This window comes from Eupeodes corollae, chromosome 3 (assembly GCF_945859685.1).
Source record: "Eupeodes corollae chromosome 3, idEupCoro1.1, whole genome shotgun sequence".
In the NCBI taxonomy this organism is placed as follows: domain Eukaryota; kingdom Metazoa; phylum Arthropoda; class Insecta; order Diptera; family Syrphidae; genus Eupeodes; species Eupeodes corollae.
Genome location: NC_079149.1, coordinates 12118477 through 12190565, shown reverse-complemented (window position 1 = coordinate 12190565; position 72089 = coordinate 12118477). Strand labels below are relative to the sequence as shown.

At 33.5% G+C, this 72089-nt stretch overlaps 3 protein-coding genes and 1 long non-coding RNA gene across 6 annotated transcripts; 3 read left to right on the top strand and 1 right to left on the bottom strand.

Moving 5' to 3' along the window:
• Window positions 1–2862: 2862 nt before the first annotated feature.
• Window positions 2863–11132, top strand: LOC129949440 (pupal cuticle protein 20-like). Its single transcript, XM_056060906.1, has 2 exons — window positions 2863–3146; window positions 9617–11132. Exons 1-2 carry the CDS (start codon window positions 3138–3140, stop codon window positions 10517–10519), a joined length of 912 nt encoding a protein of 303 aa, XP_055916881.1. The 5' UTR covers window positions 2863–3137; the 3' UTR covers window positions 10520–11132.
• Window positions 11133–31851: 20719 nt separating this feature from the next.
• Window positions 31852–33718, bottom strand: LOC129949995 (serum response factor homolog A-like). The gene is made up of 4 exons (XM_056061755.1): window positions 33472–33718; window positions 33261–33407; window positions 32716–32968; window positions 31852–32648 (listed from the first exon to the last, which is right to left on the bottom strand). Exons 1-4 carry the CDS (start codon window positions 33490–33492, stop codon window positions 32107–32109), a joined length of 963 nt encoding a protein of 320 aa, XP_055917730.1. The 5' UTR covers window positions 33493–33718; the 3' UTR covers window positions 31852–32106.
• Window positions 33719–50385: 16667 nt separating this feature from the next.
• On the top strand, window positions 50386–51353 carry LOC129952481 (uncharacterized). Of its 3 annotated transcripts, none has more exons than XR_008782323.1 (3): window positions 50386–50819; window positions 50912–51044; window positions 51166–51353. It is a non-coding gene; the product is annotated as an uncharacterized LOC129952481 (long non-coding RNA). The 3 variants fall into 3 exon arrangements; XR_008782321.1 differs by having other exon boundaries at window positions 50912–51088; XR_008782322.1 differs by having other exon boundaries at window positions 50386–50839; window positions 50912–51088.
• Window positions 51354–59606: 8253 nt separating this feature from the next.
• LOC129949104 (homeobox-like protein HDP1) lies at window positions 59607–61008 on the top strand. The gene is made up of 2 exons (XM_056060351.1): window positions 59607–59644; window positions 60381–61008. The coding sequence occupies exons 1-2, from the start codon at window positions 59607–59609 to the stop codon at window positions 61006–61008; spliced, it is 666 nt and encodes a 221-aa protein (XP_055916326.1).
• The last annotated feature ends 11081 nt before the right edge of the window (window positions 61009–72089 follow it).

Here is a 72089-nt window from a genome sequence, read left to right as displayed (position 1 = left end):
GGCCAACGTTGATATGACCGAAATTTGAGTTTCGAAAGGCATCCTCATTTTTTATAAAAAAACGAAAATCGAAAACAAAGCCACTTACCTCCTTCTTCTTAAAAGGGCTCTTATTGACTATAGAGCAAATAGTTTTGAGGGAAGAAATGATACTTTGCAAACAATTCCAGAAATTAGGTATATTGTTTATAGATTTGACCAAAACTGTTCGATTATATTTCAAAAATTAAATGTTATTTGGAGATATTCGTTTTTATTTTTTTTATAAAAAAGTCAAGAAAATTATTTGTTCCAAAAGAATCTAATATTAAGTTGACGGTATTACAACTGTTTAAAGAAAAAATCATAAAATAAATAAATTGGGTGGTGCAATGGTCCGTTGAACACTAGGGCCTAGTGACTTACAACACTCAACCATTCCTGTGTGCGAGTATAATGTTGTCAGGAATGGAGCTTTAAGCCGAATCCGAACGGCAAATTTGAGAATGCATTTTTCATGACAAGAATTACTCTTGGAGAATTTGTCAATTGCTCGCAAGAGGCAGTACCCGAGAAAAAACTTTAGATGACATAAGCAGGGATCGATCTCAAAACCTCTGGCATGACAGTCCAACGCACTAACCATCATGCCGCAGGTACTAAAGAAAATTTCATATTAAGTTATAAAAAAGGTAAAGATTTTCGTCAAAACGGTTGTTGGAACACTAGATCTTCTTCTGTGAAATCTCATATTGTGGACAATGATCATTTCTTTTTTTAAGTACCCCAATTACAAATTATGGTCTAAATTTCCCTCGAAAACACAAAGTTCACAACATCCAAAAGCATTTTCATGAACAAATACAGAATACACCGATTTTTGTTTCAACATTTTACTTTTAAACCCAAGTATTAACTTTTTTTTGTCAAATAAAATATGCTTTGCATTTTACTGGTTACGAAAGTTTATGTTTTTATGACAATGTTTAACAATTTGAGAGCTCAGGTATATCTTTAAACATTTGTTGATATTAGTATGATCTTATTTTAACTGCTAGATCTACATATATCCAGCATCCAGTGAAAATTAAAACATATTGTAATAAAACTTGATCTAAAATTGATCTATATATTTAATTTCATACAACACTATTACTCACTTTCTTCTTCATAAGATCATTACATTTATATCTGAATGAGATAATTTTGTAGAATTCTTTGTGTCTTCGATCTCGTTCCTTAAACTATAAATTATCACAGCATCTCAAGTGAGTGATTGCTATTTTGTTCCTTCTTATTTCTGAATCACAGACAAAATAATGCACTAAGATCTGAAAAAAAAAACAATTGACATTTTTCATCACTCAAGTCTGTAATATCATCACTCAAATAAATCCGCTCTCTCATTAATTATACACAAGCGAGAGATGTCGTTTTAAAGGACTTAATGGTTGTCTCAAATCAATCATTTTTTCGTATTCCATTAAATCAAAATGAAAAATAATAATAAGAGAAAAAACTAAACATTTATGAATATAATGTCACCCTGAACAATTAATTGAGATTAATTGTAATTGCAGTGAACTTTACTTTAAAAATTTGAAGAAAAAAAAAACAGAAGGTATTACATTACACCATCGCATCAAGCATCACTATACGACTTGAAATTGGAGGCGGCACGGCGGGTGCAGCGGTGGTTATGGCGGTCGACAATATAAGATACATGAGATTCCATTAAATCTTTCAATCTCACAGTTGGTAAAGCTTCATGTTTTGCAAAACCCCATATCCACATCCACATACCATCATCAACATCAGCTGGTAAATGGAATTCCACCTATAGCAATATATAATTGATCTTGTAATTTAATTTCAAATTAAAAAATTTGAGCATCATTTTTGTTTTTGCGATCTGAAGATCTCAAGATTCATCATCATCTTCGTCGTCATTCATAATGCTCGATATCGGAACTAAAAATGCGCAGAAGCTCGTCTCTGGTGAAATATGCTAAACAACTCTTCAAGCCCCACGAACTACTCGTATTTGTTTGGTATAGATACTTTATAGTAGTTGTATCTTTTGGATTGCCAGGCTGAAATCATAAACAAAAACACACATGATACGAGTATTGTGGAACTACTATACACTCTCTGGCTCATGTGAGACTGAGAATCTAAAAGCAATGTGGAATATCTGCATATACAACACCTCTTTTCCTCAACCATACCTTCAAGACCCCAACACTTCAAGAAGGAGTATCTAGATACTCGCACTCGTATACAAAGCTAAAGCTGATGAGGTATAACCCCGGTGAGTGGAGTTTGTACCTAGTATGTTGTCTCTAGGTGTAAGCGCGCCTTAGCCTGGAACTCAATACTCTATACTTCTATAGCATCAGTGGCAATTTGATGATGACGACAAAGGTGGTCCAAGTATTGGTTGGTTAGGTCGGTCGAGGATTCGAAAAATGTTCGTTTTGCGCGCTCTACTGTTCTCATCTATTACCTTACCTTACCATACCTTATAGCTTTATACTTAGTCTAGCTTTAAGTTTAGATATATAAAACATATTGTATCTTTATAGATAGGTAAGGTACCTTATACTATGAGACTATGAGTACATCGTCAGGTACTGCACATCATGCCTGTAATTGGTATAAAATGCGATTTAGTTGTATATGCCTACTATTAGATTGTTGATTTTGTTGTTGTTGTTGCTAGTTTTGGTGGTGGAATATTGTCGTTTGGCGCACTGCTGTAAAATAGGTAAGTATATATTTATGTATATATGGTAGCTGGCGGTGGCATCTTCTCATAGAGGGTTAACAAATAATTTTTTCTTCGCCATTCGAAAGGTGATGTACATATAAAAGACGGAGAACTTATATTTCCATCGTCACATTAGTTTCAACAATAGATCGGTCTAAAGCTGCATTTAACAAACGGCTTTAATAATATCGATAAATATATTTTTGTATATACCTGCAAAAGAGGACATCATATTATTTGTTTTTAAATATTTAAAATCGTAAAGTTTTGTAGTTTCGCGCCAAAAAATATTTAATATTTAATTTGTGACCACAGAGTGATTTTGTTTAAAATAAGAGAGAGCCTTTTTCGTATTAGATAAATAAATTTGGATAAAGGAATTTTCAACATGAAAGTGGTATGTATTATAATTCTAACTTAAAAAAAGGATATAAGTGGAAAATAGTTTGAATATTTAAACTTAGATTTTTGTTGAAAACAAAGGAATTCAACCTTAAATTTTTAAATGTCATTGATTTTTTATATACAAAAAAAACAAAGCAAATAAACAAGTTTAAAATATTCTATCCTTAAATGGAACTTATTGTATCTGAAAAGCTTTAGGAATATGTGCAAAAAAAGTGAAAAAAAAACTCAAGTGACATATTGAAGTGATTTGTAATTTCTGTATTTGAATCAAGTTTATGACCATATTTAAGTGGGTTGTAAACCTAGAATCTGGAATTCCTTTTCTTTTAAATAAATGTATTTGAAATATTGACAAATTTCTACTAAAATCCTTCATTTTTGCTTCAAGTTCCAATCAAATCCGATATTAGTAGAAATATTAGAATAAACCAAAAGTTACAAGAGGAAACTTGCGCCTTGAGTTCATTTTATCTCATAGTTTTTTGGATAAGCAATTCAGTATTTATCAACACTTTAAACCAATTTAAAATTTACTTCCTATAAAGAAAAAATTTACAATTAAATCCCACTTTATTTTATTTTTGGTCCTTTAAAAGGTGTTTCGATTTTTACTGACACGATTTCATTGAAGACAATAATGCCTGAAATTCTTGATTTTCTTCTTGGTTAAACTTATCTGAAACCCTGTCTTGTAAAATATTGTAATCCTAATTTCATCTCTTTTCAAAAACAGGTTTCTTTTAATTTTATGAAATGTTCAATTCATCAATTATTGGTAAATTACTAGCGGAAAATATTGTAGATTTTTGAAGAAACAAATATGAACATAACTCCTTAAAAGAGTCCAAGAAAAAATGTGATTTTCGATGTTATATTTTCAAATATAAAAGATACGAGCTTCTTTTATTTTTGTCAAGAGATTCCAAGTCTTCCAAAGCCGTTTGAATTAAAAAAAATATAGAATTTCAAAAACTCTTCATTTAGAAGACTTTTTCTTGTTGAAGCAGTAATTCGCTCAAAACTTTTTGAACACTTTTTGTTGTTGAAGTAGTAATTCGCTAAAACTTCTTTTGTTCAGTAAAAATTGTGTAAGTTTTTCGTTTCGTATGAACGATTGTTGTTAGGTTCATAAAATGCTTTCACCTATTATCACTAAAAGAAGTAAATTTTTTAACATACATGTTCATTAAATCAACGATTTTATTCATCAAATCCATTGAAAACCTTTAAGAATTGAGTTTGATAAGAATCTTAGGGCTTTTTAACAATATTCAGTTTCTTGTAATGATCTTTGTTCCAAAATTAAATCCTTGCCAAATTTAGCCTGCAGGAAAGATTTCAAGAACTTCATTATTACTACAGAACGAATTGTTTTTCAGTTTAAATGATTTTAGAAATGCCACTCGAAATTTTATCAGAAATAAAAGTTTTAGGTCTTATAAAAAGTTTGATTCTTTTCAAAAATATAGAAAAATCGTTAATTTTTTTAATGCAAAATAGAATAAGTCATATATTGAGGATTTTGTAGGTCATATTTCGCAAACTTTCGTTGACTTTTGACACAATATCATAGATACGAAAAATCATACTTGCATCTTTCTGTAAGAACACCCAAGTCCATGTTTAGCAAAAATACAATAAAGATTCTAAGTTTATGGAACTGAAAAAACCTATATTCTGTCAACTTAAGGTTGAAATTATATCTGCCGAAATGTAGTGCGGTTTTTATATTTGAAAGTTGATACAACTGAATATTTGCCAGAATAATTTATCAAAAATAGCCAAATTCAGACCAGGGTTGAAATCGTGTGAGCTGATTTTTGATAGTTGACTATCAAAATCAAGAAAATACGTCTGTGTAATGTGATAGTCGGCTTCAAAGTTTAAACTTAACAATTTGACATAAAATAAAAACTTCAAGAAGGGGGTTTGCTCGTAAACTACTACATTAACATGTGGTGTTGAAGCGAGCTTGAAGCCCACCTAAATTCTTTATATACCTGCATCGAGTTGAAATGAGCTGAGTCTGTTTATTTGCATGTTTGTGTACCAAAAATATAGTTTTCTTATAATCAAATTAAAAAACAAAATGCACATGAAATATTCAGTTTTTCATTGTTTAACACGAATCAAACTATCTCACTTGCATTTTATAAGAAACATCGGAACATCATTTGCATTTTAGAAATTGCTGTCAAACTTTATTAATTTTTAAATCTTCTTGTGCGGTGGAAACACCAAAAAGATTTATTTAATCTAAACTGAGATAAGCCTTTGGTGGAAACATAGCAAAACTTTATTATTTTTTCTATTGTTTTCCCTTGGAAAATAAGCCCAGTTTGTCCATTCTCATTAACAAAACTAAATAATATCAACAGAAACAGATTGATTTTATCCCCAATGGAAAACTCATGATTCCAAATGTAACTACTCAACGAACACAGCCATCAATCGTACCAACATTTGATAACGAAATCACATAAGATCCATTTGAAACTCATATAAATGTCAAAACCCCATCCCTAGTAAGATTCTACATTAACTTTTATCGGTAGTATTCATACTGCAGATATTGTTTTTGTTATTCGTGTAAAATATTACTAAACTGTGTATAGATTTTAAAACAAAATACGGGTATTGTTTACTAAAAAATTGAGCTTGAAGAATTATTATCAATTCAACGAAATTTCATTCAAAAGTTGTCAGAAGAATTGTAAGGCATTAAAAAAATTGTCAGCGTATTTCTCCATCACAAGTTGAAAACTTCTTTTTTGATACCAGAATATCATCTGAATCATCACGGTACATCATATGGTGATTTTACCAAACCTCAATTTGTTGTCTTCAATAACATACAGCCTACCACCTTTGTTTAGTATTTGACACATTGACGAAATTTTGGTCAACAAATTTTGACAAACTTCATTATCAAACTGGGATAAACTGCATAAAGTCTACCGTAATCCAAAGTAAGAACCTCCAAGAGAATGTAAATTAAAAGATTCTTTCATCTTCCTGCCAACTTGTTTTGTGAAGAATATAGGTCATCACACTAATTCCTTAGAATCTCACTTAACTCGCCAAAAATTGTCAATGATAGAAATGAGAAGAAAAACTATACCTTGAAAGGCCACACAATGAAAGGCCACACAATGAAGTAACATTCAAAGCTTAAACTAATTTCAACAACATGAGTTTATTCGTCTGATTAACTGCAAAAAACATTATAATAGTTTAAGAAAAATTCCAAACTCATTAAACCCTACAATTCTCGGTAATCTTAGCCCCAATTCACCTTTAAGTAAGTACACACATTTAATCTTCATTAAAAAACAAAGGATTTTTTCTAAATTCATTAACCCACTTTTGTTTACTCATTTGATTCAGATTAATTTTATTAATCCATAAACAAGGGTTACTAGTAAAATAGTTCTCAGCTTAATATACCAACAGCTTTAAACCTATTTACAGTTCTCGTGTTATTATGAAATCCGTTTAATTGCTTACAAGCAACGCGTGATTTAAAGACTCCCACTTGCCACAGTCCAAAGCCAAACACTTTTATTACCAACCACCCGATGCCGTGCCGCCGCCGCGCCGCCGCCGCCCCCAACAAAATAAAACTTTGTGGTGCTTTACTTAGATAAAAATCATTGTTCCCATCCCGAGTATAGGTTTAATACCACACGATCGAGTTTGAAGGCGAAGACGCGTCGTTGTAGTCTTCGTCGTCGTCTTATAGTCTGCCACAACAATCCTCCTAACTTCTTAGGTTTCACATCAGACGATATGACAGCTTTACCAGCATAACAAAGATACTAACCTTAGACAGTATGAAGGTACGGGTCTATGCTCTGTTAAGATGCCATTTCAAAATCCCTAACCTATTGTTACACATTTTGCCGGCAACTAAAAGAAAAGAGTGCTCCGCAACACGAAGCCGCCTTTGCCAATTCCATGAGATGCACCTTCTTCCATCACATCAGCAGCAGCATCCAGGGCCAATTCGTATCGTTTCGTCTATAAACTTAGAAATGCGATATTTCCCAATCGACATCTTCCAGCAATGATTTTTAGCCTCCTCGCGCAATTCATGAACTGTGATATATTAAATAACATGGCCTAAACCTAAACCGAAATGGCCCATTGACTAAGTGCCTTTTTCTCAATGATGGCGGATGTGGTTCAATGGAAGATGATGATGGTAATGGGCTCCTTCATAGCTTCTATGGAGCCAGTTTGGCTATAAATTTGCATCTCTTATACCAGTCACAGTAGGTTACCTGTTTTTTTTTTATTATCTTTTGGACCATGCGCGATGATGATGATGAAGAAGTGCGCTTACTTCTCTTTCCATATAAGGCCGGTGGGGCTTTGGGCCTATATAATATGTGCCAGTGCCAAAGTCGTCTGAATGGCGGCGACTCGACGGTATGGTGTGGATGCCACGCCAACACAAATGCTATCACGATTTTGGTGTTTTAAACTATTGTTTTGAGGTTCGATTCGTATAAAATACATAATATCCAAAGTTAGAAAGTCATCTCTTCAAATGTCAACATTAAGGACACTCATTTAGGCCTGACGATGGTAGCCAAGTTAAGATAGATGATTTAAATGTCGTCGCTTTTGCAGATAGTTTAAGGTTTTTCTTGGCACAGCTTTCTTGTATGTTCCCCCACAGGTTAAAAATTTAAAGTTGAATGGAATGGTAATGGACATGAACATGGCCTGCTGTTCCGTTGTAAAATGTCTTTACTCAAGAAAACATTATTACATTGTCTTATAACCTAAGAACTTTTCATTTAAAGATGGGACAATGCAGGGAGACATTTTTTAGACAGTTTACAATAAAACGTTTAAGTTACTGTCACATTAGCAAGAATCTATCAAGTACCTAAAGATAAAGTGCTTTCAGCTGTCAAATAGGATTTCTTTTTAAAGTTACTGTTTGTTTACTTTATTTAACGACTTAAGTTATTTCCGTATCTGTCAAATTTTTATGGAATACATTTTCAAAGATCTGTCAATTTGTTTTGAAAGATTTACAGTTGAAACGTCATCCAACAGATTTTACTTCAATGTCAAGTCAAAAGGAACAAAATTTCTTACTTAAAGGGTCCTATAAGCTACATAAGAACATTCTTTAAAAGATATATGTAAAATGCAGAGCTGTCTAATTGCAAGCAGAATTTTTCGCTGTAATTTGATATCTTGCTGTTTCGATGTTAAATGTCTAAACTCAAATGATAACATTTCTGCTTTGACGTAAGCGAAAAACGTTTTTGTTAAACATGCGACCAAGTAAAGAGACATTTAAAGACAGTTTACAAAGAAACGTTTAAGATAAGATGTCACGACAAGCACTCCTGAAAGCTAAGAAGACGAAACCAGCAAAGATGACTTCTCAAGAGTTGTTTTCTTACTTTATGTACCTTCTGCATCATTTACATTTTTTTATAGCAAAATGTTCCAACACCTGTCAAAAGCTTTTGACAGTTGAAATGTCATCCAACAAAATTCACTTCAATGTCAAGTCAAAAAGGAACTATATTTTTTGACTTAAAGGTTCCGCTATGCAATAAGACAACATTCTTTGTCAAAAAAAAATATGTAAAATGTAAGACCTTGTCTTTTGTTATCGTGACAGTTGAATGATCACAATGGGAAACCAATTGTTGTACGACTACATCAACAACACAAACACAAAACTGTCATTCTTAACAAAATGAGGATAACAAATGTCAAATTCTGACTTATATGACCAAAAGAATCCGAATTGCTAAACGGATTCTTGTTTTTGTCAAAATGGGGTCATGAGATATGGCAACGGCAGTGACGGCCGTCGTCGTCGGTAGCGTGTGACCGGCCAACACTAACTTCTTGGAATCTTCTTTCATCTGATGGCAATGCTCATGATGCTCATGTTGTTTATGTTTAAGTCAACGGAGGGCGCACATGGTTGGGTAGAATAAGTGTCATGCTATTTCCAACGTCGCGATCACGATGGTCCTACCCAAAAATTGTGGTAGTCCCCGTCCTCATCATTGGAGTGTGTGTTATTTCATCTCTATTTTTGTTTGTTTATTATTTTATTTCTTTTGAACGGCAGCGGTAGCGTCGATATGGCAGTGTGCGATAGTGGCAGTAGGTCACCATTCGGTCGGTCGCTGCCAACGCGCGCCGCGCCGCCGCCGCCGCCGCCGCCGCTGCCACCGGATCAGTGTCTGTCTAATTAGCCGTGCAATGCGGAGATTGTATTGTTGAAAAGTCTGATACAAAGCCGCAAGCCATCGCATGGGTGAAGGTGGAACTGCCTGCGCTTTGGCTTCGCATTTCGATTAAATCGTGAATCAGATGACACTATAAACGAATGCTAACTGTGAACTGACCCGTCTTTAAGTTTTAAAGCTTTTTGGTGAATTATCTAACTTAAATGTTTTGTTTCTTTATTTGCAGGTGATATTTGCAACGATTATAGCGTTGAGCACCAGTGCTCGTCTAGACAACAATTACCTGCCACCGCCTCCAGGTGCGGCTGGGGCTGGAGGTGGTCCTGGACTTCCGACGCCTGGTTTCTCGGGTGGAAATGGAGGTCTAGGTGGATTTGGAGGTGGTGGTAGCCCAGGGCGACCAGGAGGTGGCGGTTACAGCGGTGGTGGTGGAGGCCGTGGAGGTGGTGGCGGTGGAGGAGGTGGTGCTGGACCATCGGGACCATCTGGACCACCAATTGAAATCATCTCGTATGAGAACGAGAACTACGGTGACGGAACTTACAAGTTTAGCTACGAGACTGCCAATGGAATCAAGGCCGAAGAGACTGGTGATGTCAAGAACAAGGGCTCCGAGAATGAGATTCCAGTGGTGATGGGATCCTACTCGTACACGGATCCTGACGGTCAGCTCATCACAATCACATACGTCGCCGATGAGAACGGTTTCCAACCTCAGGGAGATCATCTGCCAACCCCTCCCCCAATTCCGGAAGCTATTGCCAAGGCTCTTGCTGCGACTGCCGCTGCTCAGGGTAATGCTGGTGCTGGAGCCGGAGGTGGTGCCGGAGGTTATGGTGGCGCCGGAGGTGGTGCCAAGGCCGGAGGATATGGTGGACCAGGAGGTGCTGGTTACGGAGGCAACGGAGGCGGCAATGGTGGTGGAGGCGGTCGTGGAGGCAATGGCAATGGACGCAACGGCGGCGGCGGCGGTGGTGGAGGTGGTTTCGGAGGTGGTGCCGGTGGTGGAGCTGGTGGTGGAGGCGGTTATGGTGGCGGTGCTGGTGCCGGCGGTGGTAATGGAGGTGGTGGTGGTGGTGGCCGACCTGGCAACGGGCAATTCAGTCTTCAATCCGGCTACAACTATTAAGATTCTCTCACGAAAGCTTCGAATTACGGAACAACAAACATTCTCAATCCCATTTACCTTTGTATAAAAATAAGTGCTATAATTTATTGAATGAATTTTGTTTTTAATTTTTTTTATTTGTATAATTTGTTTGCCATTTGTCTTATCAAAAAGAAAAAAGATGCAAAACAAAGAAATAACTTGGATGGATGGTTGGCATTTATTTTGAGTTAATTTTTGTTTTTATAATTTTTTGGTAATAAATATTTAGATGATTAAGAATCGATTTATGTTTATATACGAATATTTATGTAGATATATGGCTAGTGACCCAATGTCGTTTTTAATTTGTTTTTATTATTATTTTGATTTTTATTTGATATGATACTCATGTAAATCCTACCCGTTGTAAAATAAATATGGAAAGTTATTTTTCGAAAGGGTTTACTTATGCTTAATGTATGATATAAAAATAAAAATAAATTGTATAACCATTATTATTATGAATGTAATATTTTTTTGTTTTTAATAAATTATTTGTCCTTTTTTGTACTCAAAGTGAATTTATTCGTATAAATAAATATCTAATGAACAATAAATAAAGAGTTCAAAGAAAATTAAAACAAAAACAAAAGATTTTTTGAATGTGGTTCTTCAAGACCCTAGTATAATGAAAGATGTAATTATGGTTGGGTTTAAAATGAAAATTTGCTCGTTACTTTTTTTGTAAAAAAAATGGCTTTGCGAATGAATACACATCTATAGGTTAAAGTGAAGTGACAATTTATTTGCTGTTGGACTTAGATTTTTAATTAAAAAATGAGATCAGTTAGCCCATTCATCTATCCATACAAAAATATATATTACCGATTAAAAATGTACTCCACACGGATAAAAAGTTGTATTATATAACTGTCATTCCAGATATGTATTTGTCTATGATCAAGTCTTGAATCAAGGCACAAGAAATATCTGGTATAATATATAAAAAAGGCAACCGGTTTTAGAATAATTGAAATTCAGATTTAACGGATTGAAAACAATAAATTTATAGGTTTCTCAAAACTTCAGCATCCTAATAAAGACTCAAAAGTAATGAGAATATCTGAGCTATCTAATTCGGTTGTTTTTTCAGGAAGATACAAAACGAATATAATATAATGTTATGGCTATAACAAAATTTCAGCCAGTTGCTTCTGCTACTGGCTTGAATAAATTCCAGAAGAGTTCCAAAATTTAAACCTCTTTTTGCAGCGCTTGACTTCGAATATTTTCTTATAAGGCCCCACCAGTAGCTAACGATACAAGATAATGCCTTACAAAATTGATGTGTTGAACCGTTATTTTGTTCAAGAGTAAATCTATCAATCTTAAAATGGCAAAAAAACAGACAGCTATAAAAAAGACCAATTCCGAAACAACTATTGTCAGACTGAAAACCACAAAAAAACACAAGTCAAAAGACAAGGATTTTTTCCTTTTATTATTATATTATTAGTATGAACTTTGTTGTGTTAAACCTTAAGAACATCTGTTTTGGTTGCTTTTAAAATATTGAAAAATTCATATTTTAAAAACCTGATGTGAATGAAAAATCATTTGGCGAAAAATCAAATTCAAAACAAGTTCTTTGTAAAAAACCTATTCTATTTATTACTATATTTATTTTTGTTTGTGGGACAGAAAAAAAACTAAATTTTGCGAAAAATGTTGGACCACCCGAGTCGAAATTTTGTCTCTATTTTCGTCCTCAAAATTCAGATTCCCTGAGGTTCAAAGAGATTCAAAAGAGGATCACTTACTGTTAAAATGTTGCTCCTTATTTGAACCTAATAGTGGCAGTTATCGGACAAAATACGATGTTTAGGATCAAATGAGGACAACTCTATCCTGCTTGCTTTTGTTCTTTCTCTCTCACTTTTTTCCATTTTATTTATTATTAAGCCTTTTTTAAAAAATAATATTAATTATATTTTAATTGTATTCTTTATTTATTGAAGACGTTTTTTATTAAAATTATTGATTAATTCAAAAACAATAATTCTTCGTTTAAATCGTCTTCATCGACGTCTTTTTTCTTCTTCTTCATTCGCCTTCCTCGACTGAACCAGCTCCATCGTTACCATTTTCATTATCACCAGCTCCATTCTTGCCATTTCCAACATCATTGTTGTCATTGTCATTGTCATCATCTTCGACAGTGACAACAACAAAAAAATGCAAGTAAACGACCAGGTAGGCTTATTTATATGAAAAAGGGATGATATCTATTTTCTATGTTGAAAAAAAAATGAGTCTCAAAAATATGCGTAAAAAAACGGAAAGAATTCTAAATATTCATGTAGGACGAAATGAGGACGATGAAAAATCGTTTTGGATGATATGAGGTTCTTTCTGCTGTACTTAGGAGCAAAAGAGGAGGCCAAAATTACGACTCGGGCACACATTGTTTTAAAGAAAACCCAGTTGAGGAAAACCTAAAAAAAGGTCAAGCAAACCAGGAAGGCCTACAACTTCTATATTGGACACATAAAATGTATGCATATCTAAACATTTTGGCATACTGCAATGTCTCGATGGCAGTACAAATTTTTGGTCAGTTGTAAAAGACATGAGGAATTCTTCTCTTCCACGGTTCCAAAGCTTGTTGGTAATAACACTCTATTCGCTAGCTCTTTTAAGGAAGCTTATCTCTTTGTTTGGCAGTCCGCTGCCAATTGGTGGTGTTACACTCTGCCTGTATTTGAGGGTGTAAATAATTGTATGGGTTCAATCTTCTTTCGTACTCCTTCTGTAGTTAGAGTCCTTAAAGATCTCAACATTCACAAGTCTTCTGGTCCGGATATTATCCCCAATATTGTTCTGAAGGGAGTGTTCTGTTTCGCTGGCAAAAGCACTTCCTTAGCATATTCATTCATCCTACTCTTCAAGTCTCGTTCTGAGCGGATGAAAACAGTATTTGCCCAGCCCATATCCAAAGGCGAATCCTCATCATACTATAATTTTTCTACAGATTTGCACTTATGTACTTTTTTCCAAGGTAATGGAAACGCTTAATAATTATCAGCTCAATATCGAAGGTTTTTTAATAATCGGCAGTACGGCTTTTATAGAAATGTGTCCACTGGTGATCTCAGTTTATGTCATCGAGCAGTGTAACAAATCTTTACATCGTTTTGGAGAAAGATTATTGCTTCTAATATTTCAAAAGCATTGGATACAGTCAAAAAATGTTAACGGTAGGCAAAATCTGGCAGAAAATACCAGCCAAAAAACTGTTACAATAGCCCAGTTTTCATGGTAAATAACTACAGATTTCATGGTAAAAATAATGAAACCCGAAATCTGGTAGAATCTAACAAGTACCAGGAGAAATTTTTATAAAAAAGATTTCCTGGTAGGCAGAATCTGGTAGAAAATAACAGCCAAAAAACTGTTACAATACTCCAGATTTCGTGGTAAATAACTCCAGATTTTATGTTAAGAAGACATCCGGTTTTATTGACCAGAAAACTGGTTTTCTGGTAAAATTTTTGACAGAAAATTTTCGGGTAAATGTTACCAGTGTCCTGGTAGAAAGTATTTTTTTTTTCCTGGTAAAATGAAGATTATCTGGAATTTGGTAAATAGAACCAGGAAATTTATTTTCTTGTATATTTTTCCCGGGTAGATAAAATCAATCTTCTGGTACCTATTACCAATAATACTGGGAGTCTAAAAATTATCTTTTTTCAGGTAAATAAATTCAGGAATTTTATTGTCTAGTATATATTTTCTTCTTAGATAATAGCCAGTCTTTTGGAGCATTTCACCATCAAATTTTGATACTGCATGGCGCTACCGGTAATTAAGTTTAGAGAAAAATCTTTATTCCTTTTTTTCTTATACATATTAGAAACAATGTTGATGTGAATGTTTTCTTATTCAGCTACATTTTGAGTAAAAAAAAATTCCGGTATATTCTACTAGAAATCTGGTGTATTTTACAAGGAATTCTTCGAAAAAAATACTGATAAAATTTACCAGGATTTTCTGGAAAATTTTAACAACACGTCTGGTAGGAATCTAAAAACCATTTTTTCTGGATAAGTTTAGCGGGAAATCTGGTCACCGGTACCAGGCTCTTTTATCGAAAATGTGTGAATTTGGTTCAGATAAATCTATTCTTTATTGCTGGTTTGCCCCAGGGCTCTGTTTTGTCTCCAAAAATGTATCTCAATATTATTAATGCCCTTCTATCTATCTCTTAGCTTTTTATCAGTTTATTCCTGAGTCCAATTGTGAAGTACAGAGTTTTGTTTATTTTGCCGTACCACTTGAACTTTGAATGATTTATCACACTCTATCTTTCCATTTCATTGCAATTTAAGAGTTTATAACCAATGTACACCAACACCAAGTTGTTAAGCCTTTCTTCTTTTACTAATGCTCGCACTGGTGTCTTTAGAATAATAAATATCTTTAAAACCCTTTGAGCGTGTTTCAATTATGTGCAACAAAATGATTAACAAATATGCCTAATTGTTTTGGTCTTAAAAATTATTAATTATTTCCTTTTAAAAGTTGATATCTCAAAAAGAAGTCAACATTTTTGCACAAAATTAAAATGTAAGCAAAATAAATGTAAAAAAATAGCTCTACCGATTTTTGAAAAACAAAATTGATAAATAACAGTTTTTTTAAGAACATGCCTTTCTATTTTTCAAAAAAAGCTTATTTCGCATCAGCTATATTATTTAATATTAAAATTAAAGTACCTTTTTCATGATGCGAGTATCCAAAATTAAATTAAATACATTTTGGAAGCTGGAAAATAATCCCTTTTTTCCTTATTTAAAAAATGTCTCTGTTTTTCAAACTCTCCATATAAGTAGCTATAACATCTCACTTCTTGTTGTTTAGGCTACTCTCAACAGCTCTGTAGGAACACCATCCACTTTGTTATTTTTTTAGTGCTCTTTATGATGGTTATGATGTCTTCTTCATTAAATGTTTAAGTTGAGAGAAATCTATAAATTTTAGAATATTTTAAGAAGTATGTAGACACTTTTGAATGGTCAAACTTCTTAACCTACAATTGTCACTAACATAACTTTTGGCATCAACCCATTACTTATATAAATATTTTTTAAGTACCTCTTTATCTTTGTGCCATCTTGAAGTTTCATATCTAAATTTACATATTTCTCAATTCATAAAAATCCTCACCCATCCATTATTGTGATAATGATGTGAATCAATTGGTTTCAAAATAATAATTCATCGATTTACCCACACTTTTGCCACTGGAAGCTGTTTTCAAGTGTGAGGTCATTTTTTTGCACTATTGTCTATAGTCTAGCCTGGCTATTAACATGTTACAAGCTCTGACACCTGTTCGATCACCAACTGTCTACCCTAGCCACAGACCTATAGAGCCACTATAGCCACTAGCCAAGCCACTAACATTGCGCATGATGCTAGATTCAATCACAAACTTTATTTTACGTTGCATCATTTTCATATGTCTAATAGGATTCACCCAAACCCGACCAAGTTAACCTCCCCAAAACCAAAACAGAGAGTCGGATCGAAATAAGCGAAATCCACTCACCACACCAGTATTTCAATTAAAAAATATTAATTTAATCGGACAGTCGGCAGCAGCAGCGGCGCGCGGCGTCACAGCAGGCGTAGATGGAGTCGAGAATACTCTCAGCTCTCAGCCACGGAATGGAATTGCGACACAATATCAATGATGTCTTCATAGTCCCTGACATCATAGTTCACACATATTCTTTTGGATTGGATGATAGTTGCACCAAACAGGCAGAATTATGGAGAATCTGCCACAGATACTTGCCTCATATTTTCCGTCCCTGGAATCCATCATTCATCAGTGCAGCTTTTTGAAGACGAGCGATGTCGACGCGAAGACGCTTGTCCTATTACTTTGATGCTAATCACTAATATGCCGTTCGAACTTATAGAGATTGTGCTTCAATAAAACACGAAAGCCCCACTTAACTTAAAGCCATCGCAACTTCATCAAACTCAATAAGTGAGGTCTTAAATATGGTCTTCATATATTTACATAGAAATATGCGGCATCTTCGCTGATCTGAGTAATGACCAAGATGCACTCAAGCCTAATCACAATCGCTTTGATTTGTTTGAAAGATAAATTAAAAAAAAAGAAAAAAACATCGATGGACTACACGATGGATGAATGGCGATGACTGTAGACGAGATGATGCTTAGATGCTTTGCCCCCAGAAAGGAAATATGTATACGGGACAATGTTGGCTTTTGGTCTTTGTCCAACTTCATGGACAGGTGCAGTTCGTCGCGTCGTCGAGTCATCGTCGTTGTCGACTTTTAATAGTGTCGATCGTCTTCTGTCTATGTTTGGACTGTTGGAAGATTTATTTTGATGATCCCTGTGCTCTGTGCTATCGAGAGATTTTATAGCGAGGTGGACATAAATTCAGATTTTATGTTGATTGCTTAATTCATAGTTCCATCTTCAGGTGAGGTGCGTTGATTTAAAGCTTAATGAATGTGCAATTTTCGCCTGGAGGATTTTTTATCTGAGATCCTGTGTCGTTTAACATGACATTTGAAAAAGATATTGGTGTTAATGATGGATTTCTTGGGAGCTGGAATTGAAGGTCAGCGAGAGGTAACTTAAGCAATTGAATGGTTTGAGTCAATTTTCTCAATTGACTAAACATTGGTTCATCTGTCGAAACTTAATTAAAATATGTATTAAGTTATTGTTATGAATATATGAACAAAAATTCGAAAATGGTGCTTCTTCGTTTGAATCAATAGATAAAAGTCAAAAATATAAAAGTTACTCGTTTTATCGAGGACAGAATTATTATGTTCTTTATTGCTAACATTTTCCCTTAGTGTCACATAGCCCCCACCTTCAATTTTAACCACCCACTCCTATTCTTAATTGTATTTCAGCTTAGTTTCTTGTGTTAATGTCAGCATAAGAAACACCTAATGATAAATCAACAATTCGAGCAGGAAGCACCTAATGATATGCTCCAATTAGTCTTCTAAAATAAAGGAAATATCGAATATCTTATTATAAGTATTACCATGAATCTTGTCGAATTAGATGAGAATGGGATGTTTTACTGCTGTTTAAAGTATCTTAAAACACTCTCAAGTCTTCTAGCTATTTCCACACAAAAACCCGTGTCATAATATTGCTTTCTTTAAACGAAAGGACGGCCAAACAAGCAAACAAATAAACTGATTTTCCCAATCATAATATAAGCACGATTTGTTTGAAGGCTGCAATGGCCTCAAGGGTGTGGCCTTACTCCTTAAAATTTTAACACAGGTACCAAATAAGAGTTAGCTTTATTGTTGGGTATATGAAGGCAGATCTTATAATGATATTTTATTGTATTTATTTGAAAGAAAGAAGCACCTTTTTGAATAAATAATTGACTGCAGTCCCTTAATTAACCTGCTTAATGTCATCTTTGATAAAAATCTCGAGTTAAAATGCAAACTCTTCCAAGAAAAATCCTTTTTTCAAAGTTCAGTCTCAACCTATGCCAATCCCTTGAATTTGATCCAAATGAAATAGCAACGTTTCAATTCCCTTTTAGCGATTTAAAAGTAGAAAAATCGATTGCTGTAAATCAATGTAAATATTGTGCAACTTAAAGCCGTTCCTTAAAAAGTCTGGAAGTCTGAAAAATCTTTACCAAAATCAATCATAAATCTGAATTTATCTATAAACTATTTTCTTTAAAACGCAAATTATAAACTCAGTGCAAGAGTATAAACCATCATTATTCACCATCATCATCATCATCATCAGTTGAACCCCCATCATCTCAATCATCATTATGAAGTCTTCTGCTGCGTCATGACAATAATTTGCACCTATAACCAAAATCTAGCTAAAACTTGGTCAGGTCGTTTGTTTGTTTCTTCTTTGTTTCCTAAATTACTTCGGTGACTTTTAGAGTAATTCATCGTTTTTAAAATATACTATATACAAAATCATCGAACAGATCCATCTGCTGGCAAAAGAACAAAGCAAATAAAAATCCCAAACTCTAACCTATCGCATTTTTCGTGCCAGAGCAATAACTCACTAAAGTGTATCTCTAAATCTTCTACAATTCGAATTCCCAATTCTAGTGATTTTACACGGACGCCTTAAAAGTTTAATTCCCGCCATCAAAAAACACAAAAAATTTCTTGCAGAAGGCCTTACAGTTTAACTTTTGTTCAATAATTTCATGCCAACAGACAATAACTTATATTTTATGCGCTTCCAAGTGAGTTTACGGCCTTAAAAACTATACATAGCACCATTACGATGTAGCGAAGTCTTCGTTGTCGTTGCTGTCATTTGAAACAGTTTGTACCACAAATAACAAAGTCAAGCTTGGACGCCATTGCCGTGTCACCACTACAGCTTCTACAGCCATCACTGCCGCCGCCAATGATGCGCCATCCAGGCACAGAGCATACAGAAGCTCTAACAACAGTGTTTGAATGAAGATAGAGATGAAGATGTGTACTATACACATGAGCCCGTAGCACATCCCATTCATAATGTTTAAGTCGCAGCTGGCTTACATAATAATGCAGCATCACCATTAATATAGCATCATCACCACGCAAGTTCACCCCAGGTTTGGTGATCGACTTTTACTTTGAAATTCCACACTTCACTTTACTTCCATGGTGGCATGTGAATATTGTGAATGTGCGCAAGCGCATAAATGAAGGTTACACCGGTCAATCTGGGAGGTGGATTTTACCAAAGATTTTAAGTCTTAGAAATGACAAGCCTTAAAAGCTACAGTAGTTAATATTATTAAAATTGTAGGTTTTATAAATATTAGAGGTTTAATTTTGAATAGTCTTGTACTTGACATCTGTCACTTTTAAAGCTGTCATCTTTTGACATGTGACAAGAAAAACCTACTCCATTTCTTAAAGTGAACGGAAGCTTCAATAACTTATTGAAATTGTTAATATTTTAATATATGTTTAAAATGTTGTATTCAAATTTTCAAAATTTTCTCAGTTTTATTTCTCCAACAAATGATGAAATTGTCCACAAGTACTGTGTCTTGTGAAGAATTGGCAAATTAATAAATGTAATTTCTCATAGTTAACATTTTGACATTGACAGTTAGGTGAAAGTTCAAAGCTGTTCAAATTCCAATTGAAAAATACCCATACGGGCGGTTAAATTGATGGAAAAATAAGACTAAAATAAATATTGGTGTACCGCAAGAATCCTTCTCACCTTCGATTCTTTTCTTTTTTTTACGTTTTCCATTAATTTTTTGACTAAATATTTGAGTTTGGTTAATAATTTCTGTACCACATGTCAATATAAGGTACATTTGAGGTTAGAAATTTCAAGTGATGGTCTGTTTTCTCTAAACCATTTGCCAGTTTGACTGATTTCTTGATTAATTTTTAACAATTCAATGTCCACTTTAACTCTTGTCTAAAATCTATTGAAACAATTTAAAAATTAACTTTTTGGAACCGTAGAACCTTTTGTCAAGGTATTAGAAATTATCTTTCTAACTTTTAAATACAAGTCGTACTGGATGGTTTTTAAGTTTTAAACTCACAACAAATTTCTGGTGTTCCTCAGGGCTCCGTTTTGTCTCCTATTCTCTTCCTCATAATTTTAAATTCAATCAACTTTTTTTTGCTTTTGATAATATCCATAGCTTATCCTTTGCAGAATTGTTCAATAGACAAATTAAGTGTGCAAAATTTTATGATTTAAAAACTTAATGCTCTCCTCTGTTTTTCAAGTAAAAATCTTGTCAATTTCTACTATCCAAGAGTTCAAGAAAAGTAATCAGCTTTAAGAACTGGGTATCACCTCTTATGGAATGATAAAAAATGTTTGTAAGTGTTTAGGATTTTTCAAACATTCTCGCAAATTTTGATATTGGTAAACTCGTCGAAAACATTAATACAGCTGTCATATTTGGGAAGGTGCCTTCAAAACAAGCTTATGTCTAAAAACCGCAATAGTTCCTGCCAAAAGCCGGTTGTATGCAACGCATCAAATTATTCAGCGCAGTAATATTCAAACTATTATTAATGTCTATCAATTTTCTCTTGAGCTCAATTTTGGACGTATTGTCAAGTATTGATATTTGTTTTTAGCCACACATTAAGAATGTAAAATGATTTTGGATATTCAAAACTTTGGGAGCAATGTGTTTCGTTACCTTTTGTCTTTTCCTGTAGCTCCAAAAGTTTTTAACCATTTTAAATAGTAGGTTAGGTTAGGTTGAGGGGCTGATAGTTAATGTCTTTACCGTCACACTTAGAATAATACAGATCCATTCTGATACCCGTGAGTATTGCTACTCGAGCTAATAAGAAAAACCTATGTGTTCAGCTAGTCAAGCTATTTAGAGGCTTTGACGAAGTTCAGAATGTTCCTGGCATACTAGAGAGTTCTTCTAAATCCCCAAAGAAATAGTTGCCAAGCAGTTTCTTCCTTTGATGGGAAAGTGCGGGACAGTGACACAGAAAGTGCGGAGTGTCTTCATGCACCTCCTCGTCACTGCATCCTCGGCATAGCTCTTTTTTATATGATAACCTAACAGATTCTGCACGGTGATTATGTTTATAAGATATCAAAGTGATTCTTGTGTAGCTGCATTATTTATCCGTTCTTTGTTTGTTAAAACAGGGCCAGATCTTTCTTGTAGTGCCTCAGGTGTCTAGAAGGTTCCACCTTTCATCGGCCTTGATAGTTATTCTTTTTGAGATTTCCTGTTTTAAATAACAGGTAGGGTTGCTAACTATTTGAGCTTTGCTTACGTCAAGCATTGACATTTTAAATAGTAATAACTCCTGAACAGAAATAAAAATAAACAATAATATGTCAAACCTACAGCTAATTAAAGTGTACTAAGTTTTGTTATCAAGCGTATTGGACATTCTACTAATCACAGTCAATTTCTCAGTGATGAAAAGAGAAATTCCAATCAACAAGTCAAATTTTTGTAGAATTCGAATTTTGAGCTGGTAATGCTGTTCATATGAATGACTTTTCTTGTTTTTCAATAGCTTTGTGAATTACATTGGTCCGAAAAATAAGGCTTTTTTCAGTCCCAAGTCCAAACAAAACAATACCTTTTTAAGGGATTAAGTCGTCCTGAACTCGAATGTAAAATGTTCAAATATTAATCTCTTTAAATGATAAGGACAACCAAAAACGTTCCAAATACTCGTAAAAATTACTTTTTCTGTTAAAAATTACAGGGTATTTCAACATTACGCTACAAAAGTAGAGCGACAGTGACAGAAAACTACCCCATACTTCTTGACGCTCTTTCGACATTTCTCTTTAGTAAGGTCTGCCATTTCATGATTGAAAGATTTACGAGTCAACAACGAGTCAAAATTGTTAAAACTTACTACCGAAATTCGGAGTCAGTGGCCTCAACGTCAAGAGCGCTACGTCCAAATTATGGTCGTCATATTCTTCCTAGCAGATCAACAATTGAGCGTTTAGTAGAAAAATTTGAATCCACGGGCACAGTACAAAATTTTCCCGTGCCAGTGAGACAAAGAAGTGCCCGTAATGTCGAAATTACTGCTGCCGCTAAGGCTTCAGTTGCAGAAAGTCCAAATATGTCTCTCACACGTCGTTCTCAAGCGTTCGGGATCTCTATGATGTCGTTCTGTCAAATTTTCCTCACAGGATTAAATTGACGCAAGAACTGATGCCGCTTGACCATCAGAAGCGTCGTATATTCGTGAGTTGGGCTGAGCAACAACTTGAAAATGATTCGGATTTTCATCGAAAAATCATCTTCAGCGATTAGGACCATTTCTGGCTTAATGGCATCGTTAATAAACAAAATATGCGGTATGTGTCAGGCAGCAATCCACATGTACTCCATGAGTCATCATTGCATCCCGGAAAAATTACGGTTCGGTGTGGTTTATGGGCCGACGGCATCATTGGGCCGTAGTTCTTCCGTGATGATCAGACAAGCACGCTACTGTTAATGAGGATCGCTACCGTTCTGCCCCAATAGTTCCTGTAGGCCTACGTCAAGTCTATGGTCGAACAGGTAAGAAGGTAAAATCTTACAACTTATGAAGATTTTGGAAAACCATCAGTTATTCAAATGAATAAAAAACGACTTCATGATTCAAGATAGTAACAAGAGAATTATGATTGAATTTAAAAAAGTAAAACTTGACTTTATAGAGCCATTTTTTCACCGAATTAGAATTTATACCAAAAATCGTCGGAAAATTGTCAAATTGACGTTTAGATTGATAAAGATTCAAAAAATTCAGTAAAGTCAAAAAGTAAGACTTGACTGAAATTCCAATTTTGAACTGACAGGTCTGCCTTATAAATAACATTTCTTATAAATAACATTTCCGTCGATTAAACATCAATCTTCTTCTTTAAATTGAATTCCACTTTTCCATGCTGGCGAAATTCACTATCGATCCATGAGGTACAGCGCCAGCGTTAACTATAAGAAGATTTAATATTCGCACTCATCATCGGCACATCATTTAGTGCACGATCTTCCATATACCAAACCAAAACATAAACTAGGTAAGCCAAGACGAGGTCATCATTAAATATTTTATTCATTGCAAATGGCTTTCGTTTACGAGAGATGCCCAAAAATGGCTTCGGCTCTCTTTAGTCTTTAACAGCTGGAGAAGGCGTCTTAAATTGGTTCACGTTCAGTTTTATTTCCATAATTTTGCATAAGAGGTCGTTACAAATATTTGACCCATCACACACACTCTTTCTGCGAGGACTTATAAGATCTGATCTTCTTACAACTCTCATCACGTAAAGTTTAATGTACATTTTGAACAGCGTACAGTACTCGGCGCGGTGGTGAGTAACTCTACAACTTATTCATGATGTTAACATTTGCTGCATGACATTAAATCACTGTGCTGTTCAGTGCAGTGTAGTGTTAACAATCTACATGTTTTGAACAGTGTATAGCCGAAAGGCATTTGGAACGCGGTACCTGGACATGGACAATTCTCAGTGAGCATAATCATCATCATCATCATCGTGGTATTATAAGTTCTATCGCAGATTGTTATATTCGTTGCGCGGGAACTCTTAAAGAATGACTCTTGGAGGAATTGTAGAGAAGTGGTAAGCAGCCAGCGGTATACCCCAAGACTTCTTGTTTTTTTATCTTGTTTATTTTATTTGTACACTCGAGGTGTGGGATCTCCAACAGCGGCTCGTTATTTATTGAACTTTTCTTTGGCACGTTAATGAGAAGCACTCTTTGACTTAATGGACGATGCCACTATGTCGTTGTTATGGACTTCTGTGGTCCGTTAGTGGCAATGGTAGAAACGTCAGCGGTGGCATCGGCATCGGGTGGAATTGAATAAAATGCAAATGAATCGAGGTGTTAATTTGACAATTACATGTTATTGGTTAAGTTATATACATAGCTCAAAGTTTATTAATAATGTTTGATCATTTATTTGTTTAATAGTCTTTTTTTTGAAAACTTAAGCAGTGCTTCTTGTCATTTGATATAAGTTCTTTTTTAATGAATCAATTAGCGCCAATGTTATGTAGGATGCATCTTTAGAATTATTGAAATTTTATGGAAATGAACAGAGCACAAGTTTTGCGATTGGAGAATATGTAAAGTTGAAGATCAAAATCAAGCCTCAATAATTCGGAAGAAAACTGGACAATGATTTATGATAGAATTTTCATTCGATCTTTAAGAATTGATAGAATCTGTGATATTTCGGAATTATCTCAACCTATAAAATCCGGTTAAAGGTTGAAGAAATGGTCATTGATGCCTTTGACCCGAAGCTGTGTGGAATAAGATTTTTAAACTGAACAGTTAAGTATATTAAGCATTGACCTCTTTAATACATCAAAGGAGCACTTCAACTTGTTTGAACCGAGCCATTACAACAGTATGGCACTTCCGTATTTCACTTAGTTAAAAATAATTGAAAGATCAACAATTATGCTTAATTATTGTAGAATGAAAATTAACACTTCCTAGGTTCCGAAAAACTTCTTTTCTTGTTATTAGTAACAGCTTCGAACACTAGGTCTTATTTCAATAGTTAAAGAAAACCGAATGGCCGCCGCAGTTACTGTTGCTGCATTATTTCATTCAGGTGATTTTTTCTATGACTAACTAGCACATTTTTATTATCTTCTATCACTTGGTTCAAAAAACCAAAAGTCACAATGTCGCTTTTCTATTTTCTTACAAAACTGCAAAATGTGACCGCTAAGTTTTCACCATTTTTGTAGTGAATTTTAACAATTTAACAGCATTGTTTATTCTTGCCAAAATGTCAAAAGTTAAAAGTTTCACAAGTGACAGCTACAGAAAATAGCGTCCTATTCAAAATGTAACCTCTTAATGGAATTCCCTTAATTTCATCACATATATTTTCTGTATCATTTCGATAACTTAAAAATTCAAATTCGAAGATTTTATCTGAATACAAAAATTATAGGAACACAAAGAAAATAAGTAACAAAGTGAAAGGAAATCATTATGGCAGTATAGCACCATCAACATCACTACAAAAACCAAAAAGTCGTCATTGTTCATTTGTCGGCAACAATTTTTTCTTGATTTCAAATAAAACGCTTCGATAACGAATTGAATAAAATTCAAAAATTGCTTAACTAAAGCAACATACATTTATCTACTAAAAAAAGAGCTACTATAACATTTATCAATTGTATAATGTAGATCCTCAACTATCAACTTTATTTGTAGATCATCACACCGGCTAAAAGTCTTATTGCAACAACCAATAAGATGAAGAAATAAAAAACCGAAGTGTTACTGTCTACTGTTGTCTAGTCTGGTAGTATAAACCATCGGCATTTTGGTCATGCTTGATGGGCTAGAAGATGATATTGGTATCGAACTGGCTTTTGTATAAAGTTTTAAAATAGGAATTTGCTCTGATGACCTTTAAATCAGATAATGGAATTGCAGGAACATATTATTTTGTTTCTTAAATTTCTTGGCAGCACAAAATTGTTGCGAATGTTTGTATGCAGACTTGCAACATGTTGTGTGGTAAAACTTTTTCATGTGAAAATTCAGCCTAAGATCATACTATCATACTAATTTTTATGAGAAGCTGTTAAAAGAAAGCTTTTGTAATTGCTTGATTTTAAGATTCCTTTTAATGTTGCATTTTTTGGGAGTCGCAAGAACATTGAATTATAATAATGCCTGGTTTAACAATTTCTGTTTTACATTTGTACATGAAAACCTTAAAAACACAATTTAATCCAGTTTTGTTTTACTTTTCCGTTTCTCATATAAACTGGATTGATGTAAAAAAACTATCCACTTCACGACCCCAACGCCAATAATGCGAAATGTGGCAGCCCTGAAAGTTTCTGTGATTATTGGAGTACTACACTGAAAAAAAAGAACATATCATTTTGATATTTTTTCAATATCAATTCACATATCATATCAATTTCACTAAAATTGCAGTTAAAAGTTGTTATTCTGATCTAAAAAATATCACGATTATATTTTTCATATCACAAAAACAATAAAATATCAATTTATCAAATCATTTTTTTACATTGTAATATCAATTTTTAATATCGAAACTACTATCTCCATTACTAATATCATTTTCATAATAAAAATGTAAGATCTACCTTTTTCAGTATCAAAATGGTATTAAAAATATAAATAGTATATTTTTGATATTTTAAAATATCAAAACCACATTTTTTGAATATCAATTCGACACACCACATTTTATGTTGCAAATTTTGATATTTAAAATATCAAATTAACATTTTTTAAATATCCGTTTGATACTAAAAATATAAGTAGTATATTTTGATATTTATAAATATCATAACAACATTGTTTTAATATCAATTTTATGTGAAAAATTACATTTTTTTGATGACTTAAAATATCAAACTTCCCTATCGATTTAAGTACCCTTTTACTTTTTACTCAGTCATTGATTTAAACCGGTGAAGTAAGATATTTGTGATTTCGCTTCGCTGAATTCTTATATTAATAACAGTTTAAGTGGAAGTGTCGGTGACGGTGAAAAAACTTTTGATAATTCCGAGTGCTATGAACTTCAAAAGTTGTTAAAAGAGTGGAACTTGGAAGAAACATTCAATGATTTAAAATGTAAGTATTTAGCCAATGCCAAGTTTTCTTAAACCACTTTCATGAAATTCGTAAATGTTTATAAATATATGCTTGTTTTTAATAGCTTGTGCAGTAACTATCAATAGGCTTAGATATTTGTTAAAAGAAGACATCGATGAAATCTTCCCAGGAAGGGAAAATATAGGACTTCGTGCAGAGTTTAAGCACAAACTTATGTCATGGAAGTTTAAAAATGTAAGTTTTGAGTTCCCAATAACTTTTTACTTATTTATAGTATGCTCATATTTTAATTTATAAATATAAATTTTCCCAAAGGAAATCCCAACCGCTTCAACTGTTACTTGCAACTCGGATGTTTGCTATTGGCTGCAAAATCAACATACAAGTACCTCAAGCACTTCTCAATCGACCTGCTCTGCTTCTACAAACAGCTCATTGTTTTAAAAACTAAATACGGTAAGTTGATTTATTTTAACAAACATCTAATCCAGAAATAACTTTTGACCTCACCTCAATTTATTTTTTACCAAATGGAAATTCTGTAATTAATAATAAAACTTTTTGAAAACAAATAAAACTTCTTTTAAAATTTGGACGTTTTTTTTTTGTTTTAATTTTAAAATGGATTGAGATTAATGAAAAACGTAAGTATAAGTATACTAATGTTAAATGGATATTTTTAAATATATGTATATTTAAAAGCATCAAAGAATAATATCAAATTAAAATATCAAATTTAAATTCAAAAAAATATTATTTTGATATGATAGACATATCAGTTTGATATTTTTATTGTTTTTTAGGTAGGTACTGAAAAATTGATATTTTTAATGTAAATGAGAGATAAATATTATTAAATATACATTTAAAAATATCAAAAAATAATATCATTCTGATAATTATAACTTTAAAGTGTAAACAAAATTATCAAAATAATATTGATATTTGAATGTCATTTTGATATTTAAATTATTAAATTCACATTTAAAAAAATGTTATTTTGATATGACAGACATATCAATTTTGATATTTTTAATGTTGGACGACTTTTATCACCGAAAAATATCAATTTTACAGTTGTATTATCAACATTTTTTTTTCGGTGTATGGTTTTAAAAACAAAGGTTTTACTATGTTGCTATTTTCGACACAAAGGGCATAGCTATAATTTAAAATAATTCTGGAAATAAATTTAATTAATATTTGACTGTGTTTCTAAGTTATAATTATGGATTTCAATCAGAAAACTTGTTTCTATGACAGAAATATTCAATGAAAGCTTTAAACATCCCATCAAAAAATGATGAAAATTATTGTTGCGGCTAAGCAATAAAAGTTCCAAATTTTTAGCTTACGACTTTTCTTTAGGTTTTAAATTTTTGAAAAATATGTTAATTATAATAAATTAAATTAAAATTTTAATTTTAAGTTACGTTTATCCTTTTTCTTAGAGCGCAGATTTTAAAAAGAAATGTTTGAAGGTTTGGTTTTAATTAATGTGAATTAAATATTACTTTATAAATAGCGATAGCATAGCAGTATGTTTGACCCTTTCTTTTAAAGTTCAAATTTAACATGGGGCTTTGCCCGGTGCGACAACACTCCCCCTGGTAATAGGGAAGTCTAGTTTGGATTATCAATTCCTAGCTGACCCACTTCGAGAGCCGCTTGGTTAAGTTTTTACTACTTTCCCTTACAGCCAGGTATTTATAGAACTATTGTCATCTACAATAATCACTATATCCCCCACTGCTAAAGGTCTTGTCTCAACAAACCACTTGGACTTTATAGTCAACGTAGGTAGGTACTCCTTTACCCAACGTTTCCAGAAGTGGTTTCCGAAGTTTTCTCATGGAATCCAGTTCTTCCTTAAAGCTCCAGCATTGTCATCTAATTCAAAGAAATGTTTAATTCCATTAGACGAGCCAAGAAGGAAATTATTTGGTGTTAAAGCCTCTTCAGTTTCGGTATCGACAGGGACATAGACAAAATTTTGATCTAATAATTTAAACTGTGAATTTTTCAACAACAGGAGTAACATTCTAAAAAGACATTTGGTATTTCAAGTTTTCATAAGAATTACAACAAATTGTTCAAAATTTTAATTAAATTGTTAAATAATTTTTAATTTTAGGAAACTCATTCTTAAAGTCAGAAATTCATTCAAAGCCTTGTTGGATATCGTTTTTAATAGTTTTGAACTAGTTTTTAAAATATTTTAAGTCTAAAAGTCGAATAACATTTCCAAGTAATTTGAATCCATTTTCGTGTCAAACTAATTATTATTTTCATATTTAAATTAAAACGATTATTTCTTATGAGAAAACAATGAAATCAATCCAAGAAAAGTGTAAAGGTGTCAAATCACAATATCTTGGTGACCAATTGTGATTTCTTTGAAAAAAAAACTGTAGGATTGGACTTCACAATCTTTTAAAGCCTAGATTAAAAACTATGTATTTTGTCAATATTGATGGTCTTAAGTTTCCAACAAATATTGAGTGCCTCATAAAAATACGTTTTCCTTTTCCTTTTATTCCAAAATCTTCAAATTTCTACGAAATTCAGTCCAAAATTCCTTCGTTGTTAGAAAAATATCTGGATTTAGCAAAGGCAGTTAAAAATTCATTGATTATAGTGCGCTTTTTAAAATATTTGTAATCTTCAAGACTAAACATTTATTTATCGATTTCTTGCCAAAAAATGTTTTTGTTGCATTTAGCCGAACTTATAATTTTCTTGTCAAATTAATATTAGTCAAAAGAATGTAAATACTTTTAAATAATTATAACTGAGTCTGTTAAGAAATAGTACCTCTATTTTGAAATTCGAAAATATACTTGTAAAATACCATTTTATTGTAAGCGACATTTTCAATAAGAAAGGCAACTTAATTATTGAAATTATCTAGTAACACATGGAGTCTTGAAGGCTATTGTCATATTTTAAACTAGGCATAATTCATAATTTACAATTCTGACTATGGGTACAAGTTGTTTCAAAGACAAGCAGTATGCTTTTGGTTTGTCGTCTACGATAAAATTTGTTTTGGCGCTTACGATAATTTGGCGGGAAGGGCTCGATACCTTTATATACCTTTAATTTTTGCAATAATTTTCGATGTATGTACATACATATACAATTTTCAATTTGATTTAATATTTGTAGTGAGAAGTTATTTAATGCTTGTAATATACATAAGTTATCATCATAATTAACATGACAACTGGGATCCAGTTCTGGCCTCCAAGGCGTTGGGCGTACTGGTCTACCCCATCTCTTCAGCGTAAGCATGGTTTATGTTTTAGCACAAGTTTCAGAGAGGATGAAAAATATAAAAAAATTTTAGTTATATGAAGTTAAATTAAGTTAAATTTTAAATATTAATGAAACTATGTAGACTAAGTTTAAATGTCAAACTCCCATTTGCTTACATATCAACTTAAGACGTGGACTTGGTAATGGCTTATTCATAATATCTGCTACTATTTCTGCTTCTGTTGTCTAGCAACCATCGCTTGTCTTTGACTGAGCCCGGAAATAGCACCACCAGCGAATTTAATGACAACTCCTAAAGTAGAACGTCCTGTTTTCATGCATCCTCCAAAATATGCATGGCAATAGCATTCGAGAACTGCTATTTCTGCGTCGTGACGATAAGTTGTTGCATATTCCTTCTATGTATCACAACACTCTCTTGACTCGGATAATGTCTTCAGTGGATGGATTCTCTAGTATTCTTGAATGAAATCCCACACTATACACTATAAGATCTGGCCTTGTACCAAGCATTAAGTACATCAATGCACCAACGGCTTGTCTGCACGGAAATTTCTGCTTCTCGATTTATTCTTTCCCTGTTGTACATAGAACTTTCTGTAGTCTTAATCATAGGTGTTGAAGTTGATTTGATTTTGAATTCATGTTTTAGTCCATTAATCATCTTAGTCATTTTTTCTGTGGCTGCAACCATCATCAACGTACAAAACTAGTATGAGCTTCTTCCCGTTGCGCTCTCGAATAAACAAACACAGATCAGCTTCACTTGTTTCAAATCCCAATTTTATAGTAAAACTTACAAATCATTTGTTTCAACAGCTCGACGATTGCTTAAGACCATACAGACTTTTTTAAAACTTGCATACTATCTTTGTTCCAGCTTAGGAACTATGGTAAGGTTTCTGCATTTTTAAAGATTTGACAGTATGAAGTTTTCTCTGCTGATTTGCTTTGTTTGAGTCTTTTTACAGTCTTTACGAACCCTTCTATGCTTGGAAGCTGTAGCACATGGGCCTCTTCTTGAAATGATATAGCCCCTCCGTTAAGAAATTTAAAAGAACATTTCTTAATAATTTAAGGGGTCGTTTCTGGAAGTAATAAAATTTTTGATTTTTGCCCAAAACATTTGCTTTTTGGCTACTTATATTTATATATTATAAACTGTAAAGTAAACCTGGCTTAAACCTTTTTTTCCAAGGTCAAATATAATTGATTAAATATTTTAGACTTTCGAGGCGAGGCCAGACAGACGGACAAAGCCCAAGGACCTCCTTTTATAAAACGTCTTTAAAATCGTAACGATTTTTTACATATGCAATACTTATAAAGTAGTTCCTATATTTCACATGTTGAAAGATTAGTTATTTCTTGGAATTCTAAACATGGAAAATAGAGTACAAAAAATAACTGTAACTCTATGTAACTTCACAAATAGTTAATTTCAATTTCAAATATATATGTTTTTATATTTCAGTCCAAGAAAAGTAGTAAATGACATAATAGATTTGAGTATAAAGTTTTGATTCTCTCATATAAGAAGTTCCACAGGAGTCTATACTTGGACCCCTTTTATTTTCAAATACCGAATTGAAATGACATTTTATAAATTTTTTGAAGAAATCACTTAGTCTTTTATACAATTCCTATGAGAAGTTTTAAAGAAGACGCTGAAAATTAAATCCTTGTTACCTAAAATGCCATGAAGTCATACAATTTTCGACCCAGCAAGGATTTATTTATGTTCCTCTAAAATTATTTATCTGAAACAAGATTCTGCTAAAAATATGAGATTTAAGGAAAATATAACTATTATAAAATACGTGATCAGAAATATTATAAATGGATTGTCCTTTCTGTAAAATTGAGATTTTTTTAGAAGTAAATCATTCAAAATTTTGCTGTTTGTAACATATAATGTATTTTTATTTGATTTTATAAAATTTGACTATTGTATTGTTTGAGTTAGAGTAAGACATTAAAATAAGAGAATAACTATAAAGTTTAGTACATTTTCAAGAATTCTTTAAACTTTTGGTTATCCTTAAAAAGTAATGACATCAAAATATAATAATTTAATGAATACATTTATACAATATTGATAAGCAGTTCGAGTTATTTTATGGAGATATCAGTGAATTATTGGAGTTGGATATGTTATTTTACCTCTTCCTCCTTAGCAGTAACCACTGATTTCTTGAAACGTCGATATTTATTGTAGCCAAATGGACTGATTATCTGATTGGGACGTCCTTGTAATTGTTGAGTCAATAATTGTTGCTGTTGTTGATTTTGTTGTTGCTGCTGCTGTTGTTGTTGCTGTTGCTGCTGTTGTTGCTGCTGCTTCTGCTGTTGCTGTTGGAGATTATGCTGTTGATGCTGGGGAATCGATGTTGTTCCGGTTTCTTGAAATTGCTGACCAAATGGTCTCTGCTGAAATTGAGGAAATTGATTGTCTGCCTGGTATTGTCCTGAGTTCTGCTGATCGTATCCTTTCTGTTGTAATTGGAGAGGAGTCAGTTGTCCTGGACGCAATGGTTGCTGACCTTGGAATGGTTGTAGAGGAGTCTGATAGGGATTTAAATTAGGATTGATGTTTTGGTTGTAGGGTTGCAGACTGGCGATATATTGCAGAGATTTTGCGATTGCGTCTGGGATTGGAGGAGGAGTTGGGATGTGAGCTCCTTCGGCTCTGAAACCTTTACAAAAAGAAAAACAAAAACATTAAACACTTTCTTCAAAAATTATATCACTTATCGAAGTTACCATTTTCATCTGCAATGTAAGTCACCCGAATGGGTGTTCCTTCAGGAGAAGTATATGAGTAAGATCCCTGAACCACTTGTGCCTCCAAATCCTTCACTCCTGGATTCTTGATATAGCCTTGGGCTTGTGCCGTTGTTCCATCTCCCGATGAGTATCCATAAGCAAAACTTCCGTCATAGTTAATTTCATTTTGGTAGGCAGTGATGGGGACATAATTTTGTGGATTGTATTGGTTATAACCCCTATAAGTAGGCTAAGATATAAGAGAAGATAAATGTCAGCTCACCAAACTTTTCTTTTCTTTATGTTTTTAGGCGAAAACAGAAAATAATTTGAAATCAAGTTTGCTTATCAGCTCTTTTGTTTGTTCATGCAAAATAAATCTATATTCACTTCGACGTAATTCAAAGGGAAAACAAAGACAATGTAGCTTGAGGTTTATTGTTGTTTATGACTTTTGATTTAAGATCTCCAATCGTTTCCGACAAATTGCCATAAAATTCACGTGGCACACTTGAGTTCGTTTCAAAGTTATGTGTACTTACCGGTGTAACAATTGGTGGCAGTGGGGTGGGGAAGGGTTGTTGTCTTAGAAGTCCTTGCTGTCTGCGATAAGGATTCTGCTGGAATAATGAGTTCTGTTGACAAAAGCATCCGCTGATACATAGCAGTACGACTAGCCATATCGATTCCTACAATGAAAACGCGAAAGTCGCTTAGATTGTTAATCCTTCGAAGCGGGTTAAAGATTCTTACACGAAACTTAGTCCTTTCCATGAGTAATCCAAAATTTTGACTAACTCACAATTGTAACACAACCTTTTTATTCAATCAACCAACTTGCAATGATACAATGCGAGAGAAGATTCAAACTATTTAAGAACTTCCTCAGACCCGATGCGCTGATGCTGAGACTTATGCTGATGAAACGCACTACAAACGACGTTGTAAGGTGCAGCGTATCTAATGAGCTGAGATAAAACAATTCGTATACGACGAACAACTAATCTTTGTACTATTCGAGATCTTTGTATTTATACAATCGACTTAGTTGTAACTGAGTTTAGATATTTTAAGGCACAGCTGTTAAAATTTGTTTGTTTTTTCAGAGTTTTTTGTTTGTTTTGGTTTCAATTCCCTCCCGACAATATTTTTCGTTCGCCATGGTAATGGACTATATGAAGAGCTTCCTGTGAATATTACATCTTAGGCTTTAGATCTTCTTTCGCTTTGGAAGAAAAAAGAAAAAAAAATCATAAAATTTATAACGTTTTTCTTCTGTCTTCAATCTTATCGGTTGTGTTTTTTTATTGACTATTTTGTTCTTCGTTGATGAACTCTACCTTGTACCAAAAGTGATTAGTAATAGGCTATCTAATAAATCTCTCAATAAATTTCAAGCTTGTTCGTCGAATGTATCTTTAGATCTTTTTTGTTTTGTTCTTATAACTGAAATTGAAGTACAAATTCTTGTTGCGAATGAAGGAATGTAAACAAAATTGTTTTTGGGGGAGGGCAAAGGTAGGTGAAAAGCTTAGAGAACGGTCTTTTAATATATGTATGTGCAGAAAAACTAGGAAGAGTTATTGGTTTTTTATTGGAATTTGACAGAAGGACAAGTAGAAGGTGCCGCTGATGCATATTAATTTTGAAAGATAAGACAAACAATAAAAAGAGAACATCGTTCTTGAAAGCATTTATATTTCTTATTCAATTTTGTCTGTTCTCAAATTCGAAATGAAAATGTTTGGATAGTTGTTTGTGATAAAAAATAGTTAAGGGATATGAGGTGTTCTTTAAAGATTTCAAATAATATAAATTGCTATTAAAATTTTTGGATGATACTCAGAAAAACCTTGAGTGTATTTAGTAAAAGAAGTTACCACAACTAATTCATAATATAGTATATGCTAGTAATTGGTCAGACTTTTGAAAAATAGTGCACGATGTTTAAAAAATCGCATAACAGCGCATCACCTTGTCTTAAACCTTTTTTGACATCGAAAGGTTCTGTTAAGTTGTTTCCAACCTTTACGCAGCAGCGTGAATTCTCCATGGTCACAAATGAACTAGTTTGGCAGGGAAATGAACTAGTTTGGCAGGGATACCAAAACTAGGCATAGCTCTATATAACTCGTCTCTGTAGATGCTGTCATATGCGGCCTTGACCTATGTATAACATTCATATAAAATTGTATTTTTTTGTTCTTTACTAAGAAGAAAATTTAAATTGGGTCTGGGAGTCATATGCTTCAGTTGGGTCGTGCGTCTTCAGCCAGCTCTTGCTCTATAATCTCTCCAGATGACCCAGCCACCTATGTCGTTGGACTTTAATTCTTTTTTTGACCAGAGCCTATTCCATCAAACATTTTTATATATTTCATAATATCTTACAAAGTATTTTGCAAAATTTGCAAAGTGAAAATATTGTTTATTTCATTGACTTTCTTTAAATATTTTCTTTGTTGTGTTATAAATTACCTGTTGGACCGTTCAATTCAAGTAGTATTGGATGAGTTCAAATCTGGTATCCACAAAATAAATCGTTGTGTGTCCCAGGGCTCCGTTTTGTCTCCGAGACTTTTCCTTATTTTTATAGACGGTGTTTTGTCTTAAACTTCTAACACACTAAATTATTTCGGTGATGACAGTACTCTCAGCTTTTCACTAGGAATTTAATGCTTCGAAAACTCAATGCTCTCTACTGTCACAAAAGCGTAACCCTCCAGCAATGCCACCATCCATTTGTGCTTATTGCATTGAGGAGGCTGAACATCTTTCGGTTCTAGGTATGTGCATCACAAGCCATTTGTTGTGGATAATCACATATTTTACTCCTTTTTATCTGGCAATAATTTACAAGGCTTTTATACGTCCAAAATTCGAGAATAATTCTCATATCGATGCTGGTGCCCCAAGAACGTACATAAGTCTTTATGATAGAATTGAAAAGAAAGCTTGAAAAATAATAGGAGATCGTTTTCTTACCGAGACATTTGTTTTTCTTAAAAACGGCTAAAAGGTCTCATGCTTATCATTGAAATAACCAGTGTTAACCGTTCTCCTAGAAATGCACATCAATTTACTCTCGAGTCCAATTTTGGACGTACTGTTTAGTATAGAGATTCTTTCTTTAGCATGCTCAATATTTCCCAAACATTTAAATGTGAAGACAGTCAAAACTTCTTCTTTTTAATTGTATCGTTCTTTACTAACTGCTCGCACTGTGTCTAATCATTATAAAAGTACTCATAAACCCTTTAAATTGCGCACAATATACAAAATAATTAACTTTATTGCCAAAATATTTTTCAAAACGATTCATTTCTTTTATAAATTATTTTACAATAGCTTTTTAAAACAAACGTTTTTATGGTATCCATTAAGGGTTGGCTATGATGTCAAAAAACCTCAAAAAACCTCTACAAAATTAGACATTTTTAAAATTGAGATGAATCAACGAGTTGAACCTAAAAAGACTTTGTACATTCCAAATTTGAGATTGGAAACAGATTTTCCAAAGTGTACAAAGTAAAAAGTGAAAAGATGATGGTGAAATAGGCCCCAGATCAATTTCCCTGTAAGGCCTGTACAGCTCGTCTTTGTATCTTTTTATACACTCTCTTCTTTATGACAGCATATATTTGGTAGTTCTTAATTGTCAACTAAAACCATCTTGTCTGCTTCCGTCAAAATGCTTACAATCATCCCACTTACATCACAATGTAATCTTCCAATTGTATCAACATCATCTACGCGCGAATCCGAGTAATGGAATGTATCTTTGGAAGATTGTGCCTTGAGTGTTGAAGAAATTGCATCACCTTTTCTAAATCTTTTCCGACAGTAAAAGGATCGGTGAGATAAAGAAAATTACATTCACGATACTCATTTTGTATAGACCGCCAATTTTGACAGAGATGTCAATGGCAGACAAGATTCATAAATGCTATCATACGCGTCCTCAAAATCGATAAAGTTAGCCTTGATTTGAAAGTATAAAAATCTGATGCAATGTGAATATTTGGTCGAAGGTGGTTTTTATTTATTTATTATTAAAATAGTTTTAGACGTTCAAATATAACGGAGATGGTCAGGAGACTATTTCCCCTCTAGTTGGAGCAGTTCAGAGGTTCTCCTTTAGTGAAGAGTCAGTAACCTATGCTGAAATTCCATTCATCACGCTTTTTTCCGACGATATTTTGCAAATAAACTGTTGCATACTCCTAACCAAGTCAATGCTGCTTTGAATAACTCGGAAACAAGGCCATCAGCTTAAACTGCTTCAGCCGTCAAGATTTAAATAGCTAATCTTGATAACAAAATTTTAAGTGGGCTTACCTAACAAAACTAAAGATGTTCCTTAAAGGAAATGTCAAAAATATGTTTCTTTTAACGTAAGGCCTTGATTTGAAACTGCCGTTGGATACATACCTAAAGGGTGATTTTTTAAAAGCGATAGGAAAGTTTTTCAAAAACAATCACATAAAATTCAAAAACATGCATAAGATCTATATTTGACTCGATAGCACAGCCAATATTATTTAATGTTTGATTATTTCATGCAAATGTTGACCCTGACTGCGCCTCAAATGATCCATCCGCTTAGTCCAATTTTGGCATACTCTTTCCAACATTTCGTCCGGTATCTCACGAATAAATGATTCAATGTTTTCTTACAGTTCGTCAATTGAATCGGGATTGTCTAAATACACATTAGCTTTAACATAGCCCCAAATAAAATAGTCTAAAGGCGTTACATTGCACTATCTAGGCGGTCAATTGACCGGTACCGAACGTGAAATAAAATGCTCACAGAACTCGCCTCTCAATAAGTCCATTGTTGCGCGTGCTGTGTGGCATGTGGCACCGCACCAAACTGTGACTTTTTCTGGATGCATTGGTGGCTTTTGCAATGTTTCTGGCTGATATTCATTCCAAAATCAACAAATCTGCTTAATCTGCAAAAATGAGCTTCGTCACTGACCACAATTTTTCGGTAAAAAGTGGATCTTCGGCCAACTTTAAAAGAGCCCATTCAACAAAAATTTTACGTTGCGGTAGGTCGTTTGGGTTTAATTCTTGCAACCGCTGTATTTTGAAAAGTATCACAACTTAATCGTTCCGCAAAATTTTCCACGTTGTTGAGTAATAGAGGTCCAATTACCGCTAACGGCTACGAATTGATGGTCATCATTAAGACTGGCCGATGCAGATGCGATATTTTCTTCAGTTCAAAATTCAATAATTTGCAAACGTTCTTCGTTTGTAAGACGATTTGTGGTGAAATTATAGGCCAAACTTAAGATGTTTGACAGTAGAACAAAACACGGGACGTGTGTCAGCTGTTAAAACCACTGTTGCCAAAAAGATAATTGCTAAAAAATCATCATTTATATTTGTTTAGGCACTAATCATAGACGTTTTCAAAGTTCTCTGTGTATTTTAAAAGCTCATACAAAAATTAAGAATGTTTTATAAATTTCTAATTCAATAAATAAAATACAAAAGAAAGCTTAATATTTTGTTTTCTAAAACAATAAGAAGTTGCTGTTTTTTCTATCCTTCTTATTCGATGCAAACCTATGTTTAATATTCACCTATAAATTTTAGCCATAAAAAATGTACTAGTTTGTTAAAAACGTTTAAAACTCACGCCTTTCCATAATAAAGTGAAGCTAAACCATAAAAAATAAAATGCACGACTGGGTCGCACGAACTTGCTCCTTTATCCTAAGAGTCTGTTTAAAAAAGTACTTATATAAGATTTAAAAATATACCTGTAAAATAAGTTTGTCTTCAAAGATAGAATTGCCATTTCATTTGTCAAAAAAAACCACACGATCTTTGTATATGAAAACCATAGTACTCTCATGAGCAGAAACTTTTAGGGCGACCAGATGCCAAGTCGTTGGCGTAGCGTTAGTATCGAAAGTGGAAAAATTCAGCGGGAGCTAGAGAAAAAATTATTTCCATTCCCATAAGCAGCCAGCAGAATAAGGGAGACAATTAATTTTCGACCCAAAAAGTCCACACAATTTCCTTCATTCTATTTGAGTCTAACTTTGTATATGTTTTCACAAAAAAGTGCTTCCATATGAAGGTTGATGAATTTGTTTTTGTTTTATTTATATCAATGCACTTTATATACAAAACAAAATGGCTTAATATTGTATCTAATAAGGGGATGAAAGACACTTTTGCATGCTTACGTCAGCTATTTAGGATCTTTTACCGATATTTGTTTTTATTTACATTCAGAAGTCTGCTTTTACTTCGGTACGATCTTTGTATATGAAAAATGGTTTCTATTATGTATAAAGCTACGATGCGATTCATATAGATTCAACTTGGTCCTTCAAAGCTTTTTTCCTTTAAATAGAGCTTTATTGTAATTTCATATTAGAAGAACCAGGATGGAAAATAAATAAGACAAAAAAGAGGCAGACCATGAATGTTTAAATTGTAAAGCGATCGCCTATTGGTTGTGTAGTTAGGTAGCAGGTATATAGTTCATTGGCGTGCTTAGCTTTATGCAGATAGATAGATAAGGACATGTTATGATGATAATGAAGGAATGTTATTGGTAGCTAAAAGGTACATACTACATTCCTTCTTTACTACAAGTTTTCAGCGCAAACATGGAGTTTTTACTTTCAGTTTATTTATTTTGTTAAAGTTTAAAAAAATAACAAGCATACGAACAGGTACAAGAAATTGCTATTCATTTGTTGTTTACAGTCAGGCTCTTGTGCGTTTTGGATTTTAGATATGAAGTGACGCGTAAGCAGTAGTTGTAGAAGTTGTACGTAATACCTTTATAAATAGGTACCTATAATGTGTGTACGTTAAAAAAGTGATTCTAATAGAAAATACATAGGTATATACTCTTTCTGGGCAGTTTCTTTAACTTGTACTAAGTATTTATTTTTTTATATAGGCGAAGCAAGTAAATCATGTGTGAAACAACCTTATTCGTAAAGAATAATATTTTAAAATCACATATACAAAGTTACCAAGATAATAATTCTTGATAGACACTTTAAAATAGATTGTTGATTAAATATATCATATAAATGTGTACCAAATGCACTAATTTGGATGAAAGCTAGGAATGTTATTACAATTTTGTTAAAATAATGCGCTCTTTCGGGCTCATGTACAGTTAAAATATTAAAAAAAAAACTATTTTAAGATTCAAAATTTCGCCCGAAAAATAAGTTTGTCTTCAAAAATTTGAATGCCATTTTATAAATAAAAAAACATTTGATTTTTCAAATTTTTTTTTTGAAAATCGTTAGAGCGGTTTTTTTTTAAATTAATTTTTTATATATAAAATTTTTCAATTTTGTTCTAAAAATATTTTTGGTACGCAGTTGTTAAGAGATTGTTAATATACGCTATACGTTTGACTTTCGTAAAAAAATGGTGACCCGTTTTTGAGATATCGAATTTTGAAAAAATAAAATTCAATATTTTTTTAAAAATCAAAATAATAAAAAATTGCACTTTTGATAATCAAATATTGTTCAAGCAATATAAGAGCTTATTCAAAAAAAAAATTATTGAAATCGGTTTATAAGTTGCTGAGAAAATTAAAAAACAAAATAACGTTTCTATGAGCGGTACCTTTCCTGATCAATACAAAAATTTGTTTTTTTTATTAAAAGAAGCCAAGTTCAAAAATAAAATTTTACAGAAAATTTAAAGAAAATCTATCGATTTGTTTTTGAGAAAGTTCGAATTTTCGTTTTTTGACCAAAAAAATTGTATGGTGGCCACTGTTAGTTTTGGTCTTAAAAAAAAATTGAAAAAAACGCCTAACGCGAATCTGCTCAAAACCTTAACTTCCAAGTTTGAACTCAATCGACCCAATGGTTTAGGCTGTAGGAGCGTGGACAGACAGACAAAACCGACCGGACGGAATCGCGGGACCCACTTTTTTCGACTTCTCTACCATCGTAATATCATGTTTGATTAAAACCTCGAGTTCGAAATTTTGCACGAATGCAAAACTTGCCATATAGTTCCTATATGTCGCAAGTAAAAACATTAAAATCAAATAAATATTTTCGATTTTTGGTTACTTTTGCACATTGCATACAAATCAAGTGAAAACAAAAATTTAAGTCATCCGAAAAATAAGTACAAAAACGCATTAAGCATAACAAATAATTCAAATAAAGCTTTAAAAAAATAGAGCATACAAATTCATGTATGTAGATTTATTGCTAAACAATATTTTTCTCTTATCTGCGTTTTATGAGAACAAACTTGGACTAGAATTTATAATTGATGTCTTTGTTTAAATATGACTTTTTAAAATACGCAATATGTTTCGCATAAATTTACAATACATATTTATTTATGTGTATGACTACAATTTGCAATTTAATTAAAACCAATTTTACTGCAACACATTCGTGTTCATCTTCATTTGCTACTTTTGTCTATTATACACAAATCTCGAATATTAAATTCTCAACACAATAATTATAATTATTTTGATGCAGTTTTTGTTTTTAATTTTTGCTTTCCCACAACAATTTGTCATCCGTCAACTCGATTACCTTAATTACGGACGTCTTTAGGCACTTGTCAAACCTCTGATCTATATTTCGTCACAAAAAATGTATCTACATATTTCATCAACAGAAAACAAAAACCCTATTTTATCTATGAGCTGCGGGCTCTACAGGTTCAGCTCAAGCTCAAAGCTAAATAATAATAATTATTTTAATAAATTCAAATAAATTAGTAGTGAGTTATATTATTTTTCTTTACAGCAAGTCTAACAATTTGTCGTGATATTTCGTGGGAGTTTAGTATATGAGTTTAGAACATGATCCATACATCACACACCGACTAGACCCAGACTTGACTTCGACGACGACGAGCGACGATGACGATGAGCATTGTAAGTGGTGGCAATAAAACATCTTTGGGTCTTTCATTCAGATTCAGATTGAGGTGGGATGTTTGGGAATATAATTTTGTCTTGTATTCTTGATTTGTGTGACTAATTCAAAGTGGTAAATCATCTTGGTTTGCGTTGCATATTTAATAATTGTTAAAGATGACATCTATAATAGGGTATAGAATATACATAAATGTAGCTGAGCATTCTAAGTCTGATGATGTTGCTTTTAAATACTTGAGGTTTGGAATGATTAATTGAAACTGACACCGAGTGTTGTTTCTGTTCTATTACTTCATCATCCAATTAAATTTCATAGGGTTACCGGAATGTGATTTTAGGTGTTTGATTTAAGAAAAGTGGACTGAAAGATTTATGTCTAAGGAACCTTTATGGCATCAGAAATTTCAAGAATTTCATTTCCTAGATCTGTCTGACCCCATTGTTCGAGAGGTTATGAAATGGATTTAGTGCACTTTGGTTTTAAAATTTTTAATAAACACTGAGCTAAACGGTGATTTTTTAAGAGCTTGAGAACTTTAAAAAAAAAAAAACGCATAAAATTTGCAAAATCTCATCGATTCTTTATTTGAAACGTTAGATTGGTCCATGACATGAAATCCTGCCTTCAGTGGAGCGTTTTAGAGTATTGCGACGGAAGCGGAGAAGATTTTCCAATAAGAACAAGACCAAGTATATGTTGTGATCAAAAAAGCACATTGAATGACGAAATCTTGGACAAAACGTCTCCATGGATAGCTTTAACTTTGAGTTATTTGAGAAATTTGTCTACCTAGGCAACCCAATAAAATCGGACAACGACACCAGCGCTGAAATCAAACGAAGAATAACTCTTGCAAGAAGTAAAGTCCTCTCCCGAGCATCTAAAATCACCATCTATAAAACATTCATCATCCCGGTTCTTATTTATGGCGCTGAGGCCTGGACCCTATCAAAGAAAGATTAGAGCGTCTTAGGATGCTAGAGAAGAATTCTTAGGGTGATTTTTGGTCCCGTACGCATAGATCGAAATTGGAGGAGAAGATATAACGACGAACTGCACTAACCTGGTTACCAGAATTAAGGTTTAACAACTTATATGACTGGGTCAAATAGAGCGAGTGAACATCAACGTTCCAGCCCGGGAGGTCTTCAAATCTAATCCCAACAGACTGCATAGTAGAGAAAGACCGCGACTCAGGTGGCGCACGCAGGTGCCTACAGGCCTTAACCAACTTGGCTGGCGAAACTGGAGACAGCTAGCTATAGGGAACGAGTTGGCTTAAAAAAATAAAACGGTTAGAAAGGTAGTTTCTAAAATAACGAATATAAAATTCCTGCATGCCCAAACGTAAGTAGTAATTTATAAACAAAATTTGTAGTGAATGCAAAATTATTGAAAATTATTTAAACAATATGAAGAATTAAGTTATTCGCTTAGTGAAAAAAGATAACCTTTAAAGTTCTTTAAGTTGAATATCTGAAATGCACCGAATATTGAAATCCAATTAACAAATGTTTATGTTTAAAGTAATTAAAATCTTGTAATTTCAAAAAAAAAGGCACAAACGAAAAACGTATATACGTATTTTATTGCAAAGCGGAATATATACCATTAATAGCAAAAGCATTATCATGGCCACGGTTGTTGCACAATATCCTTTTCATAAAATTTTCCACTAATTCCCCCATTTGTAGCTTCATATCCTCGAAAACTTCAAACGAATACCATCTTCAAGGTCTTGAGAGGATTTTGGAGCATTAGAATAGACCTTTTATTTTATGTGGGCATATACAAACATATCTTAAGCTGTTAAATCAAACGATTTCGATGGCCAACTGTGATTACCTCTTTGAAAAACAACACGGCCCGGAAAATTTTCTTCCAAAATTGCGAACGATAAATGCAAAATGTTCACCATTTTAGTAGTGAATTTTAGTAATGGCTTAGTTTTCACTTAACAAATGTCAAATGATAGCATTTTCAAAAGTGACAGCAGCTCTAATAACAGGCTTTTGTGAACAAATTTCTTATTGCAAAGGTCTTTAACAAATTAAGACTATAAAATGATGTGTTTATATTTACGGTTCAACCTGAAACCTTAAAGGATAGTTTGATTTATTGGAAAGTCTGTACATTAATTCAAATGTTATGGTTTTAGCGCAGCTGCCAAACCACAAATTATGGATTAAATGTTTTTTAGCAAAACTGTCTTAATTTAAAGTTACTTCTGTAGCTAAAAAAAAAACATACTCAAACTAAAACGTATCTTTGGCAACTCTCTTCACATTTATGAAACAGATTCTTAAGAGGATTTTTTCATATCTCTTTTTGCATTAAACTTATTTTCTGTCTTATGAATGCAAATATTCGATCATAACTTCTAAAGAGTCAATCCTATTGTAGATAAATGCAACAGCTCTTTCAACCCTACCTTCATTCTAAAACCATTTTCGAGCACTGCTCACTTTAGTTTAGAAAAGTAGGGGGATATAGATTAATTATTAGCTTGCCAAAGGCCATTAATCAAAATTTTGTGTATAGTTGGCTTCTAATGCAAAACGTTTCTATATTAAGTCATAATATAATAAGAACTTTGATGTTACAGCATTTTAGCATTAGTGCTAACGAGTAACGACAGAATTACAAATTTTGATAAAGAATTTTTCTTCAAAATAGGATGGGTTGGGTGTGCTTCTAATGCTGCTGTTGTATGCATTTAAGAAGTGTGATGAGTTAAAATTCCAATGAAGAAAATGTCAAAAATGTGAGTTAAGCTTTATAATAAATGAGAACTTCTTTTAAGTTAACAGATAGTCGAAAATAATAATAACGAAGTAAGAAAAGATCATTTGTTTGTTCAGGGTATAAAAGCAACGACATGAAAACCACTTTTTGTCACTCCAGAAGATCTAGAAATAAAGAAATAAATCATTTTTCTGTTGGAACATCGCACTGACGAAAGTTTTATTTGGTAAGAAAATACTGATACTTTATTTTTTTAATTAAAATGGATTTTTAACTTTGAAACAATTCAAACATTACGTTGAAATATGACATTTAGATACTTAATAATTTTCAAAATTGTAAATTGGTTTAAAATGTTTCGATTTGTCATACTGAAAATTCGTGAATTTCAATATGCGTGCAATTCATAGACTATATTGCACAAATAAGTTACGAAAACAACTTCTTACACAATTTTCATATTATATTGTATTCAAATTTTAAAATTATGTAAATTGGACGAAAATTAAAAATCTTCTTGTAAATGGAAGAAATGGACAACTTTTGTACGCTTTTTATTATTAATTTTACATAAAATCGGTGGGGAGATTTCTTGGTGCGATTTCAAAGAATTTCAAAAAGTTTGGTTAGTATTAATTATTTTGAAAACTAGTAGGGTTGTAAATGTTGTAAAATGGATATTGGATACATTTTATTTTATTGAAAATAATGCGTGTGAAATTTGTCTACTTATCTTAAAAATGTATTAACTCTCCCCAATTCACTTCTTCAATCTTACAAACGTAGTCTAAGTTTTGTAGGTATTTTCAAATTTTTTGGAAAATATAAAATAAACTTAAAAGAGGGTAGGATGCGACCCATAGTATTAACTTTATATTGTATTTATTTGTTTGTCGTGCGCCATCAAAAATTGAAGTTTTATTTGCTTTTTGTAGAGAGACGTCAAACCAAATAAGTATGAACACAAATTTGTTCTTCCACTTTTCTGATGGATTTTCAAAACCGTAATTGAAATCCGATTCCAAATTCACTTCAGGTTTTTTAAAATTAATTTTCGAGATTTTAGATAACAAATTAACTTACTTAACAAATTTATTTATGAGATTTTTTCTAAGTAGTTTTTTTTTAATGAAATTATCAAATTCAGGGATTCTTGCAACTTGGCCTTAAACACAGAATTCTTGATTAAATACTTTTTAAGAGGCTTATTTAAGAAATGAATGTAATTGTAAAATTCTAAATTGAGGATAGATCCTACGCAGCCATTAATCCCATACAAATATTGTTGTGTTTGGAAAATAGAAAAAAAACTTAAATTTTCCGCCCTATTCAGTTTTTCTTAAAACTACACCGGATGTCTAAAACATAATTTTCGGGAAACATTCACTTCCAAGGTTAAGTTAAGAACTTAAAAATAAGTATACGAGGACCACTTTTATAATTGTCCTTTACGGAATTTTCAAAAGTTTGCAGTTCGAATTAAAGTTTATGCTGTTTTCGGTTAAGCCAATTTGGTTGTTCTTTCTGCCATGTACCAAACGTCTTTTTTTAAAGGTTTATCTTCAAATTTTTGAATAATAGTTTCATTGGTTTTTAACTTGCTTAATCATATCTGAAGCGGAGATATCGAACAAAAACAATTAACAGTTTTTCTTTTAGGGAAAAAAGTATTTGTCATCTCAAATATTTTTAGAGCAAAAATATTTTTATAATACTAAGAATAAAGTTTTTGAGATTCTGTAAAATTTAAAAAGGAAATTCAAAAAACGTATGGGAACTATAAATGGCAAGTATTGTATTTCCAAAAAATGTTGAACTTGAGATTTTAGTCAAACACGGTACGATGGTACAAAAGTCGGAAAAAGTGGATCAACCTATCCCATCCGTCTGTGTGTCCTTAACCCTACAGCCCAACAAATTATATCGATTGATTCCAATTTTGGAAATAATTTTTATCAACAACGAACTGATAGGTTCTAATTATTCTTAATTTTGGTTCTTCCAATTTAAGAAAAAATATAATGTTTGTGTTTTTCCTGACAGGTTACCCTCAAAGCACCATTATACTGATTTTAAGCTTTCTCAAGAACTAATCCACTGATTTCAATATTTTTTTCTGCTCTTATACTGTTTTAAAAGTGATCAAAAACTTAAATGTTTTTATTTTTAAAAAATTATTATAAAAACTGACATTTCAAAAACGGGTTAATAGTTGTTATGAAATTGAAATTCATATTAATATGCTTTAGTTAACTGCATACTAAAAATGCCGCACGAATAAAATCGTATGTTGTTAAAACATGCATTTCCTCACGTACGCCACTAAGGTTATCTGCCGGCCGTCCGGTTGCCGTATACTGTAGTGGCAGTAGACGGTTGCTATACTGCCCGGCGCCGTATAGCATATATGCTCTTCTTTGTGCCGCTCACAAAATGTCGACGTCCGGATTTTTGCGGTACGGTCAAAACCGTATACTGTGAAACGAGCCTTGGTCTGTACGTCCATACGTTCGCGAGGATTTTTCGACGTCCATAGCTCAAGAATTAGTAGAGATATCGACTTCAAATAAATTTTGTTATATAGAAAGAACTCTCGAAAAAATTGCGTAGGTGGTTTTTTAATATTGCAATTTAAAAAAAGGTCAACATTTTGGTAGACCCAAAATATCTTACGAACCAATAACGCTAGCTTGTTGAATTAAATTTAGTATATTTTTAGAAAAAAATCAAATTAACGGTTTTTCTATGAATAAAAAAAATTAACACAAATATTTTTCACCTCGAATATTTTACGGACAAAAAAACAACGAAGAATAACGTTTTTTTTTTACAAATTGACAGCTTTTTTTACAATCGAAAATAAAACAATACTAAAACTTATTAATTATTTATTTTCGCCTCAAAAGTATTTTTTAAAATGTAAGTTATTGGCGTCAAACTTATTTCATCTTCCAAAAAATGTTGTTTTTGACACTCAATAAAATTTTTATAAACAAAATTAAAATCTACGAAAAATTTTTAATCGACAGACAGGAAGTATTTGAAATTTTTTCCAAGTTGTTTTTGAATTTTTTGATGAACTTGGTCTTGAGCTAACTAAAAAAAGGTTGTTCGGGATATAGTATGTATTGACTAACGCTCTGACGGAAGCGGGTCGAAATTCTGTTTTTTAAAATACAGTATGGTCAAAATTCTGAATTATACTGTATGGTCATAATACTGTATTGTGAATATTGTGTATTTCACAATACTATACATTTAAAATACTGATTCAAAAAATGCTGTATTGTCAAATTACGGTATTTATTAATATTGTATTATATTGGAAGTTTTGACAGATCTATTAGTTTTGTGCAATTTTTGATTATAATAGAAACAATTCAGGTAAATATGTTCAAATTAAATTTTTAAATTTTCAATTTGGTAAATCGGACAAAATTCAATAACTTTTAAAAGGAAGTCAAAAATACTACTAAACCTATTTTTTTTAATACATGTGTTGCCCCTAATATGGTGAGAACATGGATAAAAACTGGTAACATTTTTCAGCTCTGAATTTATTATTCATAAAATAAAAATGTATTAATAAAACTTTATAAAAATGTTTTAATTTTTTAAACTCGAATACAATTCCTTAAAAAAAATCTATGTTTTCAAAATGTGACAGAAGAGTTTTACGTGCCTCTTTTTAAGAAGAATAATTATAGATATTAATAATATATTTCAGACTTAAATAAATTCATATTAAGCTTAAAAACGTTTGAGTCTAAAATTCAAACTTAAACTTGACTTAAATTTTGTAACAAAAGTGTCAAATTCGTCACTCTTTCCCTTTAAGAAGTGAAAAATTAGTGAGAAGTGAGTTTTACCTGACTCTTTTTTAAAAAGAATAATTGTAGAGCTAATTGAGGGTTTAAAGACTTATTACCTTCGATCTAATCTTGGGAAAAATTTTGATAAGTCGGAAACAGTAATATTTCGCAATGGTGGAAGAAGAGCAGACTGCGAAAAATGGTTTTACAAAAACTCTGAAATAAAGCTGTCTATAATCAATACAAATATCTTGGTGTAGTGTTTAATTACAATATGTCTTAGAATCAGCATCTAACAAACAGATTGGGAGCATCTAAAAATTCTATCAATTCAACATGGTCGAGTCTGCTGAGAGACAATACCGTCCAACACTCAATAAAGTTCAAAATATACAATGCCGCCTCAAAACCGTTTATGTTGTACAAGTTAGGGGATACCGTGAATACAACCAAGTTGAAAAAAAGAAAAATAAAAAGATGCTTTTCACTGCCCGATAATACGCCTAACTATGCTCTGCACATTAAACAGTCTTACTGAAGGGTTTTCTAATGTCCCTCCAGCTACATTTTTCTTTCATAAGACGAAATCTTAATCTTCCTAATAATAGATTACCCAACATTTTATTGAAAGCCATTATAAGCAAGAAAATCTTCTTGGCTAAGGAATGGTTGGATCTTTTCCTTTTTGTCTTTTGGCATGAATCTACTTGAATGGCCCAGCTAACATAACATTCTCTTAATGAAAATTAAATAAAAACTGAATTTACAGTTAGTGCGAAACAGTCTCAATTTCACGATGAATATTGCAACTTGATGTACTCTGGTATACCGAACTACTTTGATCAATCCAATTCACTACTTCCATAATATCAATGGAAGAGCCTTGCAAGGAGATACAGATGGAATATGTACATTGTGTAATATAGATGAATCGGAAAATAACATGCACTTCATTCGAACAAGCTTTGTATTCAAAACGTACAGAAGAAAATTTCTTGGCGGCGGCATACTTTCTTATTCTCAACTTCTCAACACTCTTAATGGCTACTGCTACTCAAACTTATATTACTTCTTGAAAGCGTCAATTAAATATCGCAATGTTATTATAAATGAATTTTCATAACTTCTTATGTAACTTAATCTACTACTAAACTCATATATTTTTTTTAATTTCCTTTTTAACATGACAGGCAACTTAAAGTTATTGTCAAAACTAATTTTAAACCAGCATTACCAATTTTTTTGTAAAATATTTAAAAATAAAATTATCTATCTGTTCATCTATCTAATTGTAGATATTGCATATATATTTCAGACTTAAATGACTTCATATTAAGGTTAAAAACGCTTGAGTAATACATTAACAATTCTCAACAAACTTTAAAATTCAAACTCAAGCCTTAGCAAATTAGCCACTCTTTCCCTTTTATCAGTGTAAGCTTTCACGCCAAACAAACCGTTCACATGATTCCTTCAAATTTATGAAAACCCACATAAAAACCAACCTCAAAATGTGCTAAAATTTATAAATCAATACAAAATTATTTTGAATTTATTACACCCGCCTCCGGTCCATGGCTCCACATAAAATATTCGTTTCATCACAAAAATGCACACACTTCCCTGAGATCAATTTATCGTTACATTAAAAAAAAAGAAATCCAAGTATCTATAAGCTCCAAAACTCCATATAAAGGCCAACAATTTGTTTCAACCTTTATTGCTGTTAAATGTTGATCTGTGGTCTTCTCTTCCCCTTGGTATAAAGCAACGAGCAACGAATCAATATTGAGATTGATGGGTCACTATGCCAATGCGTTTTTGTTTCCATCCACAATGAACATAGACAACACTCAAATTCATCATCATATCAAAAAGCATCAACATAAACTTGAACACAATGCCGGCATTTGGGACACACATCCTCCATAAGTCTTCACTTTGTACCCATGAATTTAGCTGAATTTCAAGACAAGCAAAAACAAAATCAAAAACATACCCGAGAAAAGAAGATGATGCGAGAATTGAAGACTTCCTTCAGTCTTTGATGCACTTTTGTGTTATGGGGGGAAACCCAAAAGCAACAACCATAGTACTTTCGATTTCTTTGACAAAGTCTTTGGGAAGCTAAAAGATAAAGCGTTGTGGTTGTGGAGCACTCATGGTTCAGTTGGAAAGACGATCTTGTTGAAGACAGAACTTAGTCTTCTTTGTGGAAACGCGCCAAACCAAAATGTTTAGGATCCTCACAGATGATGGTACCTCTGTTGGCAAGGTGTACAGGCTGTGTGTCGTCTCTCTATGTGGAGCCTCATATCGATCGTGTGCATCTTCTTTGGGATCGTGTAGTTTTGATTCGTAATTACTGCTCAAGACATCACTTCGTGTGCCAAAAGACGCTGCTGCTGCTGCTGAGGCATGTTGCAAATTTGTTTGATCCACACGCGATCTACAACTTGCTGGCGCTTCTTGGTGTATGTTATGAGACAAAGACGACGCGCCACCTCAGGAACAAGAAGTTCGCGTGAACTTTCACGCGTCTTATGGATTGGCATATGGCACAGGCAACTGTGACTGCGACTGCTGAGCAGAACAAGACAATCGAACTGAACTGGAAGCAATCTTGGTAATTTGTCGTTAAATTATGTAATACATTTATTTTTTGATTAATTATAGTATTGATTTACAAGGTGTTTAATTTTGTTGTTGTCTTTGCAGTAAGATGTAACTTATAGAAGAAGATGAAGAATTCACGTGCAGTTCATGATTTTATGTAATTTCTGTGTGCTACAAGTGCACGAGCTTAAGCTGAGGCATGACACGGGCAGAAGATTATCGAAATTTACTTAAGGTTGTAACTTTTATAAATATGATTAATGAACAATTATGGTTAACGTGAGTGATTTATTTATAATTTTATTTTGTTAGATAAAAATCATCTTTTTATTAAAGTTTTTTTGTGTAATTTTCAGTGAAGTTGTGATTTCCAACGTTGACGATGGAGTTGTTGTTGGTGAAGAATTATGTTGAGCGTGAGACTTCAATTTGCGAAAAGATGAGTAATGTCTTTATATTTCCAATTATAAAAGTGTGAATTACATTAACTCATAGTATATTTAAGAAAACACAAATTAAACGATTTCATAAACATGCACGTGAGATAGTAATGGTATTTTTTTGAATGTTAATGTTTAATATTTAGATTATCTTTGAACATATACATATATATTTTGTTGCAAGGGAGCTTAAAAATCTAGATATTTTGAAGAATAATAATTATACATCACATAGATATATATATTCGATACCAATTGTTAACGCGCAATAATTATAACAATTCACATTTGTTTGTTTTGTATTTATTATTTATTTTATTTTAAAGTATGGTTTAATGTTTTTTTTTAATATATAATAAATTTGTAGCTATTTTTTGGTTTTTTGTTTTATTAGAAAGAGAAAAGATTTAAAATAAGAAAAAGTTTGGACTTTAAAATTAATAATTTTAATCAGAGCCTAGTACTCAGTTTCTTAGACTGATTCTGTGTATTTGGTTAACTTTTAAGTTACTTAAACAATTAAATTTTTATGGCCCTGATTACGAGAAGCGAATCGAACGTTCGACTTAAAGCGAACATTTGAGAAATCCAATATAGAACAAAATTAAGATGGATTAATTTTGACAATCAAATAGGTTAACATCACTTTTTCCAAAAAAAAGTTAACTTTTAAAGTAAATATTAAAATGGTATTCACGATATGAGTGATTTCAAAAACGTTCGCTTACAGTCGAACCTGTGATTTGCTTCTCGTAATAAGGCCCTATAATATGGGCAATTTGAGAACATTCGCCAATTTAAAAACAAAAACAAAGGAGAACATTATTATCCGTACGTTTATATAGCTCCACATTCAAATCAAATGAAAGAATAATAAAAAAAAGTTAAAAAAGTAGCACTGAAAGTTTTGGGTTTTATAATCATGAATTTTTTTCCACCTCATCTGTTTCACAATTGATATTTTCGGAAATTTCAGACAAATTATCGTAAATCATTTTAATTTTATTTTTTAAATGTTCTTAAGTGGGACCCACAAACCTTTTTTTACATCATACATTTTTATCGTGTTGCTTTACACTTTTTGATGCATTTTACATTTAGATTAGTAACCACTCACCCTTAAGAAACATTTCAGAAGTGTTTCACGAGCGTCTTTACCAACAAAAAAAAACATTTCAGAAATATTTTCCTGGTTCTGAAATGTTTTTTAAATATTTCTGTAATGTTTCTTTGGTCTGGGCACACATTGTTTATTATTGTAATATTATTTATAATATTTACTAGGTATATTTGTATAACTTTTGGAATATCCATAAGCATAAATATACATAATTTTAATTATAAGAAAATCGTCGGGACCCACACTGACAACTTCCTATTGGTACTCTTCAAAATAAACATTTTTTGCAATAAGCCAATTTTTTATTTAAGGAACTTAAAAAGTATGCAATAAATAATTGAGGTATTACTAAACCAATTATGAAAAAACGGTTTTAAATACAATTGAAAACGGTTATTTTTTAAGAGCTTGAGAACTTTTTAAAAAAAAAACGCATAAATTTTGCAAAATCTCATCGATTCTTTATTTGAAACGTTAGATTGGTCCATGACATTTACTTTTTGAAGATAATTTCATTTAAATGTTGACCGCGGCTGCGTCTTAGGTGGTCCATTCGGAAAGTCCAATTTTGGGTAACTTTTTCAAGCATTTCGGCCGGAATAGCCCGAATTTCTTCGGAAATGTTGTCTTCCAAAACTGGAAGAGTTGCTAGCTTATTTGTGTAGACTTTAGACTTGACGCAGCCTCACAAAAAATAGTCTAAAGGCGTCAAATCACATGATCTTGGTGGCCAACTTACCGGTCCATTCCTTGAGATGAATTGTTCTCCGAAGTTTTCCCTCAAAATGGCCATAGAATCGCGAGCTGTGTGGCATGTAGCGCCATCTTGTTGAAACCACATGTCAACCAAGTTCAATTCTTCCATTTTTGGCAACAAAAAGTTTGTTAGCATTGAACGATAGCGATCGCCATTCACCGTAACGTTGCGTCCAACAGCATCTTTGAAAAAATACGGTCCAATAATTCCACCAGCGTACAAACCACACCAAACAGTGCATTTTTCGGGATATATGGGCAGTTCTTGAACGGCTTCTGGTTGCTCTTCACTCCAAATGCGGCAATTTTGTTTATTTACGTAGCCATTCAACCAGAAATGAGCCTCATCGCTGAACAAAATTTGTCGATAAAAAAGGCGGATTTTCTGCCAACTTTTCTAGGGCCCATTCACTGAAAATTCGACGTTGTGGCAGATCGTTCGGCTTCAGTTCTTGCACAAGCTGTATTTTATACGGTTTTACACCAAGATCTTTGCGTAAAATCTTCCATGTGGTCGAATAACACAAACCCAATTGCTGCGAACGGTGACGAATCGACATTTCACGGTCTTCAGCAACACTCTCAGAAACAGACGCAATATTCTCTTCTGTACGCACTGTACGCATTCGTGTGGTTGGTTTAATGTCCAATAAAGTAAACTGAGTGCGAAACTTGGTCACAATCGCATTAATTGTTTGCTCACTTGGTCGATTATGTAGACCATAAATCGGACGTAAAGCGCGAAACACATTTCGAACCGAACACTGATTTTGGTAATAAAATTCAATGATTTGCAAGTGTTGCTCGTTAGTAAGTTTATTCATGATGAAATGTCAAAGCATACTGAGCATCTTTCTCTTTGACACCGTGTCTGAAATCCAGCGTGATCTGTCAAATACTAATGCATGAAAATCCTAACCTCAAAAAAATCACCCGATATGGTTTGTGTATTTGAACGAACTAATGTAATGCACAAACATTTTTTGTCGATCAGTTATTTCCCGGAATTTGCTATTATTTGGGACGAGTTCTATTATATTTTATAAACTGTCATGATGAGTTAAGCTACCAAGCGGTGAGCAGTGTGAAAGCAGCCAATATCAGCCCTTCTAACAAAAACTCATTCCAAGAAAAATATAAGACTAGTAAATTAAGTTTAATAGTTTTTTTTTTTAATCCGGTTTGTGTTTTTGGGTAAATTTGCCCAAAATAACAGCATATGACAAAAATCTTAGTCTCGTTGTATAACATTTTTCAAAGGTAATGGCAGACTATTTTTCGTTTTTTTTTTAAATCATTGCAATGTATTAATTTTTAGCCAAATGGCGTACTTCTTAAGTGAAAAGTGCAAAATTTGCCCATAAAGTCGTCACATTATTTTTTATTACAAATGAACTACGAAATGTAATAATAAATCTGAGATATAAATCCGACAGACTGAAAACAGGCAATATTGAAATAAACACGTTTGAAGTTTTATCCTGAGTTATATCGCAATAAAAAACTAAATTAAATTGAGTGGCGCAACAGTGACAGTAACAACTCTCAACCATTCCTGTGTGCGAGTAATGTTGTCGAGAATGGAGGGGACCTACAGTTTATATGCCGAATCCGAACGGCTTATTTGAGAAATCACTTTTTCATGACAAGAGTTACTTTTGGAGAATTTGTCAATTCCTCGCAAGAGGCAGTACCCGTGATAAGAAAAAATTGCGTGGTTGGTTTTTTTGCCCTAGCAGTTTAAAAAAAAAAATATTGCTAGCCCTAAAAATCTCACGAACCAATGGCGTTAGAGACTTCAATTAAATTTTATATTATATGTATATTGTAACGTGATACATAACAAATATGTTTTTGGAAAAGATTAGAATTAACGTATTTTTTAAACAAAAAAACTAAAAAAAATATTGTCACCTTGAAAATATTACGAATAGAAAATAATTTTATGTCCAGAATAATTTTGTGCAACGAAGAATAACGTTTTAAACATGATAAATCAAATTGACAGTTTTCTTTATAAAAAATAAAGCACTAAAAAAAAAATTACTCACAATTGGTAAAATAGAGTTTCGACCCAAATATCTTTTCAAAACTTTGAAATTATGGCTTAAAACTAATTTTATCTTATAAAAAATATTGTTTATTAATTTCTTTATAAAAATCCAACAGTCTGAATTTTTTGTTTATATAAGAAATAAAAAAGTTAAGAAATGCTACTAAAATTGGTAAATATTTGTTTTCTACTAAAAATTTATTTAACAAAACTAGATTTTGAAACTAAACTATTTCTTTATATGAAAAATATTGTTATTTATTTTCAAATTTTTAAAAAAGTACTTACTTAAGGTGGCGCTACAGTCCGGGCGGACCTGGGCCTCAACCAACATGCGTCTCCAGCCAGGTCGGTCCCTAGCTAGCTGTCTCCAGTTGAGCACGCCAAGTTGGTTAAGGTTTTCACCAACCTGAGTGCGCCACCTGGGTCGCTGTCTTTCTCTACTGCGCCGTCACTCGGGATTGGATTTGAAGACCTTCCGGGCTAGACCGTTGATGTCCATTTGCTCTACATGACCAAGCCATCTATGTGGTTGGACTTTAATTCTGCTAACTAGGTCAGTGTAGCTGTACAGCCCGTACAGTTCGTCTTTATATCTTCTCCTCCGTTCTCCATCTACATATGTAGACGGGACCAAAAATGACCCGAAGAATTTTTCTTTCGAAGCATCCTAAGACCCTCTCATCTTTCTTTGACAGGGTACATGCCATAAATGAGAACAGAGATGATGAATTTTTTATAGATGGGGATTTAAGATGCTCGAGAGAGGACTTTACTTCTCAATTGCCTTGTAAGTTTGAATTCAGCGCTGGTGTCGTTGTCTGTGTTTATAGAGGTGCCTAAGTAGACAAAGTCCTTAACTACCTCGAAGTTGACATGGTGACGTTTTTTCCAAGACGTCGTTGTTCAACGTCCTCTTTTGATGACAGCATATATTTGGTCTTGCCCTCATTGCCCACTAAACCAATCTTCTTCGCTGCAATGCTCAAAAACGCTCCACTGAGGTCACGCTTTGATCTTCCAATTATGTCAATATCATCTGCGAATCCTAGTAATTGGATGGACATTTGGAAGATAGTGCCTCTAGTGTTGACGTTTGAATTTTGCACAATTATTTTCAAAATGATGTTAAGGAAGTCGCATGAGAGTGTATCGCCTTGTCCTAAACCTTTTTTGACATCAAATGCATCGGTGAGATCTTTTCTGACCTTGATAGAGCAGCGTGCATTCTCCATCGTCATTCTGCACAGACGCATAAGTTTGATAGGGATGCCAAAACTAGACATTTCTCTGTAGAGCTCTTCCCTATGGATGCTGTCGTACGCGGCTTTAAAATCGATAAAGAGATTTGAAGCTCCTGTGTTTTTTCCAAGATCTGCCGTAGTGTGAATATTGGGTCGATAGTGGACTTTCCTGGTCTGAAGCCACACTGATATCAGGTTGTTGACGAAAGGCTTCAGACGTTCACATAATACGACAGAAAGGATCTTATATGCAATGTTAAGGAGACTGATGCCTCTGTAGTTGGCGCAGTTTAGAGGGTTTCCTTTTTTATGTATCGGGCAAACTATGTTGAGATTCCACTCATCGGGCATGCTTTCTTCCGACCATATTTTGCAGATGAGTTGGTGCATGCTCCGTACCAAGTCATCGCCTGCTGCTTTGAATAATTCGGCAGCGATGCCGTCAGCTCCAGCAGCTTTGTTTGACTTAAGTTTAGATATAGCTATCTTCACTTCGTCAAGGTCTGGTAGGCGGAATTGTTGATCAGCGTCGCCGAGGTTGAGAGGAATTCGGTTCGTCATCGCCGTTATTAAATTAAGAGAAATGGTCTTTCCATATTCTCAACATAGACCGCGGTTCCACTACGATGTTTCCCTGATTTGTAAGTGTAAACAAAAAATACTAACGATTTTTGAAATTTTAATATATGTATAGATAAATCAGATTCGTCTGATAAAGTTGTGTATTTTATTTATATTTGTTATGAAAAGATCACGATTAAAAAGATCATAATATGATAAACCATAAAATAATAATCAAAGGTTGTTAACCTTCCAAAATAAACTGTATCTAGTAATAATAAGAAATATTATGCTAAAATATACAAACTAACTAGTTTATAATAATTTGTAAATTATCTTTTTATTTTCCTTTTCTATAAAAATACCATATTTATTACCTTTCATTATTTCTTCTTATAAACATTTTTCCATTACATGAATCATAAAAGCGAAAAACAAATCCGGCTGCTTTCAGAATACAAACAAAATAACACAAAACCACATTTATATTCGCACTTTTAAACACCCTCAATGTATTTATATTTTTTTTTTCAATAAAAAGAAGTTAGCATCATTATAAGAACTTTTGTGCATCAGATGATGGATCAAATTTCATCTGTAAAAAAATTGAACACGTAAAACACACAAACCAAGGAATGGCTTAAGAAAAAGGAAGGCCATCTTGTGGGAAGTTAATGCATGTGTTATGAAATTTAAATAAATAAAATATGCAAATTTTACAGACATAATTAATTGACTGTGGACATTCCTTGCAACCATCATAAAAAAATACAACCACTATAGTAAAGTCTAAAATGGTTCTACATATAAAATGTTAAGTTTATTATAATTTATTTTCAAGGGAAATTGTTGCAAGTAATGAAGAAAAACTTTACAATATTTTCAACGATAGAACTAATTTTTCAAACTTTTGATGTTGGTATGTTGCACATCATTGAGTTTCTGTCATCATTTATTTTGTTCATCAAGGAACACAAACAAAATAGAAGTTTAACGAAATAAATGAATCGTGAATCTTTACGCTTAATTCAGTAATTATATTTTATGAAGTATGTAAGTTTCAAAACTCAAGACCACAATAAATTGAATTATCGGTGATTTTATTAATTTCAACATCAAAACCTATCTTTAAACTATTAACTATAAAAAGAAGCTACAACACACTTGAAACACGTTTATAAGTTTAAAGTAAAATCACTACGTCAGGTGTCTGACGTAGATTGTATGAAAGGGGGCGTATTAAATAATTAGCCTCTAATTTGATGAACATTGTTGCTAATATTTCATAACCAACCGAGACTTTTAAACTGTTTGTAAGAAATCAATCAAAATGCACAACAATTAGGTTTAACAAATAAACATTTTTTCTTACAAATGATGAAAACTATTAACTCTTATTAAAAGCAATTTGTTAGCCATCTTTTCTTTTAGTTAGACTTTATAGACAAAACGGGCTCATAAATCGGTCTTGTTATTCGAAGCGAGTTTGGGAATTGTAGGTTTTGTATAGTTCGTAGAGTTTGGCTGACCATGAAATTTCTTCCTCAGATCTTTAAAAATCTATGGTTTTAAAAGCTACCAGTTTCCTTAGACCTAATTGTTACTGACATCTTCCTAGTGCATTGTTTTAAGCTCCTGTCTCCCCTTAAGATATAATTCTCAAATGAAGTTGTCATTATTTACCGACACCATCCCACACATGTCAAACAAAGAACACCAAAAAAGACCTCGAATATTTGCTGTCCTCGTAATTTAAATCAAATTTTGTCAATCCCCAAAGACCCATCCCAAAGCCAAACAAAACAGATTATTAACATTCCTTAGCTCCAAAGAGACCAAACCTATTTGCTATAGCTGATGGCTGGCAATGGCTTGGTTTTGCTCGGCATATAGACTGCACAGTCACACCGACAACACCACATCACACCACACCTAATCGCCCAAAAAATATCGACGGGTATTATGCATTTTTATCCATATATCGAATCAAGTCGTCGAAGACGATGACGACGATGGTGATGGCGAAAAGGGAAGTGCTGGAAAATGGAAGAAATCAGATCGCTAGCGGCTATTGAATGCATAAGGTTACGAGGGTAATAAAATTCTGTGATGGAGATGAAACCAATCGTTATTATTTGCAGCAAAACTCCACATCGGATGCCATTTTACACTCTTTGAAGATTCCCAATGGTGAGACACACGTCACGTCGTCATATTCAAGCCATAGTCATAGTCATCCTCATCGTCATCGAAGTTATACTTCTTCTGGCACAGATTCCTCTTTCGAATATCAGCATCAAATTGGCGTGGTCAAGCTGCAATAAAACTATCAAGACCATCCAACCGACGACGACGAAGTCTTTTATACTTCGACTTCTTTTGCTTTTTTCTTCCATGAAAGTGAAACTAGGTCCCGATACCATTCACAAAGTGATTTTTCTACGCAGTTATGCAATGGAACGACACGAAGATGTTGCTGAAGCTATTTTCATTGTGCAATCCATCCAAACCGCTAACCGAGCCACCATCCCATAGCATACCACCATTGCACTGGAGCACGGATCAAGATTGAATCGTCTTGGTCTCCGCAGTCAGTTTATCCATTTGTCGGTATGTCAGTGGTATGGTTGGTGGCGGTGGCGGTGGCGGTGGCGGCAAAAGGTAATAATGAATGTCAAACTAAATCTTGGACTCTGTTGCCGATGTAAAGGTCAGACAATCCTGAAACAAGTGAACCGCCCCAAATTCAATTGCTTCTCAGAATCTTGTTCGTTTTTTAATGGTGCGATGAACCGTTTTCTCTTTGGTGGATATTTGAAACTTATTGCCATAGTTATTAAATATATCAGGTGTACATTTTAATCCAGGGCCGGAGATATAAACAAAGGAATTTGTGTGAAATATGTTTTTTTTTTTCTTGAGCAAGTCAAAGCTTTAAAAGTCGTACTCGGTTTCTCCGTATAACTGAATTTCGTCCCGATATCATTTTTTTTCGTGAAATATTTGATTTTTAGTATCGACATGTTAAGACAATAAATTTGTTGATGATATTTGGTCCATCGAATTCGTGGATCTCCTTTAATTAAATTTGAGAAATCATAAATCCTTTTTCATACCAAGTAAACCAACGAGACCAATGAGACCAATAAGACCAATGAGACCAATAAGATCAATGAAACCAATGAGACCAAAAAGACCAATGAGACCAACGATACCAACAAAACAAACGAGGCCAACGAGAACACCGAGAACAACGAAACCAACTAGACCAACGATACCAACGATTCCAACGATACGAATCAGACCAACGAGTCCATCGAATTCGCTCTCCTTTTATTAAATTTGAGAAACCATTAAACCTTTTTCATACCAACTAAACCAACGAGCCCAACTAGAGCAATGAGACCAATGAAACCAATAAGAAAAACAAGATTGATGAGACCAATGAGACCAATGATTCCAACGATACTAACGATACCAACGATACCAATAAGACCAACGAGACCAATGAGACCAATGAGACCAATGACACCAATGAGACAAATAAAACCAATAAGACCAATAAGACCAACGAGACCAATGAGACCAATGAGACCAATGAGACCAACGATACCAATGATACCAACGATACCAACGATGCTAACAATACCAACGATACCAACAATACCAACGAAACCTACGATACCAACGATACCAACATACCAATGATTCTAACAAACCAACCAGACCAACGGGACCAACGAGACCAAAGAAACCAACGATACCAACGAGACCAACAAGACCAACGAGACCAAAGAGACCAACGATACCAAACAACGATACCAAACAACGATACCAATTATACCAACGAGACCCACGATACTAACGATACCAACGAAACTGATGAAAGAAAAGAGACCAACGAAACACCGAGAACAACGAGAACAACTATACCAATGAGACCAACAAGACCAACGAGACCAAAGAGACCAACGATACCAACCAGACCAACCAACGATACCAATGATACCAACGGTACCAACTAAACTAACGAGACCCACGATACCAACGATTCCAACGATACCAACGATACCAACGAAACCAATGAAACAAACGAGACCAACGAGAACACCGAGAACACCGAGAACAACTAGAACAACGAGATCAACGAGACCAACGATACCAACGATACCAACGATACCAACGACAAGACAGAGGCAGACCAGGCCAAGACAGAGGCAGACAAGGCTGATAAGACTGAGAAGAGTGGCAAAACTGACTGAAATTCAAAGTCCAGAAACAACAAAATCATTTTGTAAATGTTTTAGGCAGTCCAATTTGGGATTTTGGGTTGTCTGGATTCTGGAATTTCTAGATTATGAGTTTTTTGGGTTCTGAAATTTCTGAATTTTAGGTTTTTTCAACATTTTGTCTTTACTGGATTTTGGGTTGTCGGAATTTAGGCTTTTTTGGGATTTCTGAATTTTGCGTTTATAGGTTTTTAGAATTTTTGGATTTTGGGTTTTCAGTATTTTTCTTTTCCGGTTAGTGATTTTGGGACTTCTGGGTATCTTTTTATTTAAAGTATTGCGTGGATTTTTGTGTTCTAGGGTTTACTAAGTTCTAGGATTTCTCTCTTCTTGTATTTTTGGGGTTTTGTATTTCTGGATTTTAGGGTTTCGAAATTTCTGAATTTAGTGTTCTTGTTGCTCCAGAATTTTGTCTTCTCTGGGTTTGGGAATTTCAGGCTTTTAAATTGTCTTAATTTTGGAGTTTAGGTTTTTGGGATTTAATCTTTCTCTATTTAAAGGCCTCGGGATTCAGTTTTTTTGTTTCTTTAATTCGAATTTCGGGATTCTCACCCCAATCGTATTCAAAAGGGCCAAAAGTATCGATGCATTCACTTAATTCAAAATCTTTAGGAAATATACATAAAAATGTAAGTATCACGAAAAACATTAAACCAAAGTTGTTATGACGTGGTGAAGACGGACTTTAAAATCTTTGAATGAAGAAACAATAGGCAGGCACCTTCTTCCGTACACATCCCTGTCCATTATTTCCCATTAACGCTTAGCATGAAAAGTCAGAGTATAACAATAAATATTCTTATCGATAACTCAACCAATCCATTAGTGTCTTTTGTTTTAAAGTATACAGCTAGAGGTGTAAAGTGTACATCTTCATCTTCAATAAATTGAAGATTCACTTGAATTCCTTGATGGTCGCTTTGCTATTTATTAAAGTTTAATTCAAAGATTAATTTAGTTTTGAAAAATCAAAAGTTATTATAGTCACCTAAGCAGGTCAAGAATTTTTGAGTTTGGGTTAGCTTTTGAATTGTTAATCGTTATTTTAGGCGGAACGTAGTGATGGGCAAATGCTCGTTCCCTTAATAGCGAGTATAATATAATTTGTAACAATTTGTTCTTACGGAAGACTTGAATCACACAATTTATTCTTGAACTTCTTATCCAGAGCATGAATGAATTTATTGCCTTAATTGCTCTACAATAGAAGGAGTAAACCTCCATAAGACTTAAGTACATCAAACATAAGACTTAAAACTGTATGCTTATATGGTTATAGCCTCACAGAAATAACCTTTACAATTTCATGCTTTGCCTTTTTTCTTCTCCTCGTTTTAGAGTCTTTATGTGTTATATGAAGTTTAAATAGTTTAATTAAGTGCAAGTTGCATTTGCAATTTAAATAAAATTAAACGAAGACTTTCAATTTACATTATTTCTGTGTTGTTTTGTTTTTGTGTATGGAAATCGACAAAAGAAGAATCGTGTCGAACGAAGTAGTAGCAAGAGCACAAAACATCATTGCATTGCGATTAAAATGCGATTAATCAAATAACAGAAACTGGATATCCGACTAACTGTCAGTAGGGCAGAGTTTTCTTTGCTTTTATTTTCAGTATCTTAAAGTTTGTGTTTTGTTGAAGTTTTTGCGATTTTTACCGATGACTCAAAGCCATAATGACCAGGGCTTTTATGATCAAAGATCAACCTCAAAAGCAATTAATTAAAGTCACGGTTTTATGATGATCGGTGTCATTAGTTTTTATGATGGTGGATTTGGTTTCAAATTATAGCTTACTGTGAAAATTGAACTTCAGAGAGTTTTTTAACTTGCAGTTTATGTTTATTGGAATGAGAAGGTGGAAAGGAATTTTAAAACAAGAGTGTATCTTTATGCTGGAATGTAAGAAGCACGACACACATATAAGGATTCAACTTGGGTAAATCAGCTGCTCTTGAGAACAATCTATGGGGGGTCAGTTGTCAATTTGATATTTGGCGGTCAATAGAGATTTTGATTGGTTGTACAGAAGATTCCAGTTGCTACTGAAATTGCTACATTTGTTTTAAGATAAGGATGTTCAAATAGTAGACAAGTGCAATCAAGGGGACACAAGCGTCCACAGGTTTTTATCAAACTCCTACTCTCACCTTCCTGTGGTGAACATCGGGTGCTTAGTACCTTAACTGGAGATTGGGTTCCACTCCAGTGGAAAGTTGTTGGGGACAACATACGAGAGAGGGGGGAAAGGTGTTTCCACTAAGGTACCTCTCCTTATCCAGACAGCAGCGGAGGAATTCCCGAGATGGAATCAACGTCTTGAGTTCCAGTAAGGTTGAACTACTTCGTGAACACCTTATAGGGCTTTTACGACTTATTCGGAGCCCAAGCCTATAAGGAGTTATACTTAGGATCTGGCCCTCCAGGTTTGGGGTTGTGCCGTCGGGGTGACTTCCTGGCCATGTAAAAACTTCATAGTTGTGAAACACCAACAAGCCTTGGATATAGACGGATTTACTGTTGACAACCTACGCAAACGAATTAAGAACAACGAACTTCGGATATGCACGTGGAATGGTCACTCAACAGACCACGTGCGGCCAAAAAATTTGCGGAAGAATTTAACTGTAACAAGGCAGATATTACCGAAAAACTGCGATATCTACTATGGTGACTGGTACCACGAAAACCAACAGCGCTTATTTGGATGCGGCTTTGTCATTGGAGCCAGACTTAGGCAAGAAGTCTTGAGCTATAGGTGCATCAATGAGCGCCTCATGACCATACGCATCAAGGCTAAATTCGGCAACATTAGCCTGATATGCGCGCACACCCCAACAGAAGAGAAAGATGACAACACCAAAGATATGTTTTTTCGAATTCTTAGACAAAACATATATGCGCAGTGTCTACTTGTAGCTACGATATTAAAATTGTCCTGGGTGATTTTAATGCCAAGTTAGGAAAGGAAGACATCTTTGGTGGAATAATCGGGAAAAACAGCCTGCACGGCGACACTTCCGGCAACGTATTAAGGCTCATAAGTTTAGCTGTGGGGAGAAACGTCATGGTAGCCAGTACGAATTTTCCATCTACCATCAGATTGACCATATTCGCAAATTCCTTTCCGATCGAGTTACAAGTTACCTCTCTCAAAGTTCTCTGTCGCCAACACAATGTATCGAAAACCTGGCAGCATTGAAAAGAGGCAATCGGAGAAGCCGCCTCTGACGTGCTGGGTGTCAAGTAGCCACCAACAAGGAACCCCTGGTTTGATGAGGAATGGCAGCAGGAAAATACAACCAAACGATCTGCTCACGAGTTCTATGAGCAGAAGAGGCGAGAAGCACACCGACTTCTCAGAAGGAAAAAGAGAGGGCATGAGAAGCGTGCGGTCGAAAATGTTGAGAAGTTTAAAAGCAGGAATGAAATTAACAGGTACATAGAACCGAAGGCTGCAAAGACGTAAGTGGTAACAACATAGTGGAACCGCAGTCACTGCTGAGAATATGGAAGGACCACTTTTGCAGACTGCATAACGGCGACAACGAACTGAATTCCGCTGTCAGGCAGGATGATCCATTCAACATAGACGACGAAAGCCAACAATTCCGTCCTTTCGACTTAGACGAAGTAAAGATTGTCATATCTAAGCAGAAGTCTAATAAAGCCGCTTTAGCGGATGCCTTGAATGCCGAGCTCTTTAAAGCAACTGGAGGTAAGTTGCTTAGGAGCATGCACCAACTTATCTGTAAGATATTGTCGGAAGAAAGCATGCCCGATGAATGGAACCTCAGTATTTTTTGCCCGATCTTGAAAAAAAGAGATTCTCTAAACTGCACCAACTATAGAGTAATCAGTCTTCTTAACATCGTCTATAAAATCTTCTCTGCCGTAATATGTGAACGTCTAAAGCATATCGTCAACAACTTGAAAGGTCCTTATCCGTAGACTAGGAAAGTCCACAATTGATCAAATATTCACATTACGGCAGATCCTGAAAAAAACCCAAGAACACCAAATCGACACCCACCCTCTTTTCATCGACTTCAAGGCCGAACATTACAGTATCTACAGGGACGAGCTGTATAAGGCCATGTCAAGTTTTGGCATCAATGCAAACTCGTCCGTTTGTGCAGGATGACCACGCTGCTTTATAAAGGTTGGAAACAACTTAACAGAACCTTTCGATGTCAAAAAAGGTCTTAGACAAGGTGATGCGCTGGGACCAAAGTGTCGCTATATAAGACCCTCATCATCCCAGTCCTTCTGTACGGTGCAGAAGCATGGACTATGACAAAAGCGAATGAAAGCGGATGGGTCGGTTCGAGAGAAAAGTTCTTAGTGTGCTCTACGGTCCCGTAGGTATCGAAGGGGAGTGGGGAAGAAGATGGTACGACGAGCTTTAAGGGCTGTACTGCGAGGTAGACTTAGCCAGAAGGGTAAAAGTCCAACGATGAGATGGCTGGGTCACGTAGAGCGCATGGAAACCAATGCTCCGGCTTGGAAAGTCTTCGAATCCACACCCACAGGACAGCGCAGTCCTGGAGCGTGAAACTGGAAGCATCTAGCTAGGGACCGAGCTAGATGAAGAAGTTTGTTGGGTGAGGCCCTAGTTCACACAGGACTGTAGTGCGACCTTAAGTAAGTAAGTAAGTTTCAAGATAAGAGAAGTCCTGAAGATGGATTTACTCAATGACTTAAAGGCCTAATGTCAAAGTCGAACCTTACTTCAAAATTTGAATTATGATGCTTTTCTTAGTCTTTGTTGTAGATAAAAATGCTAACATTTAACTTAAGTCCAAAAATCTTATAGCTGAAGCCGATATTTTCCAAATTATGTGAACGTGAAATCTAAAAAATATTGACATAATTTTTCTTCGAACTAACCGTAGTCTTGAAATAAATTATCAGAATTGGTGCTTTGCCACTTCTGCCCACTCGTATAAATTTCATAATCTCAGGTATAGCAAATTAGAATCATGTTGAATTTAATTAAACATCAAATCCAATAATAATTAATGTAATTTATCATAGTCATAAATTATTGAATACTATCAATTAACCGCATTCACCTACAACACATTTGTTGTAATTAAAAAAATATATATAAAAAGAACCAAACCAGTCCTCTGTAAACATCAGCTAACCCAATTGAAATTGGCTACAATATGTCTTTGCAAAGAAATAAACATAATAAATTGTTTATTATTGCTAAGCATCATTTAAATGCAAATGGTCATCATCAGTATAGACCATCATCACATAAACAAGAAACTTGACCTTTTACCATGATACCAAAGCCTATAAGTCTTTTCATTACACAGAAGCCGCTCTCTAGACTTCATTAATCCACATATTCATACGATTGCACAATTAACAAATCTAATTCACTTTACCGGATTTTATGTTTGGTGTTCGCGAAGATTCTCATTTATATGCGCAGAAAAATACATTTATATAAAAGTTGCTAAGCCGCCATTGCTATCGCCAGCCGGCCACCGCCAAACGTGTCGTCAGCAGTCAACTTGATGAGCATTCAATTGCTCAACCTTAGAAGACTTATAACAGAAATAAAAGTAATTAATATAAAATGTGCAGAAGTCGGTGTGGCGGCAAATGTGGCGGATCTTTCGCGTTGGTTGGGGCGAATTACTTCATAGGATCAACCGATCACTATTAATCATCAATAAGGTAATTAATGGAAATCTATCTTTATGGCCCGATAAAACTCGTATTTTATGAAAGAACGTTGAAAGGCATGAATGAATAAAGAAACGATAAGTGTTTTAAGAATAGAATGGTTTTTGCGCTAATGAATCGCAAATACGGGGCCATTTTGAGAAAATTTGAAAGTACTCAAACTTTGAGTTGAAAGTCAAGTATAGCATTATTTTTCTGCAGTTGTGTCACTTCCGACTTTTGGTTTCGGGTACCCCCACCGTACCCCCACCGTTCAACAAAACTTTAGTGCCAAGTCAGGGTTTTCCAAATTTCAGAAACTAAAAATGGTATTTTAATCTCGGTTTCTATGTCATCAAAAGACAAGGAACTTTTAATTTGATCAACTAACTGAATGCAATAAACCTTGAGAATAGAAATCTGTAGCCAAAGTCGACGTTGTTCTATCTGTAAATCCATGTAGATTAAGGCATTTTTATAATTTTCATTTTTACTTTCTGATAATAATGGAAAACTCTCCCTAATAAAGTTTCTTCATGACACAACTCAAAAGTATTTTATGAAATACAGGAAAAACAATTATGATCTAATAGAAAATCTTAAGGCCCTAAAATTTTCGAAAAACAATTTTTTAGTTTTTCTGTAGAACCTCAAAAATAACGTCAACAAATATAATGGTCTCGAAAAACCTTTAGAGCTCGAATTTAAATATTAACTGATAACTTCCCATCCCGTCTGTCGATTTGTCGTGCTTAAAAGTGTTTTGGTAAAAAAGTAAACAGTTGAATTATTCTTAAAAAATTTAAAATTACAAACAAAAAGTTTCATATAAAGAAATAGTTTAGTTGGACAATCTAGTTTTTTATTCGAAAACAAATTTTTACCATTGAAGTAGCATTTCTAAAATTTTTACAAATTGGATGAATGAAAATAATTTAAGAGATATCAAGAACCCAACATCAGTTTTACCAATTTTGGGTACTGTACTATTTTGTTATGAAAAAACGGACTGTTGGATTTTTATAAAAAAAAATTACTGAATTTCGAAAACAATATTTTCTGTAAAATAAAACAAGTTTGAAGACAACATTTTAAATTTTCGAAAAGCTATTTGAGTCGATAGTAAATTTTTACCAAGTTTAAGCATTGTTTGTAAAGTTTTTAAATATTTGTAAAAAAACGGTCAATTAGATTTTTCTCAACATTTAACTGAATGATGACAACAATGTATTTACAAAGATAAAAGTAGTTTAAAGCAAATATCTGAAAGTTTTGAAGAGATATTTGAGTCAAAAATCAATTTTTACCAACTTTTATTAATTTTTTTTAAGATTTTATTTTTTGCAAGAAAAAAACTGTACATTCGATTTATCTCAAAATTTTAGCAGATGTTAAAAACATCTGAAGAACAAAATGTTTGTTTTGAAGATGAAATCATTTTGTGTACAATTTTCGAGGTGACACATTTTTTTCAGTTTTTCTTTGATTTATAAAAAAAACGTTATTTGGATTTTTTTTTCAAAAATATACTTGTTTGGTATCACATTACAGTATATTATATAAAATTTAATTCAAGTCTCAAGCGTTTTTGGTTCATGAGATATTGAGAGTTAACCAAAATGTTTACCTATTTTTAAACTGCTATGTCAAAAAAATGTCCACGCAATTTTCTTGAGAGCCCTTTCTGCATCTTTCTGCCTTTAAAATTTATTTGATGTCGATACCTCTACTGGTTCTTGAGCTATGGATGACGAAAAAAGCGTCGCGAACGAACGGACGTAGGAACGTACGTACCCACGCACGTACAGACACATCTCTCTAAAAATCTTTTATATCGACTCTAGGGACCATGAAACGTCGAGAAATGCCAAATTTTCAAATTGATAAATTGGACAGGTTACAAGAACTTCTTTGGGAAGTTAATGGCCGGACTTACAACTAAAAGACAATTTTCGAATAATTGACTTAAAGTTTTGAATATATCTTCATTTTTCAAAAATTATTAAAATGCGTCTGGCAGAGCAGAAGGCTGCAACCAAAACGTCTTGGAAATACATTTTTGGTAATCATCAGGGGAATTTTTCTGATCTTTAGATGATTCACTCATGTGGCTATGATTTGGCCTCAAAATCAAAAAAAATTACCATTTTCGAACGCTTACCACTTTCCATATTCTCTTCTTTAAACTTTTGAGAACACAGAATGATAATTTTTTTGTCATCACGAGAAACAACAAGAAAGTTATTACTATTTATAGGTCAGTGGTTCGCTTGCTGTGATTGAAAACGGATGATTCCAAAATTTTCAAATTTTAAAAAATTATAAATTTGTGTAATAAAAAAATAGCAACATTGGTCGTTTGAGTGAAAAAAAAATTTGCAACAAGAAATTTTTAAAACTTTTTTTAATATTTTTTTATAGTTGTTTGTCCTGTTTAGTTTTTAGAATAGAAATATGGAATATGGGTATTTATTAGAAAAATGGAACCGCTTCGTTTTTATGGTGGATCATCACTGTTCAATCTCATTCCTGAAGATGGATCGGGAAGTGAGGATAAATTAGCTGGAAATTCAGCTTTGGAGTTAGAGACGAAGTTTCAGAGTGTTAATGAAAGAAAGCGTCGACATTGCAGTGGAAGAAATAGAATTCGATTCTGTTTCCTGTCGTTAAATCGTAATGGACCCACGATGCCACTATCTATGAGTGGCACTTGCATTCAGGAAACGAATAAATTTGATATTGCCAAAAATGCTGCCAGGTGCTTAGTATTTCTCCGACGGTGCAAGAAATTTGTCACCCTTTCTGATCTGGCTGTAATTTACAAAGCCTTCATCCATCCAAAGCTTGAATATAATTCGCATATCTGGGCAGGTGCCCCTAAAACAAGTATAAATCTCTTGGATAATCGATAATTACAAACAGTGTTCTGTTGAATTAGCCAGTTGCATTCCACCCCTTAAACGATTCAGCCGTAATACTCGCACTTCCAGAAATGATCATCAGTTTACCCTTGAGCTCAATTTCAGGCGTACTGTCAAGTATAGAGTTTCTTTCTTATCGAGAATGTGGAATGTGGAATTGACCAACTCTATTTTTCCCTCCCATTTTGATGTTCAGAACTTTAAGACCAATGTGCATCGGTATCTCCTCTTAAATCCTTTCCTATTTTCCTAATGCTGTCTTTAAATATAAACATATAAAGGGTACTAATATCCAGTTGAGTGCCTGTACATTATAAAAAAAAGATGATGAGCACCTTGTTAATCTGAAATCTAAATCTAAAAACGACATATTTTCCTGAATTTTACGAAGAGCTCTACAAATTTGATGAATGCACTGAATTTCCAGGATTTGTAAAATAACTTGAGACGCCTTCTGAAGTTTTCAAGTTTTTTTTACTGATGAAGTTTTAACACTTATAATTCAGGAATCAAATAAAAAAGCTCTACAAGATGTCAACATCACACAAAACGAACGGGAACAATTCATCGGAATGATGGTATCTATGTCTTCTTTTCAACTTCTATCCTCTAGACATAACTGGAAGAAGACGGTATAGCACAACCAATGTTATATCAGACAATGACATGTAATAGATGGAAACCGATAAAAAGGGCAATTCATTTCAATGACAATACTAATTTCAAGCCATTGAGAACGGTTTAGGTCATGAGAAACTCTTCAAGGTGAGACCACTTTTGGAAAATATAAAAAAAAGTTTGCTTTTGATCCCAAAAGAAAAGTTCTTAGCCGTAGATGAACATATCATTCCCACAATATGCTGCCATGAACATGTAGCAATACAACCCAGTAAAACCACATAAATGGGCCTATAACAACAAAGTTCTTAGTGGAATTTCTGGATTTAGTTTCGACTTTGACTTATTTGCCGCACACCAGAAAGTTATTGGCAATTCAATAACAAGGCTCACGTCAACCGTTCAAAAAAATGTTTTCTTTGATAAATTGGTATAAAAGTCCAAATTTGCAGGTCTATTCATTCAAAAATGGGTTATTACCACTAGGAACTGTGAGAGTTAAAAACTCTAGAATTCCGAAGGAACTACTAAAAAAGCATAGACGTGGAAGCATGTTTGAAAAAGTTACAATGGTAGATGGATCGAAATTCGGTTTGGTGTCCTGATATGACAACAAATATTAACGTCACCTTACTTTGGAATTAATCCGGTAGTAAGCAAGAGTCATTACTGCCAAAAAGACAGCCATTTCTACTCCACAAGTAGCAGAGATTTACAATAAATATATGGGTGGTGTCGATCTGTTCGGTCCAATGTTGGGCTTATATCCATTTGCCTTTGTTTTTTATCAAATTGGAAATTGCGGAAAACTTTTGTAAAGCTGAAAAGATGCTTTTGAAGAAACGTGGACGGCCTTGTAAGGAATCAAGAATAGCATACCCGGCGACTTCAATATCTTCACAATGGAAATGCATGCAACACCAAAACGGAAACGTCCTGAAGAGTTTTCGTTGTTTTGAGTTTGATTTGACAATATCGGCCATTTTCCTGAAATGAAACAAAACCCCCAAATTTGTCTTCCATTCTTATTATTTAATCAAATAATTTTGTTTCTGATTTTTTTAATAAAATATATCTTAAAACATACCAAAGAAACTATTTTTAAAGTCTTTTAATTTTTGTCTGTATAAACAATAAGAGTTAAGAGTATCTTTAGATCTATATTGGACTTCTTTTATACTCTCTTTTCGATGTTGATCAGAGTGGTCTTTTATACAATAGCAAGTTAATCTGAACCATTGGACAAGACAGACAATTTTAATTACTTAAAGTATCACCTAGATTCTAGAATACCTAAGAAATCTCCTTTATATACTAAAAAAGTCAACATTTTGGTGCTTTAGACTAAGTAGCCAATGAGTCAAACAGCTTCAACCATCCAAAACAATCTGAATTTTGAGAATTTTCGATAATTTAGACCATGTGTTAACATTCTATACCATCTCCATAATTTTGGTAAGAAACACCTTTAGACCACTTAACCATAAATATTGTAGGCACATCTGACAAAGGGAGTATATTATTGAAAATCTGTAAAAAAGAAACAGATTGGCAACACTGACTTTTACAAGAAAACAAACTTGATGGCAGCACCA

Coding starts and splice junctions, on each gene's coding strand:
- LOC129949104 (XM_056060351.1), top strand. CDS start 59,607: ATGGTTGGTGGCGGTGGCGGTGGCGGTGGCGGCAAAAG. Junction 59,645..60,380: donor GGTGGCGGTGGCGGCAAAAG/GTAATAATGAAT, acceptor GCCCAACTAGAG/CAATGAGACCAATGAAACCA.
- LOC129949995 (XM_056061755.1), bottom strand. CDS start 33,492: ATGGAAAGGACTAAGTTTCGT. Junction 33,408..33,471: donor TGGAAAGGACTAAGTTTCGT/GTAAGAATCTTT, acceptor TTTTCATTGTAG/GAATCGATATGGCTAGTCGT. Junction 32,969..33,260: donor TGCCACCAATTGTTACACCG/GTAAGTACACAT, acceptor CTTATATCTTAG/CCTACTTATAGGGGTTATAA.